Source organism: Caloenas nicobarica, chromosome 3 (assembly GCF_036013445.1).
Source record: "Caloenas nicobarica isolate bCalNic1 chromosome 3, bCalNic1.hap1, whole genome shotgun sequence".
NCBI classification, from domain to species: Eukaryota; Metazoa; Chordata; class Aves; order Columbiformes; family Columbidae; genus Caloenas; species Caloenas nicobarica.
In genome coordinates this window covers 101,611,239-101,681,198 of record NC_088247.1, presented here as the reverse complement: position 1 = coordinate 101,681,198, position 69,960 = coordinate 101,611,239, and the positions used below count along the sequence as shown (strand labels likewise).

Below are 69,960 nucleotides of genomic sequence, written 5' to 3'. Positions count from 1 at the left end.
CCAGCTCCTTCATTCGGATCTGAGCATCTTTCTCCGTAGTCTGAGTCCCAGGAGTGTTATTTTTTTCCCCTTTTGCTGCGTTATCTTTAAAAGGTGCCATAAAGGCTCTTCCCCTGCTCTCTCCCCGACACGGGGTCCAGGCGGGCATTGCTCCTCCGTTATTTGGGGAGGCCGGGCGGGGGGAGCCTGCCCCTGCGCAGCCAGCCCTGCGCTTGGGGGAGGCGCAGATTCCTCTAATCCAAGGGAAGAGAAACTCTTTCCCGACGCGTTTTTCCTTTCTCATCTGCCAAGAGCCACCTCAAACCCCTCTTTCCCCCACGGGTTAGTCTGTAGGAAACAAAACCAATACGCAAACTAATTCCTGCGCATCCGTGAGCCTCACTGGCTTGGTTTATCGGAGCAGAAACAGTCATGTTTCGCTGGACATCTGTCCCGCTGCTCCTCTTACTCTTATGGGAAGATATAACCCCCCACGGCAACCCCCGCACCGATGAGCACAGCAGCGGCCATAGGAAGAGACGCTTTCTGGGGCTGGAAGCGAACTCCAGGGCCCGCTCCGCGCCCCGAAAAGTTGTGACACGCCTCGTTGCCTCCCTGGCAGTGTCTTAAAGGCAGAACAAACCGCCCCCGTCCCTGTCCCAGAAAGGTTCGGACAGGATGGGCGTCCTGGGCGCACTGCCCTGCGCGGGCGCTGCGCGTTCGCTGCGCGGGTTTTGTACGCGGTCCCCCTGGACATCTCAATGCCTGTCGTGACTCCGGCGGAGCCTCTGCCCTCTCGGTTACACCTTATTTACCATTTCACCCGTCCCCTCTTCACCCAGGCAGCCGGCCTCTGGGCTTGCCATTAGCCCCAGCTCCTCTTCCCCCAGTGCTTGTGGAGAAGGGATGCTGCCGGCATTTCCTTCTCTTTCCTCAGGTGTTTTCTCCTGCCAGAGTATCCTTGCTAGCAGGGGTGGCCCTGGGAGCGTGTCCTACCCGGCAACCGCCCCCCCCCCGACCCCGAACAATTTCTTTCCTGAGACCCCAGAGAAGCAGCAGGCAAGGACCAGGCGCTCACCCGCTTCTACATCGCCGGAGGACACTGGGAATTTTTTAATCCTTGACCTTATTTCTCTGTGTCCTCTTTCTTTCTAAAGTGTCACACGCTTAGTGCCCATAGGTCTAGCATGGAGGGGGGTCAGCTTCGCACCTCTGCCCTCGCCTTATCCTCCCTGGGCACGATAAGGCCGTCCCCGGCCCGGGTGTGTTTGAAAACATAATTACTTCGGTTAGGGACTCGCAGAAAACACGCTTCCCAGTGGGCAAGGAAATGGGCTCCTCACCACTGCGGCTTTCGCTTTAATCCGTGCTGCTTGGGAAGGGATGATGGAGAAGGCGACTGGCTGAGGAGCAGCCCCCCATCCTCCCCCGTGCCCCGGGAGGAGCGGAGCACCGAGCACCGCGGCGAACAGCGAAGCCGAAGATGAACCCGAGTGGACCCGGCGGATCCCGGCCTGGATCCCAAGGGAGCCCCGGCAGAGCCGCACGCCCCGGGCGCTCCGAGCGCTCCCTCCCGGGGAGGACACCCAGCCCCGCAGCTCCCGCCGAGGAGGGAGGAGAGTCCGCCGTGCCCCCCCAGCGCAGCCCCGCGGCGCTCCGCGCTACCGCCCGCTGCCGCGCTTAGCGCCTTCTTGACGTCACAGAGCGCTCCCCCCCGGGCCGCGCAGCCATGCCGTGACGTCACAGAGCACTGTCTTCCCACCCCGCCTCGGGTGTCTGGCGGAAAGGTTACACGGCAAATCAGGGGGACACCAAAGCAAAGTAAAGCAAACCCACTCCCCCTCTCTGCACCCCCAGACGCCCCTGAGAGTCGAGGGGTGTCAGCCTGCCCAGTCCCGCTTTGCATCAAAAACCAAAAGCCACCTCACATGATACACATACGTACGTACACACATCGCATGCGGATCTACAAATGTAATTGGCAACTTTCTCACCGGGGGCACAATTTCGCGTAATCAAATCCGGTCCTTGTCATCTCCTCCATTAGAAAAGGAAGGGGTACAGGACAACGAAAATATAAAAAAAAGGAGAAGGCTGTCTGGGGAGGCTTTCAAGGCGAGGAGTGACAGTGGCTGCCTTTGAACGGGGAGAAGGATGCTGGGGCAGCCTCACCAGCCCGCTCCCCTCGTCAACAGACTGAAGTGGTTACAAATCATAGCAAACATTTTATTTACAGGAGATATATATATATTTTGTCAGTGCAGTATTTCTTGGCCGGATTATTCGAAGCAACACGTTGCACGTTGGCAAAATACTTCACATTGTAAATTGTTTGGGGAGTGGGGAGGGATTTCGAGGGCGTTCTCGGAGTCCTTCGCTCGGATTTTCCTGGAGAGGACAAGGGGCGGGAGACGGAGAATAAAATAAAATTTAAAAAAGAAAAAAAACGGGGAAATCCCACTCTCCGGCGAGCAGCATGGAGGGAGAGGCGGCCGCCCCACACACAGCCGCCCTGGGGCTCTCCGCTCCGCCCGCATTCTCGGCCCCTCGCCCGGGTCCGGATCAGGCGCTGGCCGCGGGTGGGAGCGGCCGGTGCCGTGTCGGTGCCATGCCGGTTCCGTGCCGTCGTTGCCGCGCTCCCGGGGCGGAGAAAGGGAGATAAATTAGCGCTCAGGTCCCGGGCGCGGGAACGGCGGGGCCACCCCGTCTATAGGCCGCTCCGCGGCTCGGGGCTGGCGGCGGCGGCCGGCGGCGGGGAGGGGAGGCCGGTGCAGCCGGAGGACTTGCCGAGCCCGGCGGCGGGCAGGCTCCGCTCGGCGCCCTCAGTCCGTTCCGTGTCGCTGGGGGCCATGTCGAGGGAGTCGGCGTCGCTGCTGTCGCTGTCGCCCTCGGAGCGGCTGGGGCTGCGCTCGGGCTCCGCGGCGGTGGCGGGCGGTGCGCCGACTCGCTGGGCCGCCGACTCCGGCTCTGGTTCTGGCGGCGGCTCCTTGTCCTTCTGGGCCTGCGCCTCCTTGGAGTGCCGCCACTTCATCCGCCGGTTCTGGAACCACACCTTCACCTGCGGCCGCGCCGCCCTCAGACGGGCGGCACGGCCCCCACCGCGCACCGCACCGCGCACCGCACCGCGCACCGCACCGCCCCAGCGCCTTCACCGAGGACGGGCAGCGCGGGGAAAACAGGAGGCGCCGTCCTCACTTCCCTCTGCCCACAGCCTTACGCGACTAAGGTGTCTTTGTATTTGGTTTTTTCCTTCTTCCCCTCGTTTGCATGTTTAAATACAAACACACCCCCCCCCCCTTTTTTTTTCCCTCTCTTTCTACTTGTTCTTCCAGGAAACAAAATCTTGCTCAAGAAACCACAGCGTTATACAATTCTGCGCGCTGCGGGTCCTCAATAGTGGAATCATTACAGAGTGGCGTTTAATGATTCCGTTTGAAGAAGACTTTTCACTTCCCCAAATCTAAGGATTTCACAACGCGGTGAGAGATTTAGAGAGAAAAAAAAAAGGACATAAAAAATAGTGTGTTCACTTCTACTTCCTCTGACCTAAACTGCCTCCTACAGCGAACTGCAGTTGAATAAAGCGCACGCTAGTGATCTGCCCCGGCCCCGCTCGCCTCTCCGCTCGGCCTACTCCGCGGTGGCCAAAACAAAGGCGAAAGCTCCGCGCCGGGCCGCGAAACGCCGCGGAACCTGCGCGCAGAAGATGCTCGGGGAGAGGTCCCACTCCTCAGGCAGCTCCGCCAAAGATTAAGGAAGGGAAAACGCTTCGCAACCGGCTTCCCCCCCTCTGTTATCCCTCTAAACTGGACGTAAGTTTCGAAATAAAAGCGAAGCCGTTCTTACTTGAGCATCTGTCAGCCCCAGCATCGCCGCCAGTTGCTTTCTGTCCGGTTTGGTGACATATTTCTGGATTTCGAAACGTTTTTCTAAACCTTTCCTCTGCAGGTTGGAGAAAACAGCCCTGGACCACGAGCGTTTCCTCTTGTACGTTTGGGGCAGCGTGTCCTTGGTTAAAACTGCATACGGACCTAGGGGGTGAGGGAAGAAAAGCGGGGGGAGAGAGAAGGAAACGGCGTTATTTATATCGATGCCTGAAAGAGAGCCTTAAATCGATCAAAATAACAGCTAAACTGAGGTGTGCGAGGAAGGCCCGGGCCAGCGTGGCCCATGCCTGCTGGCTGGCTACGTGTCCTGTCAGCGTGTGCTTTCTCGGGCAAGGATGGAGCGATCTGAAACCCGAATTTCTTTCTCTCCCCCCTCCCCGCCCCTTCTCGCTCAGCCCAGGTATTATTTTGGACTAGATGGGATGGTCCTCCGGGTCAGGCCCTAGCCAGCTCTTCCTCCCCCAACGCAGCCCGGCTTTCGCCCAAAATCTGAGCCTCACTACAAAACATACGCCCTGGCCTTTCAAAAGCGCCTGGCGGGTCCCTCCAGGAGGAGAGCGCCTGGGCCCGAGGGGGCTGCTCCAGGACGGAGGGCCCTGTGCCACGGAAGGGTCAACGAGGGACGAGATGTACCTGGAAAAGTGTCTTGAAACTGGTGCTGAACTGAGCTCCTTGGGTTTGTGTTTAAGGGACCCAGAATAGCAGAGGCCTCGTTAATGGGGTCTAGAGACGCGAAGAACTGGCCGGCGGAAGGCTGCAAGTTGGGGAGATGAACCCCAGTTTGGCGGCTGGTAGTTAATAAGGAGGTCAGATCTGTGAGCACAGGAACAAGGAGAGCTCTGTTACACCGCGGTCGAAACCGACACCCCGGTACGCTCCGGGTGACAGGGACGGGTCCGGGACGAGCGAGTCCCCGGCCGAAGGGGCTGGAGGGGGGAATCGGGCAGCCGCCTCCTCGCCCCGGGCGCCCTCCTGGGGAGAGGCGGCCATGCCCCGGCAATCAGACATCCTCTGGTATATTTACTCCATTGATCAGGATGTTCACACGCCGCGAGGGGACATGGACTGCAGCGAAAGCCTTTAAAACGGGCTGTACCCTTTGAGGCAAAATCCTAGGCCCGCTTTGAGAAGTGGAGACCGTTTCGTTCGCTATTTTTACGCTACCGCTATTTTTCCCAGCGGCGCAAGTCCTGTGCCGCGGGCTGCTGCCGTGTGCAGGGCCGGGGGTGGGGGCTATTTTAGGGAGCACTATCAGAAACTCTGATTTAGAACTCTTTTTTTAGAAAACCAACTCTTTTATCGGCTAGATTGAAAAGTTTCCGAATCGCGGATATATTCGCTAAAAATAATATCAAATAAATAAAAGAGTAGCAAGCGCGCTAGCACGGAAAGCGGACAAGCCAATTTTTCTACCTCTCAGCGTGTTGCCTTCCTTGACTTTGGGGTCAAACTCCGCCGATAAAATGCGGTCGATGCCGAATTTCAGGTCCTTGCTGGCGGGCGCCGGCGCCGAGCCGTGCGTGTGGCCGCCCGGCAGCCGGGCGGGGGCCGGGGCGCCTCCGCCGCCCGCCGCCGCTGCCGCCGCCGCCGCGGGGGACCGGTGCTGCGGGGGGCGGTGGTGGTGGGAGTGGTAGGCGGCAGAGAGCGGCGAGAGGCGCGGCGGGAAGGCGGGGGCGTCGGGGGCCACGACGGGCGTGGGCCGGAGCGGCGAGGCGGTGGCGTGGAAGGGACCGCCGTGATGGACGGCTCCCAACGCCGCCGGCATCCCGGTGCCGGGAGCTCCGGCCAGGCTGTCGGTGGGTCCTCCCGCCGCCTCGCCGCCGGCGTGGAGGATGTCGGCGATGCAGAAAGACGGTTTCTTCGCCGCCGCGGCGTCCAGAGGGAAGCAGCCGCCGGCTGCCGGCCCCGATGCTGAGCAATACGCCGCTGACCACAGGCTGAAGTTGGAGGCGTAGAAAGGAGCCAGCCCGGCCGTGTACATCCTGCTCGGGGAGGGGACGCAGCTCAGCTCCCGGGTGCGCGCCGCGGAGCTGCCCGCTGCCCCGGGTGCATGGGGAGGATGGCCGGGGCGAGAGGCGGCTGGCGGAGCACTTGCCGGAGGGGTAAGGCGGGGGAAACCAACCACCCAAAAAAAAAAAAAAAAAGAGGAAAAAAAGAAAGAAAAATTCCCCAAAACCCACGGCGAGACTGAGAGTGAGAGCGGACGAGGAGAGGAGCGGCGCAAACAAAACAAACTCAAACCAAACCCCCTTTCCTCGCACTGGGGGAAAAAAAAATATTCACCCCTCCCCAAAACTTTCTCTGGCAGTGACACTCCCGGCTCCGGAGCAGCCCTTGCTCCCTCCCCGCGCCCAATCCACGGTCCGCGGGGCCGGGCAGCACCGCCCGCCGACACGCCCACGCAGGGCCGGGGCGCGGGTACGGGATACCCTGCCCACAGCGCGCAGTTGAGTTCTGTCTGCGCGGTGGCTCGTACCCGCGACCCGGCCCGGTTTGCCCCCAAAAGTACCCGCCCCTCCCCCCCCCCCCTCACCTCCTTAAATTCGGCCTTCGACTTCCAACTCCCCTCCCCCCGCCCCCGAAAAACAGCGCAAGGGCGCTGCGCTTGTCGGCGTGATTACCAAACGTTTGAAAGAAACGCGCAGGAGAATCTTGCCAGATCGGAGGCAGGTCTGCCGCCTTGGAAATTATTTCCAGGAAAATGTGGTTCCTGGATAAATGAGCTTGGGGTAGTCTGAAGGAAAATGAGTCTATGCTTATGCACACAATATATGTATCTGTGTGAGGGAGCTTCGTGGTATTTTGGGCCCAGCACATGTTGAATCATGCGTTAGCAGCGATTAATTAATCGCATCTTGTCAACAATGTAATTCTATAGATTTTTACCGTGTTCTCCAGCCGGGTGGCTGCGTCTGCTTGCACATCAATTTCACCTTAAAGACTAGTTCGTAATTTTGCAAACCTTTGACAACCGAATTATCTTTTTTTTTTTTTTTTTTTTTTAAATACAATTATAAGCTACATTCGCTGCAATAATTTAGGGACGAATTTATTAAAGCGTCTTTTGCGCTCTTTTCCCTTCCTTCTAACATCCACAATCGCCCCGATCTGACGCTGAAAAAAAACCATGAATTTTTGTTTTCATACACGTAAACCAGTCACTACCGTTTTTCAGCAGGCTCCCGTGTCGGACGATTGCAGGTTTGCTTTGATTTTGTTTCCAAAAAAATTTTTTTTTCAAATAACTTCCCAAATTCTGAAGTTTTTTGGGGAACCGCCAGAAAATAGAACCATTTTTCTTTCGCCAGCTATAAGACGTAAAATCTATGTGAATGTTGAACCCACCTGCGAGCAAGAGCGAATGTGTTGCTTAGGCTGACCCTGTGCACAGATAAAAGTGAAGCTGTTGCCCAGGAAAAACCAGGCGCCTCTCTGCTTTGGTTTGGTTTGCTTTTTATTAACTAGACGAAACCAAAAAATAAAAGACAGGCTTGCCAAGATGTGTGCGAAAACCGAAGTCGGCGAAAGAAAGGGTTGATCAGATTTGAACTTTTCCTACTTCGACAGCGGAAAACCCCTTTTCGTCGCATATCCCATCCCTTTATCCCCCCCGCGCAGATGACCCGACCCCTAGCCTCTTTCTCTCAAATCGGATCGAACGACTCCAGTTTCAGTTGCGTTTCCACCGCCGGGCAGAGCAGCCCGACTGAAGGAAGGGCAACGAAGTCTGCTCTGCCCACTGCATCCCAGCTGTGAACCCCTTCCTAAAATTATTGCCGTAATTGCCACGGATAGCGATACCGTTGTTGTACGACCCCGAGGCTGCGCGCCAGGCGGTCAGGGGAAAAATAAACCAAACCACCGTGGTGTTTTTCTTTATTTTTAGGAGCTTTATATTAGGAGCTGCCATGAACAGCACTGGAGGGATAAGCCTGTTTGCGGGACCCCCCTGCAGCCCCGACTCGGGGTACAGCTGCGGCTCCGCCGCCCTCGGCGCTGCCGGTGCCCACGAACCCGCTGGTTCCGCGGCCCGGCGCGCAGGGAAGCGCTCCTTCCGCGCTGTCACCCTGCAGGGACTCAACCCGAAAGGAAGCACTAAAGGCGTCGCACTAAAGCACTTGATCCCCGGGCTGGGCCTCGGGAGGGCGAAGGAGCTGGGGAGCCCGAGCCGCGGGGGCAGGTACCTTGCCCCGGCCCACCCGCTCCACGTCCGGCTTGGCAGCGCTGCGCCCCCGCGCATCCTCCGCGGGCGAAACCAGGAGCACCTGCCTGTCTCCCCAGGCGGCTCCCTCTCCCGGGGGACAGAGCCGTCCCCTCTCCCCAGCGGCCTCCGCAGGCCTCCCCCTGCCCGCGCACCTTCCTCCCCGGAGGAGAAGGGTTGCGCGGCCGTGCTGGCCGGGGGAGGCGGCAGCCCCTCCTCTCCGCGCAAGGAGTGAGAAGGCTGCAGGAAACCCGGGGCTCGCTGCAGTCCAGGTCATCTCCTGTTTTTTGAGAGGTTCCAACTCGGACTAAATGAGCGGATATGCCTGCGAGATTTGTCCCAAAATAGAAGCGGCTTTAGTATTTTAGGATACAGCAGAAATCCTTATTTCTTCCGGAGAAAAACTTCATAATGAGCGCGAGCACTTCCCTTTTCAATATTTGTGCAACTTTATCTCGACCAGCAAGTTGCTTTAGTGACGCAAATCCGCCCTTGTGTATTGCAACTACAAAAATAAATGCAAGGAAATCAATTCCCTTCTAGCAATGAAAACATAAATATACAGCTGCGACTTTCCCCTTTAATCTTGCTTTCCGAGGGACTCGAGAAGGAGGCGAATGAACTGAGCAGACAGGAGCGATGCTTTTTTTTTTGAGGAATGGAGTCTCAAAGGACACTTTTTTTTTTTTCCCCGATGCCGACGAAAGAGGTGGAAAAAATTATTATTCGAGTTCTTCCGAGGGGAAAATCGAAGGGCTAACCCCGAGGCCCTGCAGCTCCCCGTCCCCACTCGTGGGCAGCGCGCCGGGAGCATCCCGGAAAGGGCCGGGCCCCACGGGGAAGACGGGCCGCTCTTTTGGCTATCCCTGCCCCTTCGAGTGCCTCGTCTACGCGTCGAGCCGCGGCCGACGGCTCGCAGCCAGAGCCCCCCGGCCGCCGCCCCCCGCAGCCCGGCCGGCAGCGAGCCCCGAGCGGTGCCCGTCCCGGAGACGGGCCGTTCCTCCGCCGCGCAGCCCCCGCTGGGGGTTCGGGGCTTCCCCCCTCACCGCAAGCAGCGCTCGGCGTCCCAGCCGCGCTGTGCTCGGAGCGGTGGAGCCTGGTCCGCACCTCCGAACCCGCCCGGGATGCTGCCGGAGCAGCCTCCCGACTCTCCTCCTCCGCCCACGGCCAGCGCGACCGGGCGCTGGGTGCCTTGCCCGTTGGCTTTTAGGCTTATATATGTCGTTCTGTTTATACCTGTATCTGTATATAGAGACATAGATATGTAATATATAAAAATAAATACAAATAGTTTTAAAATCCTACTCGGTCTCTAGGAGCACTTTTAAAAAAATAATCATTTAAACTTCGTTGACGGTTTCCACGGGCAGCGTTACCGGGATGGCTGCCGTCGCCCCCGAGGTCCTGCCGAGCCGCCCTGCCCGCGGCCGGCGCTGCGCCCCGCTCAGCACCCGCGGGCCCGGCCCGGCCCAGTCCGGCCACAAAGCCCGTTCTCTGTCGCCATCTGCCGAGCGGGCCGGGGCCGAGCGCGGAACCCCCCCACGCAAGGCACTCACTGTAGGAGGCTCTCCCCTCCAAACTCCCCCGCTCCCGGGTCTCTGCGAGCAGGGAGCAAGCAGATTTGGGGAGCCAAGCCCCCCTCCCTACAACGTAACGCAAAGCTCGTGGTTGCAGGGTGGGCAGGAGCCTTGTGTAGATTGCCGGGGGGGTGGTTCTGCAGGCTGCTGCTGGTGCTCCCCCAGCACCACCCCGCGAAAAATGAGGCAGCGGGGCCGTCAAATCTGACTACAGGCCAATCCCCCACCCCGGGGATCCGCAGCTGGAGGCAGCCCACAGGTGTGTCCCGCAAGGCTGGTTGGACTTCCCTCAGCTGGTCAACAGTTTGTTATTTGGAATGCTCAAGCCAAGGCACTGTGGGCAGGAATTGCACAGAACCACATGTGAATTAAGTGACTGAGCTGGTCAACTCCTTGACATTTCCCTTCTATCGTTTCATACATTATTTAGTTGAATACCTGTGTCAGTAAGTAGCTACTAATGTTATGTCATCTGCTGAGTGTGAGTGCAAGGTGCTGGAAAACAGGCAGATTTCCATGCGCTAGGACAGGATTTCAAGTCTCCTTGTGAGTGCATTTGCACTAGTTGGGTTTCAAGTTGGGTTAGGGTGTGAGGGAATCACCTAATCCTGGTCACTTGTAGCTTTGCATCGAGGGGTCTCAGGGTGCACAAGCAGGTATCCTCAATAGGAATTGAGTCCACAGAGCATGTCAAAATTACTCTGATGCAAAATCCCTCTGAAATACCAATTACAGTTGTTTGAAAATTCCATAGGTCCCACAGCACAGGCACACATGTTAGAGCAGATCAAACCCCGAGGCTCCCAGCTCCAGGGACAACATGCTGGCCACTGAGCTGGAGACCTGTTCTCACACTTGCACATTCGCGCTCTGTGTCTTTCTTTCAACTGCTGGTCTAATGAAATACATTAGATCATGTGAAGCTGAGGTCTTTCAAGTGAAGAGAATTTTTGCCTTCTGCTGAATGCTGTGTAGTCCCTCAAGTCCCTTCAGACAGAGGGGGGACCTGAAAACACTGATGCCTCTTCGTCCCTGAGTGCCTGGCTCAGAGATCCGGGATGTGGGAGGGCACTGCATCTTTCCACAGCCTTGTTTACAGGGAAAGGGGTGACCTTTCCTTACTTTTTTTTTCCTCCCCCCCTTCTTTTTTTTTTTTTTTTTTTTTTTTCACATGAAAAGCTGCAGATACATAAATCTTAAAGAAGGGTTAGAGTAATAAATAGCAGCTGGAAAGAAGCGCCTCTCTGCAGCTCTGGGAAAGGAGGCTGCGTTCAGAGGAGCAGCAGGGTCAGGACGGTCCCTTCCTCAGGGTTTCCTAGGGCTTAGAGCAGGCAGGTCCTGCCCACTGCGTTGGCTTTCATGAAGCCCATTTTTAGGCATCTGATGCTGCCTGGAGCTGGGCACTGTGAGCCTGCAACTCCATAAGGGTTTAACTGCTGGAAATTGAAGTGCCAGTCTCCCACATTTGCTCCATCCCTGCCTGCCTATTCCCATCCCCAGGAGTGGCAAACTCTAGAAAATTAACTCTGCCAGTAAGAAAAGATTTCTTGGTTTTGGGGGGTTTTTTGCTGCTGTAGTTCCCCAAAGTAACTTCTTTACTGTGTGGCTAGCCAGGGTAAGGAAGCTGGGGGAAACATGCATTTGGGGAGAGGGAGGTGGCAGAACCACTATGACCCTCTTCCAGTCTGTTCTAACCTCTCACCGGGTCACCCGTTAATTTATGTGCTGCTTCTCGGAGTTGCTTCCTGCAGTCAAAAATGGGTTCTTCTTGCATGGAAAGACCCTGAGTTTGCTTTCAATTCCGTCAGCATCACTGATTTCATTAGTCACTCCACCTTTACACTGCGGTTGGACCATAATCTGCTTGCAGAGGGAGTTATCATGGGCTAGTTGTGATTTTCCAGGCCACACCAACAGAGAGGTCTGCAGAGCTGGCCTGCAATTAACCCCTCGGTAGCTGATTAAAGGTGATGTGACGTGCAGAAGTGCTGACCTCCCACTCTAATGTGCAATTGCTCCCGATGAGAGAAGCATTTGCATACACACACTGGATTTAGTTTGCACAGTGACTGAAAACAAATGTCGTTGCATAAAATGAAGGTGATTCGGCTCTCGGAACAGGAGGATCATTCGTGGGTATTTCCTAAATCTGATAGGAGAGTATAATTACACTTACTTTCAGCTGAGACCCAAAGTAGCAGCTCCTTAACTGAGGCAAACTGCTGCTGTTGAGGACAGGCTCAAGATGTCTCAGTTCAAGTTCCATATGTAGGTGTAGGTAGAGATGGAAACTGAATGGGGGATTTTTTATTCCCATAGTGGATCATCACCCCTGTGATTTTGTCAGAGCAACCCCACCTATTCCCATAAATGCAAGCTGATGCTTTAGGTCCACCACCCCTCCAGCAGCAGTACGTTAAAGGCACTGTGCAGAAAACCCATTCTATATCAAAGACGGAAACACTAATAACTGCCTAATAAAAGTTTTAGTAAGAAACAGTTTCCTCCTTCTTGCCAACACTAGTCAAAAATGTGGGGAAGTTGGAAATAAAGCTATCAGAATGCAGCTGTATAAAAGGCAAAATCAACCCCTGAAGAAAGTCAAGCTTCTAGAACAAAATTACTCTGTAAAACTCATCTGGATTTGAGAACAGTTATTGTTTTTCTTCGAACCCTGCTTTCATGCTCTAAGCGGACTTAAATGTAGTAGGTACACATCAGTCCAGCTTTAAAAACAGTTCTTTCCTTGCTATTAGCATATAAAAAATCCCAGCAGAATAATGCCATCACAGCCCTTAAAAAAATTTCCCATTTTTAATCCCTTTTTTCCCGAGGGAGATGCTTTGTAGTGGATGCCAAATGGAAGTGCCAGCCAGGGAAGTTTTACAGTCCAGCAAACATGCATGCCAGACTATATAGCATGTATGGAGCACCCTCCGGAACTGCTTCCCTCATTGGAACTGAATCTGCCCTAAACACAGTCCTGCCATCGTTTGCTCAGCTCCATGGGCAGCTCAGGGCTTCCCTATGCCAGGCTTCACTGGGTCTTGGCAGACCCAGGTCCCCTCCTTGTGAAACAGCCGGGAAGGTGGGGAGATGCTCTTGGAGGGGAGCAGCGTGCCGTAAGGTATTCCCTTCCCAGCCACGGGTCTGGGATGCTGCCTACAGCAATAGCTGCTCCTCTGCACCTCCGGCAAATGGAAACAAAAACAGAGGAGGTGCAGTCAGCAGAGCAACGCAGCACACAGGGGAAGTCATTTCCTACTGATACCTCTAACACATCATTTTGTATCTCAGTGCCTGGGGTCTGGTTACCCTTATCTTAGCCAAAAGACTGGAATGGTCATAAAATGTATTTTGCTTTTATTTCTTCTAGAAAACTTTATCATGAGATTTTGATTATCTGTCCTGCAGTAGTGAATTCCAAAGGTTCTTTATCTCCCATGCCTGCACTCACTGTCCTTACTTTTTTCCTTCTAATTTCTCAGTTAGATCCTTGCAGCATCCATTCATCCCCAAATTGAAATGGAGAGAAAAAAGGCAATGCTGACCTGTTTTTCCTTTCATTTGTCACTATGTCTATCCCAAATGTTTACCCTTGCCCCCAGATGTATAAACTCTTTTCCAAGCCAAGACATTCCCTTTTTCCCAGCTAAGCAATTTGTTTCATTTTGAGGCCATGCTGAACAGTAATACGAATCTCAACACATTGCAAGTCTCGGCCTAACTTTGCAAGGAATAAAGACATCGAAGACTGTCTCATTAATGCGACCTTTTCCAAACACTAACGGAGCAGCACCCTCTAGCACAAGCTAACAATAAAATCCACAATAACAACAACCATCCTGGGTCAAGTTTAGTCTTGGTGCATCACCACTGGAACTGCTGGGGATGAGCTCAGCCACAAGGCTTTTCCCTTCTGTACTCCAAAGCTTTCCCAGATTTCCTCTGCTTGGACCCCATGGGTGCTTTGGGCACCCGTTGGATGCGGACCATTGCTGAGGTCTCAAGCAGACCCAGATGCAGCACCGGCCACAGGCAGACGGCACAGGCTCGCCATCGTGCCATGCTGCCTTCATTTCTATGGGATGCTGCTGCCTGAGAAAGCCTGGAGGTAACAAATGTTCACTGCCCAGAGTCTGCCTCACATCTGGGGTGTTTTGAGATGTGAAAGAGGAATCCTACCTGGTTTCATAGAATCATAGAATCGTTTTGGTTGGAAGAGACCCTCAAGATCATGGAGTGCAACTGTTAAACCAACAGTGGCACTAAACCGTGTCCCTAAGAACCTCATGTCTTTTAAACACCTCCCGGGATGACGACTCAACAACTGCCCTGGGCAGCCTATTCCAATGCTTCACAACCCTTTCCATGAAGAAAATTTTTCCTAACATCCAATCTGAACCTGCCTTGGCACAATTTGAGGCCATTTTCTCTTGTTCTATCACTTGCTATTTGGGAGAAGAGACCAACCCCCTCCATGCTCCAACCTCCTTTCAGGCAGTTGCAGACAGCGATCAGGTCTCCCCTCAGCCTCCTTTTCTCCAGGCTGAACAGCCCCAGTTCCCTCAGCCGCTCCTCATCACACTTGTGCTCCAGACCCCTCACCAGCTTCACTGCCTTTCTCTGAACTCTCTCCAGCACCTCAATGTCTTTTGAAAGTATCAAGGGCAAAACGGAGAGTGAAAAAGGGGTCGGCTGATGCAGGGAGGGGGCCAAGCCTGGGGCTGGGCTGCAGGAAGCAGGGCTGGAGTTGTGGAGGGGGGACCTGGACTTTCACGTGGAGAAAGGTGCTGGTTGCTGGGAGGGTTGGGGACTAACCAGGTGTGAAAGCAGAGGCTGAGGCTAACATGGTGTTGTATTACTTCTGGTGCACTTTTCTCTCATTACTAGCAATTTCCATAGGTTTCACCAGTTTTACTGTTGTTAGGAGGAAGGAGAGCAAGAAAACAACATGATTTTGGCAGACACTGAGAAGGTTGGGGTGAGCAAGGGGGAGCGGGGTTATTCCTGGATGCTATCGACCACAACGTGGAGGCAAGTTAACTGTGTTGTGTCCCATGCAAAATCCCATCACCGCAGTGCACATCTAGGGATTTTATGAAAACATGGAGCTCCCTTCTCATGCTCTAGAAATAACAGTGAGTAAACAGCTACTCCAGATTTCATAAAAATTATAAAAAAACATACCTGCTTAATGAGACGTGGAAATTTTCTCTAATGTTTCAAGGCTAGACCTTCCTTTCATTAAGAACTAGAAGGGAGCTGTGGTGCTCAGCCTGGGGAAGAAGAAGGAAACCCTCAGTGCCAAACCAACGTGCTGCTGAGGTTCAGGAGCCAGCATGCGGCTGCACAAACATGGGGAGGAGCCTTTGCCCCGGGCACATGAGGGTCCTTACGCGGTAAATACCAAAGCAGCAAAGCCAAGAGCCAGAGCCCTGGGAAGAGCAGGCGAAGCACCAGAGCTAATGAGCTATAGGGTGGTTCCGCCTCCCTCTAATGCTTCTGCTCTTTAATATACCAGGCACATTTTGAGTCCATGTGTGGCTTCAGCATTAAAGGGGAATGTAAGGAGTGATGCTTTTTCTCGAGATGTGATAAATAATGGCCAGGGCTGAGATTTGCTTTGGGGGAGTGCTATTTTTAGGTTGACAACAAGGAGTTCCAGGGTGAGGTTGGACCATGTGGGTAAGGGGGTGGAGGTGGTTCAAAGCCATCCCAGTACTCTCCAAATTTGAGGCTGCTCTGGGGAGGAAGCAGGGGCAGCTGGAGGGAGGTTGGACCTCTTCCCTCACCCAGCCAGGGAGGTCTATGGGACAAGGGGCAGCAGCGCTTTGCCTGGGGCTGTAGGGATGCTCTAATTTTCTGGAGCAGCCCTTTGCCTCCAGCCCTGCTCCCTACCACTTCTGGGAGCCTCTGCACCACAGCTGGATACAGCCCTGCTGGGCTGGGAAGGGGATATCTTGCAACAGCCACAAACCCCCATAGCATTGGAGAGAAGAAACGGCTCTGTACCTTCTCCGTCTCCACACTGTATTTTACTATTTTCTTCAAATGAAGCAAACATCATTATTTCCCGTTAGGTGTTCCTGGTGCAAGAGTATTTCATTGAAAAATGGTTCTTAAATGCTAATGGGAATTATACTCCTGGCGTGATTTATATTAATAAGGCATGTGCAGTTCCTTAGTACATTCAGACCCAGATGGGAAATGAGATTTTTTTTTCTTTTTTTTTTTGTCCTTCCATACAACATCTGATGAAGTGCTCCAAGCATACAATTTAACAAGCTATTCTCCTCTGGCCTTACAGATGAAAAATAGTCCGTTGTGTCAACTCCTCAGATGCCTATTTTTACACCTTCTGTTTGTTCTTAGTTTGACGTTGTTAATCAGGGTCCCACCAAAGCCCCATTGTTCAGCTCTTCAAGAAGAATGTTGTTATATTGACTGTTTGTGCGTCAGCCCAGCTCTCTCTGGAGCTGCACTTGGATGAAATTAGATAATTTCCATTAGGAGAACAGGCATTATTAGTCCCCAATGCCAAATTGAAAAGAGAGCCAAGATTACTATTTCTGGCCGTGTTCACCTCAGGAAGGAACCTTCTCAGCTTTAATGGGATTTTGCTATTGTTGGTTGCCTTCTGTTTGACACCAGGCCAGCAGGGTTGAAAATTGTTTAGAAAGCTGCATGAAATATAATAGAGCCCAAGCCATTTGCTGCAGCACATTCCAGAGTGATGTTTATTTTGAAAAAAAAAAAAAAAAAGGAAAAGAAATTATTGTCCTTGGCAGAAAAAAAAAAATCCCACTAGCCTGACTCTCAGAACATATGCTTCTTGCTGCTGTTGTGCTTTCAAAACGTGCTGCCAGGATTGGTGTGTTACGTACAGGAGTGATAAATCCGATACTATTTGTAATGATCTACAGGACTCACAGAAGCAGATTACAGGCATAGGCAGCAGCTTTATGACAGGAAAACAAGGTGAGGGATGACACCAGGTCAGGTCCAAAGGAAGAAGACAAGACTCAAGCTTGTCAATAAAATGTGCATCTTCATGTTCTGTGGCTCGTTTTTTCCATCTGTAAAATGGGGCCAAGCACACATCGCTACCACTCGAAGAAATTAGGAGGACATGTGCTTCCCGGACTTTGCCTTGGAACATGCTGGGGGTCTTCTGAGCCAGGTTCAGCCCCTTCATGGCCCCAGGGAGCACAGCCTTGCCTGTCCCACCACTGGCCGTCCCCGGCAGTGGCTGGGCTATGCTCTGGCTCTCTTCATTTGGGGAGTGGCTCTGCTTTCTCCCCTTCATCATGTCCCTCACCGTCACCTCACCCAAACACCTCACCTACACCTCAGGATGCTAATCCTCAACAGCCAGCGTGAGGGTGGGGGTGGTGGGCTGAACTCTTGCTCAGCACTGAACTCCCCATGGGTCTCTTTCTGCTCCATATAGTACTCTTTTGTTCTGTGAATACCATCTTAAAATAATTACTAATGAAAGCAGAATTGACTTTGGATCAAAAGTTTCCAGTTCCTCGGCATTTCCAATGTGTAAGCTATCTAAGGGTACTAAAATGCAGGACACTTTTTGGATGAGATCAGAATCCAAAACCACGTTTTCCCTCCAGGCTCCTTTGGAGCCAGACCCACATTTACTGCACTTTACCCCTTTTCTATACAAGCTGGTAAGAAGATGAGCAAATAGGACAAAGTTACCCATCTTTAGAAAAATAAATAAAGCAAGTGATCTTCAAAGCCCTCAGACAAGGATCCGTGCAACAATGCCGGCATTATCCCTGGGCAATAAACCAGAGCGCTCCTTTGTTTATATTAACCTAGTGTTTACTTCTATTTTAGTCAACAAACATTGATGGATTGCATAGCCTTGGCTTGAAACCATCTGACAAATAATTAAAAATACAATTAAGATAAAAGAAAAAAACCTGTGGCAGACGCCAGCCAACATGTTTCCTCCACACAAAGCTGCCACCCGCCTGCCCAGAGCTGCTCTGACTCAGCCAGAGCAAAGCAGTGATTGCCCCCAGCAAAACCAGCACCCCAGCCCCTACCCAGACCCAGTGCATTGGCCACTTCCCAGTGCTTGCCCACATGGAGGCTCTCGTGGAGCTGAGCTGGGGGGTTCAGTTCAAATTTGGCAGGTGCTGGGTTGAGATGACCCCTTACCATGCTTTCTCATTTCCCAGATCATCTACCCAATGGCACTGGCATCTTTAGGAGAGGTCTGGTCTGATGTTGACCCCGGGCTGTCCCTGCTCAGAGCATCCTTTAGCACTCACCTGACACAGGAGAGGTTTTGGGTGGGCTGTAAGAGAAGAAGGAGCCCTTTCACTACAAGGTTTGGCAGCGGGGCTCCCCTGTGAGGTTTCCTTGGTCCCTTTTTCTCCCCACTGCCCTGAGCCATGGCAAAGTGCTGTGCCACCATGCAGGTCACCGACTGGTTTTGCAGCCCAAGAAATAAACTGGTCCCAGTGCAACCTGTTGTGAAAAGTCACTCGTGACAGCTTGCAGAGGCACACGTCTCCCCCCAAATCCCATCCTGATTGTCATCCCTGCCACCTGCAGGCAGTGGGGCCCTTGGTATTTGGACACGTCAGGGTGAGGTTTATGGGTCTCAGATGGAAGTGTCCAGATGATGCTCAGGTCCCCACTTTCACCTCTCAATAAACCTTGGAGCTGACTCAATGAGTGAAACATTCAGAAACTGTAGATTAGACAGAAAATAATCTGTGTTTACAAGGCTGGGGGAGCTCATCTGCACCCTGGCTATCTCCTCACATAGACCATTTGTCTCCTCACCGACCTTTTATTTCCTCTTCATGCTGTGAAATGTTCATTGTGTCCTGCTAAGGAAAGTTTGATAAGGATCTTGCTGAGAGTGGCTTTTAGGAAAACCCCATTGCTCCAAAAAGGAACCAATCATTGTAGAGCCAGCACTTCAAAGTTAGAGCAGTATCTTGTGGGGTTTTTTTGTACCAAATAAATAAATAAAATGAAGATGAACAATGTGTTTCCATTTAAGGGGGAGTGTGGGAAAATTCAGGTCTCCTCAGACTGGGAAGCGGAATGGTATATGCTGACTAAGAGACTGGAAATAGCGCGGCTGTCAATTGAAGGAATTCAGGATTGAATAATCACATCAAGCAGTCAACGTCAGATGGGAACCGCGGCCCCAAACCTGGTCATTCGAACTCATCGACATTCACATGATAAAACACACAATGACTCCCCGGATCGCGTGTGGTTTCAGGGGCAGCTCAGGGCTGGGCTATCCCCACTGCCGAGCAGGCACAAGTGAGCAGCCAGACAGACACCCACCAGAGAGCTGAGTTTCCAGCACAGGAGGTCATGCAGGTTGCACATGTCACCTTATGGTGCAACCCAAGCTGGCTGAAGTCCTTGCAAAATCCCTCTCCTTGGCTTCAGACACCTCCATGTGGGAGTTCACTGCCTTGATGTTCAACCTCATTGTCTGCTTGGCACTTTTGTTTGTGTTTTGAGACCAAGGTCCTGGCTCACAGAGGGACAGCAGGTGGCTACCGTTGCCTTCACTACGGCATTTGTCACTCCATCTGGCATTGGCCGACGTATGCAGCCTTAGTCGGATACTTCATGTCTAAGAACAGTGCAGGTTGTGTCCAGCATGACCCATCCTCAGGATGGCAGTGATGATGGGACACTAGTCCTTGGCTGCTCCCCCTCCTCGCATTTGCACCCTAAGGTGGGGGTGATTCAGCTGCAGGCGATGGGGACCTGTGCCATGGCCCCTTCTTGCCCCACCAGCGTGCCTAGTTCATTGCAGACATCAGGGATGGTCCAAGTGTCGTTTAATGTTTTCTTTTATGGATAATTACTCTTTTTTTTTAAATTTAGCTGTTGAGGAAGGGAAAACAGAGCAGGAGAGATCCATCCTTTGGTGCTGTGGGACTTCGTGCTGTTTTAATAATAATAACAACAAAATATTGAAAAGAAAAAAAAAAATTGCAGCATATCAGCATGTTTTTAAGGTTGGTGGGAAAAAAAAGACCTTCTAGTCCCAGTGGAATCAGCGAGGAAAGCGTCCATTGGATTCTAGTTCTTAAAAAAAATATCTGAGTCATGCAGAAAGTGCTCGGCTTTGGTAGCTTGTGGTTACTGGAGCGCTGGGAGGGGGAAGGGAAACAAGCTCCCAGCCTAGAGCCTCATCATGATAATTAACACGTCTGTGAAGATCTGTTCTCTAATGAGGAGGGTGCTGCTTGCCTAGGGGGAGAGGGAAAAGGAAGGTGAGGAGGAGGGAAGGTTCATTTCTATTTCACTTCAAAGTTGCTAAATTCAGCTCTTCATTTGCTGAAGAGAAGAACTAGAAATCACACTCCACCTGGCAAGATAATTTTTTCCCCTAGTCATCAAAGGCTGGAAAACGGGTGTCTGCACTGCAGGAATTTTTCTGAATAGGTGATGACAGTTACAGCTTTATTCCTTTTTCCACTATGTTACGGAGATTTAAGTGAGTCCTCCAATCTGTACTCACGAGAAAGCCCACTTCCCAAAGGTGGGATCAGGCAGAGATCCTCCATACCTGCAGGGAGAGGGTGATAAGTACACACGTGGTCACACATACACACGCTGGCATGGGGCAAAGGGCAGCACTGCACGAGAGAACCCAGAGCACCGCACAGGCACTTTGCTCGGAGGCTGGAGCTGGGGTGATGAAAGGGGAGGAATGGATTCAGGTATTTCACTTTTTTCAAGCAAGAAGCTGCTTTGAAGGTAGGGAAAGACACAGGGAGACGCAGCAGGGGAGGAGGGATCTGGCCACGTTACCAGTTTGACTGGATTGCGGTAGATCCCCGCAGTGGATCCCACGCTGCTCTCTTGCCATGTCTCTGCAGCGGCAGGTGCTGCCTCTCCCACCTCTGGCTGGAATGACAGTAGCATCAGGAGCAATCTCTCCTCTTGGAGATGCTCTGGAGAATCATAGAATAGAATCAGAGAATCACTTCGGCTGGAAGAGGCCCCCAAGATCATTAACTGTTACCCTAACTCTGGCACTAGACCATGTCCCTAAGAACTTCATCTCTGCATCTTTTAAACAACCGCAAGGGATGGTGACTCAACCACTTCCCTGGGCAGCCTGTTCCAGTGCCCGACAGCCCTTTCAGTGAATAAATTTTTCCCTAATATCCAATCTAAACTTCCCCTGGAGCAACCTGAGGCCTTTTCCTCTCATCCTACCACTTGCTACTTGGGAGAAGAGCCCAACGCCCTCCACGCTACACCCTCCTTTCAGGCAGTTGCAGACAGCGATCAGGTCTCCCCTCAGGCTCCTTTTCTCCAGGCCGAACAGCCCCAGTTCCCTCACCGCTCCTCATCACACTTGTGCTCCAGGCCCCTCACCAGCTTCGTTGCCCTTCTCTGAACTCTCTCCAGCACCTCAGTGTCCTTCTTGTAGTGAGAAGCACGAAACTGAACACAGGATTCAAGGTGCAGCCTCAGCAGTGCTGGAGTTGGGAAACCTGAGTGGGGAGAAAAGCAGGTGCCACCGGCCAGGCTCCCGGCCCCGAGCCCAGGGCAGCCCACAGGGCCCTTCCAGAGGGCACCATTTCTTACCAGGGCATGCTCCTATGATTTAGTCCCAAACATAACGTCGCTTTTGGTTTGATGGTTAAATGAAGGTCATAAGATTTAGGAGCTCAGTCCTCAGGTTCAGGCCTGCTGCTGGTGTCTTAATCCACCCCGAGCTACAAGTGAGAAGAGATTTCTCTTCCTTCTTCACCAAAAATGCCTTTAGTGAGAACAGTCAATCTTTCAAGTTTTCAGCAAAACTGGAAAACGTCCACACTAAATGCTGTCAAAAGAGAAACCTTTCATTTTTATCAACAGTTCCCGAGGACATGAATTTTCTCAACAGCTCTATGGACAGGATATGTGAGTGAGAAAGATAGGAGTTTTAATCACTGTTCCTCATCCAGGCCAGGTGGAAGGAAGATGTTTTTTCTGTGGCTTAAATAGAGGCCTCATTTCTAAAATAAATTGGTGATAGCAATGGGATCCATCACTGAGAGACTGGCTCCTCAAACTTTCTGAAACATCAGACTAAAATGAACAACCTCAAAAAAACCAGGACAGAATCACAGTCCCTAAATAAATAAATACATAGCTGAGTTTTTGATTCACATGCAGGCATAGGAAGGAGCCCCACAAGGTCCAGCTCCAGCTCCACAACCTCCAAAATGAAGAAAACTAGTATTTCTCTTTGGACCCATCTCTCCAAACATGCTGCAAATCTCTCCACAATGAGAAGCACTTCATAATCTTTCCATTTGTGACCATATCTCCAAATTTAAACGCGCATTTAAAAAACAAATAGGGCATGGGTGATGTGCACGAACAGGATTGCTCCTTCCCCCTTTTTAAAAATCAATAAAACAGCCTTAAAGTGGCCCCTCAAATGAGTTCTGTTCATTTATTTTTCTTGGAAACATCCAGGCTCCTTAACTCCTTTTAGACACATAAGAGGTGAATGATTCAGTTGAAACTATTATCTTTGCAAAGAACATCTCTGCTGGCCACCGGCCAAGCAGAGAGGAAAAGTGAAATGAAATAAACAGGCTGGAGCTATTGTGTCCCCGACTGGTCCCTGCAGCGAGGTGCTGGGAAGCTTGGACAAGTTGAAAGGAGGTCTCTGGATGGGGACTGTAAATGAGGCGGGGCATATTTTGGAAGAATGTTTTTCTGGCCAGAAATAAGAGCATATGAATAACGCAACATGAGACAAAGTCAGGGCTCGTGTAAACAGGTGCCGCTCGGAGCTGCAGCGCGCTGGTGGCCATTCCTGCCAGCTGCGGCTGCCACCATCCTCCTACCCCAGACAGGCCATTCGCCTCCTGTGCTCTGCCACCCCTCCAGGACACAAAAGCAAACCCTTTGCCAGCAAAGGGCACGAAATGGACATGACCTAGCAATGTGTGCTCACAGCCCAGAAAGCCAACCGTGTTTTGGGCTGCATCAAAAGGAGCGTGGCCAGCGGGTCAAGGGAGGTGACTCTGCCCCTCTGCTCCGCTCTGGTGAGACCCCACCTGGACCTCTGAGTTCAGCTCTGGGGCCCTCAGTACAGGAAAGACATGGATCTGTGACAGAGGGACACGAAAATGATCAGAGAGGTGCAACACCGCTCCTGTGAGGACAGGCTGAGAAAGTTGGGGTTGTTCAACCTGGAGAAGGCTCCTGGGAGATCTTATTGCACCCTTTCAGTACCTAAAGGGGGCTTACAAGTAAGATGGGACAAACTTTTTTGTAGGACCTGTAGCAATAGGACAAAGGTAATAGTTTTAAACTAGAAGAGAGTAGATTCAGACTAGATATAAGGAAGAAGATTTTTATGATGAGGGTGATGAAACTCTGGAGCAGGTTGCCCAGAGAGGTGGTAGATGCCCCATCCCTGGAGACATCCCAGGCCAGGCTGGACGGGGCTCTGAGCAACCTGATCTGGTTGAAGATGTCCCTGCTCATTGCAGGGGGGTTGGACCAGAGGACCTCTGAAGGTCCCTTCCAACTCAAACCATTCTATGAAATAAATCAAGCTTCAGAGCACCCTACTTTGTAGGGAAAATCTTTGTGCTGCTGCAGCACTCGGGGGCTGGGGGTAGGGAGATGGACCCCGTGGTGCCCGGCCAGCAGCAGGTGTGCTCCCTCCCTCATGGGACATTCACTGATATGAGCCCCCACACGAGATGCACAGCCATTGCTCCTGGCCCTGCCACCAGCTGATGGTGTGCCAGTCGGTTGTAGCCTCTGCTTCCATCTTCCAGCTGACACACAAGCTTCGGGCAGATGCTGCCAGATGAGTTTGGGAAGAATTAAAGTCTTGTGCATAAAGAGACGAGCATCCTCAGGGCCCAGTTCCTGGGGCTCCCGCAGTGGTGGCTACTGCTCTCTGAGGCTGGTGTGCAGCTCAAGGGCAGCTCCAAGGCACTGAGGAAGCCCAGGGCCACATCCAGCTGTTGGTGCAAGACACAAGCTCTGGGGCTGCAGCTGCCTGGGGAGGGGGCTGTTCAAAGCCCTGGAGAGACACACTGACATAGAATGCCCAGGGAAGGGGCTGTGCCAAGGGGACAGCAGTCAGCTGGACTGCTGGCCTCAACACGGACACAAAGGGACATTAAATGTGACAACTCGCTGGGCTTATCCTTACAAAACACCCGGACAAGTGAGCATCTAGAAAGGTTACAAACATGCTCTGTTATAGCCAGATCTGATTCAGCAGAAATTACATGACATCCTGAAAACGAGGTGATTTAAAAGTCCTAAACAGTTTAATCCAGCTCTATTTCCAGACTTTAGACCATGGAATTAACTTGTCTTCAAGGGAAACGTGAGATGCAAAATACTGACTGATTTATTACTCCAGAGGATTTACAAGCAGCACCTCAATATCTTGCTCAGGACAGAGACTTCAGTCAGCAGATAGAGTGATGGGATTCACATAGGCAGTTAAGCAGGATGCACATTGAAGCTGCTCCAAAATTTCATCTAACTCGTTAATTTATTTTAAAAAGTGACTTGTAAGGTATTGCAAATTGTCCCTGGACATATCTGAATCAAGGAAAAGCTTGAAATTACCAGCACAGGCCCATATGTCTGTTGACTGTTGCTTTGGAATCAGCCCATTGGATTACGTCAAAAAGAAGGAAAGAAAGAAAGAAGGAAAGAAAGAAGGAAAGAAAGAAGGAAGGAAAGAAGGAAAGAAGGAAAGAAGGAAAGAAGGAAAGAAAGAAGGAAAGAAAGAAGGAAAGAAGGAAAGAAAGAAAGAAAGAAAGAAAGAAAGAAAGAAAAAGAAAACAAGCAACCCAGAAGTAACATTTACGTCACAAGCCACAGCTGCTCTTGTAATTACTTTCCTGTCTGTTTTTGGCGGAGAAGGAAACCTGACAGAACTGGTATCCAACAATGGATTACAATTCACCGCCTTGAAATCTCCAGTTTTTCTGAAGGGGGAAAAAACCACGGCTCACAGCTGATCCTCAGTGTGTTGCCATGAGGACAACAGAAGAATCAAATGCTTGGCTTTGACGACATGTTTACAGATCACTCGCCAGGAAAGAAAAGCTTAGAAGAATCTCCCCTGTGAAGTTCCTACGTGCATACGTAGCCCCACACAGCACAACAATGTCCAAGTCACCTGCCAGGCTGAGCTGCTGCAGGGGAGGAAAACTCATGTGAACCTAAGGGTGCCGGTTCATTGAGGCTTAATCTTCAAGTCACACGTAAGCAAAAGACAAACAGTCCGGCAGCAATAGTGGCGATAGCACATGTGTGCAGAACAATAGCACAGCAGCCAGGACAAGCTGTTTAAGTGCGGGTCACTTAGAAAAGCACAGAAAACCTGGCAGACTACAGAATAAGAATCAAAATTTAGTGCAGTGCAAGTCATTTCCAAATAAAACATGTAACATGCACAAATTATCTGCTAGACAAGAAAGGGTGGGTTTTCTGCAAGGGTAAAAATGAGGGATGACGCAAAGATCCTTCAGACTATACGCCTTAGCTTGGATCGACTAACAGATAACTTCCTTTGCCTTCTCCAGAGCAGAAAGAACAAGCAGCAGCATCTGTTCACTGCCCCACCAGAGCCAGGATTTTCTTTGTTTGGATTTGAGACCGTGATAGGTAAACCCTGAAGCATTTCAGCATCTCAGCGCTAAGGCACAGAAAATCCTTATTCCATTACTGCTGCTGAGTCTCTTGGCGGTGGCATCGTGTTTCCAGCCTGGATGCCCTCCTGGTGCTGCAGCAGCGTGTCCAAACACCAGATGCTCTGTGGAGATGTCCTGAGCAGGGCTGAGCTCGCCCTGGGCTTGCTTAGACCCTTGCCTTGCTGCTGCTGTGGCAGTGATCTTGCCTCTGCACGCAGGAAAAGGTTTCTTTCCCTGCACACCACTCAAGTTTTGTATTTTTAATTTATTTTTCGGCATTTGATCCCGATGGCGGCGGGCAGCCATAGTCCTTGCTGGCTCAGCCTGCCAGAAGGAAGCTTTGGCTGCATCCCCGCGTCAGCTGTTGGGAGAGAGCGGCGGTGACTTTCCCAAGCAGATGGAAAAATGATCTGCCAAGGAGAGCTGGATCCAGACGTTCAGTGTGACTTTTAGCATCAGGTCTTTGGGGACTGATTTCTGTGCTTCGCCTGTCAAGCCCAGAGCACCAATCCCATTTCATTCATCTTCATTTTCTTGCTTTCCTTAAGGCAACTCTAAAAATCATATCAAAACTATTGTTTTAACAGACATACAATAAATCAGACATCCTAAGGGGAGAATGCTGCTGTTCCCTGAGCCAAATACATTCCTTTATTTCCTGGCCAAGGATGGTGACCATCAAGACAAGCATTACATTTCAACTTTGCTTGGGCCTGAAGTCAGCGGCCGGCAAGAGGGTCTCCATCTGGAGTAATTTTATAGCACTAGAACGGTTCTCCTCCAGTGGCAGCCCCCGCTTGCTAATATAAAAATACTTGGGAGAAAAAGCAATACATTTTATTAGGTTGGAAAGAGGTAAAAAAAAGCAGCTCTGTTCAAGCTTTGCATTAATTTTTATTAATATCTCCAAAGAGATTTATTTTTATGACAACATCGAAGCAAAGGAATAAAACCCGAGTTTCTTGACACTTGCAATTACTACTTCTCACCAGAGGTAAGTCCAGAGTGTCTGTGGCCAAGCCCTGCTCACCTCGTTCACATGAAGAACACTTTTTACAGCCAGAGCCTGGCTGTAAGAGGAAGGATGGCCCGATAGTTGGCATTCAGGGGACCCATGCTCATATTTTGGTGCTGCCACAGGCTCCCTGTGTGACCCTCTCTGCATCACTGCTTTGTCCCAAGGATGTTCAGACCTGTTCCTGGAGTCCCACCAAGTGCTGAAGTACCCCATCCCACTTTGGATCCTAGCCTGTGATAATCTGAGGTCATCTTTTGCCTAGCAAAAGCTAGGCAAAAACTTAGTATTTTTACCCAGTTAATGCAACATACCCTCTCTGGACTTTGTAAGTCATTCACACTGCCTGCCCAAACGCCAGTCCTTTTCAAAACCTCCTGTGTTTCTGGTCTTTGCTATCTCCTGTGGTGGGGAGCTTCTCAGCCTGAACACACATCATATAAAAATACTTCCTCTATCTGTTTTGAATTTGCCACCTTTTAATTTCATTGAATGCTCCTTTGTTCCAGTGTTATACGACGTGGTCCCGCCAATCTATTTTCTCTAGACTATTTATTATTTTCCTTTCCCTCTTAAAACCTAAAGCAATGTTACAGAAGGAAAAAGAGGGGGAAAAAAAAATTTAAAAAAGCTCTCCAGGAAATTGTTCTAATAAAAAAATGATTATACTTCATGGTGTGGCCTTGCTGCTCTCTACAGCTGTTGCAAACATAACCAGCGTGGCGTTGAGCTGTCAGGACCGAGGCACCACACATGAGATGCACACATGTGGTCCATGCGGTCCAGATCCACCGGGGAGCAGAGACACAGAGTCACTGGCTGAGGCTGCGCCCGTGGGCACTGGCAGCATCCCCAGCGCTGCCAGCATCAGAGCCAGGAGTTTATTTGTTTGGATTTGAGGCTGCAATAGGCAAACCCAGAGACATTTCAGTATTGCAGCTCCTGCCTGGCTGCCCTCGCCACTGCCCCAGAGGCACAGGTCCCTTAGCTGCCCAAGCACATGCAGATGCTCACAAGCCATCCCCTCACCAACCCAACAGGAAACATGACAAAAATATCGCTCTGATGAGTAAAAGCCCTTCAGCTGGGAGCACTTTCCTAATGATATTTCTAACACCAGCTGGGAAACAGCCGGCCAGCTGGGATGCTTGCAAGGCTGCTGGGGCAGGCAGCTCCCGCCTTGTGCAGCTCTGGGGATTTCTTCACGCTGCAGCCACTGCAAGATGTGAAGCAGAAGAGCCCCTGGCCAGCCCCCCAGATGCAGCTCCACCCCACATAGTTTATGTTTTCAGTTGCCTTTTCAAAGCGCAGCTGATTTCTCTGTTGATATGCTGCCTGGTGACTGTATGGCTCCTACTGGGAAAATCTGAGGAGCCTGCAGAAGCTGGGTGAGATGGCCCGGCACACGGAGGAGCACAAGGACCAGACTGGGGATTGGCGCGAGCACGGCGATCCCACTGGCCCTTGCTGGGCTTCTACAGTCCAAGGGGATGGATGAACAGCACCTGCTCAGCTCTGGCAGCAGACACGTGTCCCTTGTTGCCCAGCCCACCATCCACTTCGTGGCCAACAACGTGGCCATGAAATACTGAAACATTTGAAGTAACAGCTACACCTTTCAGCAGTAAGCCAAGGGACAGCACTGACGTTTTTTAAGTAGCCCTGAAGTAAACAGGGCTGCCAGCATCTTGTTTCAGGCTGGCTGCAGACTTGTACTTATGTCAACACACTGATTTATACTGGGATCACCATGTTCTTCCCTACCACAAAAGCCTGGTTGCCTTTCCTCTTCTGCCTTCCTTTAAACAAATGGAATGATAAAAGCTCAAATTCGGCAATGCAGCTGCTGCAGCCATTTCACAAGTGACTCTTTCTAGCAATTCAAGCGGCTGCATCCCCCCATCATCCAGAGGCTCTCAAATATCCAAATAAGAAGACGACTTCGTACCACAGGGTGTGGTTCCTTGGGGTATACTGTTCCTCCTTATTCCCCGAGGAACAGACCAGGCCTCCACAGTTCTGATGCTGACCTTGGAGCACCAACCACCACTGGCTCTTGGCACCAGATCTAGGGCCACAGACTACCATGGCAAGACAATAATCACAGCCCTCCTGCCTGCTTCACCCAGCAAGCCAGCAAGCGACTGTCGTGGAGGGAAGGATGCTGGAGTGCAGAAACAGCAGCTCCTCACCCACCCCTGGCTGGAGCAGAAGGAAGAGGGATGGGGGTTCAGCCGGACGCTTCAGCTCACCATTCCCTCCCTGGTACAAGAGGGGTCCAGCCTTGGCCCCCTATACAGGCTGACAACATTTATATTTTTCAAGGGTCCTAAGCAGCCTCGAAGGGCTCAGAGCAAAGCCTGCAGTGAGCAGGAATGGTGCAACCAGCCTGTTCGTGTACTTGTAAATGAGGAGAAAAAAACCCCACAATTCTAACAGGGCATTGCTTGCTGAAGGGGAGACAAAGCTCCCTTTGCTGGAACGGCAGGCAAGTGCTTTGTTTGTTGTTGTTTGGTTTTTGTTTTGGTTTGGTTTTTGTTGTTGTGGTGGTGTTGTTTTGGTTTTGTTGTTTGTTTGTTTGTTTGTTTGGGGTTTTTTTTTTGTTTTCTGGGGAGAGAGGATCTGCCTCCTTGCTCTGCTTCCAGCAACCAAGGTCCCAGAGGGCAGGACATGCCGCACATGAGAACAGCACATGTTCTGCTCGGTGCAGAGCTCTGCGACTGTCCCCACTGCCACAAGTAAAACAGCTGAAGGCAGCTCCATTTTAAACTCAGGAAGACACGACTTTTAGGGAGGACAATTTTGCACCTCGTTGTAGCACACCGCTGTGGGCGCTGCTCCCAGCGGAAAGGAGAAGCTCCATGTACCAGCAGCAATTTGTCCAACTCCAGAGGAATATCAGACTCCGGGTACAATGAATCCATCTCTCTGTCCCTCCAACGAAGTGCAAGTTTATTTGGGCCAGGGCAGGCAGGCCAGGGAAGCCAGCAGCAGGCTCAGCCCAAGCCGGGCTCCCCGCAGCGTCCGCGGTGTCCGACTGCCCTCTATTCGGCAGCGCTCGGCACAGCTGGCCGAGCAGCCCGCCCCATCCCTCCCCTCGCCAAGCAACGCCGTCATTTATTAAAAAAAAAAAAAAAAAGAAAAAAAGAAATGCATCCATCCCTTAGGACATACCCTCTTTAGTTTCTCAAGACTCATGCCACAGTGCCCCGAGTAAGGAAAATGTGCCACTGCAAATGTTTATAACATCTGATTTAATGTTACGCAGCTTCTCCCAGCCATAAGCCAGAACAAATACTCCCAAGATTTATTACATCCTTTCCTCCAGGGCCTTAAGCAATTGTGCTTGATTAATTCAGCAGTTAAACAGCACCAAGCAGAAGCATGATAACTTCACATCCAGGATTCCTAAGATGCATACCGTTTTCCACAAGGATTTAGGTCTAAAACCAGAAAGATGAGTCTCTTATCCATTTGCACGGCATAACAACATGCACTGGATGTTTTCTGCTTGCAGAGATGCTGAGCTGAGTTTCTTCTTGCTCCCTGACATTAATAATTCCTCATCACTTTTTGTTGGAGTAAATACCTGGTCCTCAGCTTACATTCTGGGTAGGAAAAGTATTCTCACTGCCTTACTGCTGTGTTAACTGATAGAAACATTTATTTGGTACCACTGTTAGCAGGAGTGAGACCTTCTGGTGCATTTTCCCTGTAATCATCTATTTGGTCAGCTCAACATCTGCAAACAGAGTGAAGAAACTTCGATTTGCTCCAACTCCACACACAAACACCCAGATTTCCCTCGATGCTGCTTTCTTGCAAGTCTATGAAAGAGTTTTGAAAGCTTGTTATTTCCTTTTTCTGCATGAATTCCTTACAGCAAAGTCTCCACAAGGAGAGACTCAGTTGTGTAGGTAGCACACTGGTGGTCAGATCCAGGTACGGTGACAAGCAGTTTCCCTCCAGAAAGGCATTAGAAAAAACAGAGACCAAGAGTTTCTTACACATCTCCTCAGGACCTCTCATAGCAGGTCTTCCACGTGATGAAAGCTCTTTGAATGCTAGCTAGAAAACATGAATGAGAGTTGGAAGAAAGCACGTAGCTTTTCTGCTTCATAGCTTCTTCCATGGTCCCATTCTGCCCCTGTGTGCCCAAGGAAGGGTATAAGACGAGGAAGAAAGCAGACCCGCCTTTTGCATATGGTTAATGAATTTATGAAAGCAGAAAGGAGCACTTGTGGACAGTGTATTGGCTTTGAAGTGCTACAGCAATTGAAAATAGCAAGCCTACTTTATATCATCACTGCAGTGAGCAGAGGGTACTGAACAGGGTGTACTTCAGTTAACTATAATGCACAGAATTTATTGCAAATTAAACTGTTTACTGTACAAGGCAATTTGCAAGTCTTGTCATGCTTACAGTGTTTTCACTGTTGATTTCTTAAGTATTAAAACACCATCAAAACAATATTAATGGAATGCTCCCATGCCCTTCCATATCCTCAAAGACATTTACACATCTTCAAGTAATTGAGAAAAACTACCTAGATTGTTTGCATCTGATGGGTCATTACTGTTCTATAATATCCCCTGGAAACGCATGTTAACAGTGGTTTGACGATAATGTATTTGAAGCTGCACAAAAAAATCGCGGAGTGTATAGACTAGTGCTTCAATTGATTTGATATATGCTCTAGCATTTGTCTTGGCTGCATTAACAAGGTCTGTTTTACCAATACATTTGTATTTATGATGACTAAGGGCAGATTATAGTTGTTAAAATTTGTCCTCCTGACATGAAAACACTACTTTGTCATTAATACATTTTGTAGTATAAACTATGATGTCAGGTCAATGTAAAGGGTAAAAACTTTCCTAAAGTATGCACACATCATTTTTTTTAAAGCTATTGAGCCTAATGGAATAACAAAGGTCATAATAACAAACCATTACAGCTTTGGTCTTGGCAACTATGTCCGCAGAAGAATCCTCCAAGAAACAATCATCATTTCTCCAATGTTATGGCATTAAGACGACAGGAATGGTTCACAAATGAGTCATGTGAGCCCAGAAACGCAGTAGCTATGTGAAAGCTGAGCAATCAATTATTCATTTGTTTACTGAGAGCTTTCTCAGCTGACATTAACCAGAACTTCTTAAAAAGAAGAACTTTACAGCTGTCCTTGTCTGTCCCGTGAGGCTGTGCTCAGCGGCTGAAAAGATTGCTTCATTTCTCTGTACGTAATCTGGTATTTTTATTGAAATAAACAACAACACATGGACTAATTAACTGGGTTCAACCTGAGACCCAGCAGGTGTCAAAATATCAAAGACCCAGGGCTGGGGTGATGATAAAATGGGAGATCGGGGCAGGGAAAAGCACGTTTTAGCAACCAAAATCTAGCTCTTGCTCAAGATTCAGTACATGAAATCCCAAGTAAGCTTTTCTGTACATGGCTTATTGAGGACACATATACACATTTTTGTCACATTAATACACACAATTAATCTGCTCTGTGATTAAATTACTTTTTTCTCATTTTGTAGTGATTGTTTACCCTAGACCCTAACAAAGTTCATACACTGAATTCTTTTTCAACCACGAATGAGTATGATTTAAAGAGGTTTAAATATCACACCTTCAACTCTCTTTAATTGATGTTCTTTTTGCCTTTTTTGGTTTGAAAGACCCATCCAAACCAAGGAAAACTGCCATAACAAAAGGAACTGAGAAAATCTAGACATAAATACAGTGTAATCAAGTGCAAAGCAAGCACATAAAAAGAGCTGATCTGAATAGAGCTATTTTTTTTTAACAGTGCCCTTTGATAAAGAAGATGAGGAACACTAAAGCTTAGGATAAATGCAGACAGTAGAAAAATGTTTATACATGGGTCTCCACTGAATTACGTCTGAACTCCATTAATATTTCTAGATGAAACAAACTGAGAAAAACCTGAAAGAGTAAAATCTTTCATGCTGACATTCCTGTTGTGGTCAGGCTAGATTCTCAAGATGCCATCTGTGATACCAAAAAAAAGTGAATACGGGGTTGGAGATTTTGATTCTTCAAAATTGCTAGCAAATCAAAAATCCTACCTTAACCTTTTGATACTTACCCTGATCAATCAGCCTCAGTTTCATTTTGCTTTTCTTTTCAGACAATGTAAAAAATATGTGCGGACTTTAGGAAACACTTCACCCTTTATATTGACTTGCATCTACTTCTAGAAATAAGGACAGTAGAAACTACACCGTTTTAGGAGCACACCTTTAAAAAGCCTGTTGTATTTTTAGGGTTTGTAGTAAGAATTCAGAACAGCCAACAGGACTGTTGTGAAATCCCCTCACTGAAAAATAATCATCTCACTTTTTGGATGCTTTTTTAGCACTTCCAAAGAGGCCTCACCTACCCACTTTGAGCATGTTTCTTGAACCCACTGTGCCTTCTCCATCATTTATAAAAACGACCTAATAAAACCAGTAAACCGCAGCATGTACTGGAAGAGCAGCTGGTATTGCTGGAGTGCCTTGCTAGCCAGGGGAAGGCTTGGAGAGGACCCAGAAGTCCGACTCTTACTTCTTCCCCTCATTATGCCTAACGACACTGACACTTCAGATAGTTTATAACTAAGCACAGCTCCACCTTCCTACTTTATGAAGAAAGCGAGTACCAATCCACCCATGTCAGAGATAAAATACAGGAGGCTCAGGCTGTGCCGGGTCACTTCAGGCAGAGCCAGGAACAGAATCCCCGTCTAAACAAAAGTCTCATCCATTTTGCTCTACTGCTCTTCTCTAAATGATTATGTCAGTCCTATGAGCTTTAGGCTGCCTATAGGTAAAATCCCACCTGTCTACTTTCACTAACAGACAAATGAAGATATAACCATTAACAAAAGAAAAAGCAAATGAGAGTATCAGTTCTTCTGTATTAGCCACTGCAAAGAGGAAATTCGGGAGAATAGGGAAATCCTGATTCCCGTCGTGCAGTTACAGCCAGAAAACCAAGGGATAAATGTGCATTGCCATCCTTCCAATATATTCTTCTCTATTACCATGAGCTGCTTCTCAAGATACTTAACCATCTAATACAAAAGTCTGTGAAGAAGAAACCCAGTCAATATTGCTTTTGATAGATATACCTCTAAAAGCAATCATTTCTTCTTTCAAGCATGTGAATGTTTTGTTGTTTGAGGGGGGGGGGTTGTTTGTTTTTGTTTTGGGGTTGGGGTTTTTTTTTGGTTGGTTGGTTGTTTTTGTTTTGTGGCTTCATGCATAAGTTTAGGGATAGAGATGTACAAAACACACACAAAGTCCAAGAGCTGATCAGAATGACAACCCCTAACATGAAACCATGTACATCTAGAATCCTTTGAAAAAAAAAATCTGATTTAAACAAACTTTTTAGCATTTCAGTTGATTTGAACTCTTATACATGAAATGCACTGTAAATATACACACTTATTGGAAATACTGTTCATTTGCACAAGATCTGAGCTGCTTATTCAAATCGCAGAATGAAGCAGCCATGAGTAAAAAGTGAGACCTATCACTCTCAAAAGGTTGAACCTTCCTAAGGTCACATATCCTCAAAAGAGTCTCCACCTTTTGAAAATCTGAGTTATAGTCCCATCTGCAACAGACAGTATACCATTTTATGCAGTTGGTTGGAAAACTGATCCCAGAAAGTAATGCCTTTTCAATGGTAATAATGACTGGACAATATTATTGTATCTCTAATGTAACCCTAACAAGGTAATGGAACCCAATAATGCTACACTAATGCGTAGCGTGAAGGTAAAATTGCTGCCTGAACTTTCTTTTCCTAAAAAGGCTGACTGGGGGTAATGTACATAAAATAATCTTTTGATTTATTTCACCTTCCCATACCCACTTTTGTCACAGGTGATTAAGCCTCACTGGTACTCCAACCACTCTCTTTTCGAGCAGCCCAGTTGAAGAAAGGGTGACTATACATGGCATATCAGTGATACAGAGGTAGATCATTGCTGCCCCAACATATTCTGAATTTCTGGAAGCTGGCACTGACACCCACACCTGCTACCATGCTACGTGCTGGCTGTGGCTGCAGGAAGGAGCATCTCCTCTCGGCACTTGCACAAAGGTGCAGCCAGCTCCAGCTCAGCAGGACCTGCTCAAGAGTCTGCTCAGCACCACTCAGATGGCAGCAGAGCCCAGAAATGAGGCACTTGCTCTCCAGAACCTTGGCACTTGCGCGAGTATCCGCCCCTTCAGGAAAAACACATGGAAATGAGGTCTTGTTGAAGTCAAGTGGAGCCCGAGCAAGAATTATTCGTTACCAGCTACAACAGCTCCTGGGTGTTGTTAGGAAAGAGAGCAAGGGCAAGGAGCAACCACGTGAGCACCTGTGAGCACAGACAAAGCAAAACCACAAGGACATACTAGCGTAGGGAGAGCAGACAGGTGGTGAGGAAAGCAAATGAGTAAATACTGTTGCAATACAGATAGTGATGCTCATGATGAAATGACTCACCACAGCCATTTGACAGCTCGACAATATTTTTTTGGGACATTGTCCAAGCTATAATAGCATAGAAAAGAAAGCAAAGCCACCCCATCCCTCTCGTCTAACCTGCATTCTAGTTACACTGGTCTCCTAGAAAAAGTACAGTAAACCAGGACTGCCTTCCTCTGCTGATCAAATAAAATATACGGTCTAAAATATACTTCATATTCATTTCAGGACTGTTGTTCTACTAGAATGGATAAGCTCATGCTATAAAGAAAACTCGAAGATCAAACATCAATATATTACCTCATGACATGATGGAAAAGAATAAATAAAGTTTGGTGAGTCGTAAGATCTGTACAGGGATTATATTTTTCCAGAGGTCTATGTGATGCAAAACCCAAATCCAACAGGAATACGGTAGTTATTTCAGAAACGTGGTTCAGAAAAAAATATTGTCAGATAGCTGAAAGTGTATCCCTTGCTCAGTTTGTAAATGGGAGCCTGGATTTCTCCCACGCAACTCCATGCACCCGATTGTCTTTGCTTTCTTCGTAGTTAGGAGAAAGAGAGAGGCATCTCTTGAGGGTGCCTTGGCACCACTAACTCCAGACTCCTCTGATGTACTCTGCAGCTAGGTGGAAAGTGTTCAAGAAGGGGCATCTCCACACTGAAATGCTTCTCGAAGCAGCTAATGCTTTAAGAAATACCCTCACGGCAAGTGAAACCAGTTTGTTAAGATGATTCAGAGAAGGATCATTTAAGTTGTGCCTCAAGTACCAGTAAAAGTTAAACTCGGCATCAGAAAAGCACAAACACTGTCTCTAAAGCACAGTTTTTTAGCTGGCACTTTTCTTTCCCCAGCAACAAAAGAGGGCAAAATATATTGCAGTATAATATGTTTGCAATGCCTGTTTGTGGATACACAAAGCTCTGCTTTCCCAGCTCATCATTAAAACCCCTCACCTGGTACCAAAGCAGCTGGGTGCTTTCTAGATTTGCAAGGAGCAGTGAAGTATATCCATGAGAATTTGTAAGGCTACAGGTTGCCTAGTGTGGCTGGCCTGTTTCACCAGTTTTATTACACATTTTTCCTAGGGTTCAACAAGTGAATTGAAATACTGTAAAATAAGGAAAGCACATAAAATCTTAAATTGTCAATGGCCCGATCCTCTTTCTATGGAAAACAATGGCAAAACTTCCACTGATGCTCAGGGCAGACAATTAAACAGCAAAACAAGCAGTGGTGTGTTTGTGGACACATCACAAGCAGCACATGGGAGACAGAGATCCCTCCCAAGACCCCAGTGGAAAGAGTTGCATTTCCAGTGATACCAAAACACCTAAATACAATAGTAAGGGAAGCAAAGCGAACTCCTTGAAACATTCAGCCAAGGGTGAGCTGAGCTCCCCTAACAGCAACAGAGCCCTGACAGGTGAACAATAGCGACTCTATTCAAATGTGGTTTTAAAGTGTATTTATACTTTATCAGTGATTTAAGATCTTAACTTTTGTATTTATTTAAAAAGCAGCAGCGCTGTCAAACAGCTGACAATAAGAGTAAAATGCAGCTTTACTTCTTGAACATCTGGAAAAGGATAGGGGTAGGAGAATAGTCTGCTGACAACTGTAGAGCTAGCACAGATTTAGGACTCAGTGTTGCCAAATGCAGAGCTTCTCCAGGCAAGAGTGAAGGATCCTCAGCTGGATCTGTCCTCCAGGATGTAGCAAAGGCCATCATTCCCTCAAATTAATTATTCCCTTTCCTGGAAACCTATGCTTTGTTATATTTATGGGAGCTTTGAGTTCATGCACAGTCCTAAAACAGGCTAGAGAGCGCAAGCTAAATTCTTTTATCTGGGAGAAGTTCATGAGTTTTGTAAGATGGTCGAAAACTGGAAGAGCTCAGTTTATTTGCATTGAAGTCCCTTATAGACACAGTTCTCATTTATCCACAAATAGCTGTCCTAGCGAGCAGGTACACGGCAGACAACCGCACTGGAACTTCTTGGATGTGGACTTCGGCTGGAACAGGTCTCGCAGCAAAAGTGCCACATTTCCAGTGCTGCATTTTTGTATGTAAACAACATGGTAACAAAACCAGAGATGCTCCTGTGTGGAAAGTTTATCAGGCTAAACAGCTCACACAAACACACACACACAAAACCCCAGAGCTCTGAAGAAGCAACAGAAATCCCTGCAGTGTTGTTCAACAAAAACATCCTGAAGGAGAAAGGTGAAGATCATCTGCAGCACACAGAGATCTCAAGTCAAATCTTACTCACTGTATTCAGGTGAAATGATTCTTCAGTTTCAGGTCTCACTCTCGGAGATGCTGGATGTAGAAGCCATACATCCCTTAACTTTACCAGTTCAAAGAAGAGAAAAAAAGGTGCCAGCGATTAAGGCTGTGTGTATTCAAACGATGAGCTACTGAAATGTGGAACATGTCAGGAACCATAAAAAGAAAACAAATAAGGAGTGAATCACTCTAAAAGCAATTTCCAGTGGAAATTGAGGGTGAAAAAGTACCATATTGTGCTGTGAGTTTTGACAAGTATAAATAAAACCTGAAGTGAAACCACGCAGGTCTGTTGTACTCTCTGGATATATGAGGCTAATTCAGCTTTTCACTGTGTCCACACATTACATGTGCCATAGGTTTGGTTTGTTGTGGTTTTTTGTGGGGTTTTTTTGTTTGTTTTTGTTTTCCCAGAAGGTGAGAGTTAAGTAACAATCTAAATCACTTTTAGACTGTGAATTCTTTGCACAGTTTTCTCTCTGAAGCTATCCATTCCAGCATAGGCAGGAATCAGCATTTTTTTAACGACTTAAAGTGCCAGATCTATAAAGTAAACAGCTGAACCTATCAGGTACAATCTTTTGCACACCTTTCCAGGCCCTGCCAGTTGTGCTATACCTATGCATTAATTTTACTTACATCCTCCAAAGACCAATTTGATTTGGGAGAGTGCAGCAGCACAGGTTAACATGTTTCTATAAGCAGGGAAGAGGGAGGTCATAATGCATCTATGCTGGCAGCACCCTTGGGAGAGGACATCACTACAGTAGTTGATGCACTGGCACACGTAGAAAGAATTTACAGACTAAAGTAGCAAAGAAAAAAAACTAAAGGGCTGAAAAAGACTGTGGCAAATCCTCTGATTTAATCCCTGCCCCAAGGCATGATCATATATGTTATTTCTGGGCAAAGTTTGCCCAACTTGCCCTTAAAGATCTCCAATAACAGAGCCTCTCCCGATGCCTGCACAATCCAGTCCAGCTTCTCCCAGTCTTTACCACTCACTAATGTTTTTCTGTTGCCCAATCTGGATGAGCTCTTCTGCTCAGCTACCCACAAACTGAGGGCTGCTGTACATACAGGTCTGCTTAAATCCTATCTGTTTATGAGAGCAAACTGCTTGGGCTGCAGTAAAGTTAGGAAGACTTGCAGAGAAGCCATTCCTATTCCTGTTCCAACAGGCACCATTAAATCCTAGATTAGCCTTTTGCCCTCCTGCCTGGAAGGAACAAAATGCGGTTTTGCCCCCATTGCAGAAAAGCTGTGGATCAGCCCCAGCTACTAGTGATAAGACACCATTATCAACAGCCTTTGCTTCAGAAAAGGGAAGAAGAACTAAAGGTGTCTCTATCTAACAATGCCAAATGCAAGACAAAAATACCCCCCAGAGCACCAACCCAAGCTCCTTACAGCACAGCCAAGCCACCACTTTCTAACAGCAAAATGCTGGCAGGAGCTGACACTGTCATTATCAGAGAATTTCAGCTCTCTTGTTTCACTCTGATCCTCTCTGAGAGGAAGATCATCCATTCTCCTGGGGTTTGAAGGAAGCCCAAAGCCTGCCAGGTGCTGAATTAGCACGCTCAAGGTGCTGCAAGCCCTTCACGGGGTAGTCACAGAATCACAGACTGGTTGGGGTTGGAAGGGACCTCTGGAGATCATCCAGTCCAACCCACCTGCTAAAGCAGGTTCACCCAGAGCAGATCTCACAGGAATGTGTCCAGGCAGGTTTTGAATGTCTCTAGAGAAGGAGACTCCACAACCTCTCTGGGCAGCCTGTTCCAGTGCTCTGGCACCCTCACAGGAAAGAAGTTTCTCCTCATATTCAGATGGAACCTCCTGTGCTTCGGTCTATGCCTGTTGCCCCTCATCCTATTGTTGGGCACCACTGAAAGGAGTCTGGTCCCATCTTCTCTACATCCACCCTTGAGATATTTATAAACATTGATGAGATCCCCTCTCAGCTTCTCTTCTCCAGGCTGAACAGACCCAGCTCTCTCAGTCTCTCTTCATAACGAAGGTGCTATAGGCCCCTCATCATCTTCATAGCCCACTGCTGGACTCTGGTCACCAGAGTATTTTACAAGTGACTCCTGGCTGTCATTCACAAGTGGTTCCAGCTCCGCCAGTTGGCTGCAGAAACACTACTCAACAACATTTTCCACAAGTTTGTTACTATACAAAGACAAAACCCAAGAGACACTGGAGACTGTCAGTGCCCTCCACCACTCGCTGGTGCCACCTCCATTGCCCGCAGCTGTTGCAGCACAGCCAGGAGGCAGCTGGCTGGTACCTGGGGCTGAGCCATAGCATCCCGGTGCTTGGAGGAGGGATTTCCCCAGTGCTCTTCCAAAATGTTGTGAAAGTGCACCTGAGAGGTGTGTTTTGTTGTTGTTGTTCTTTTGTGGTTTTTGGTTTGGTTTTTTTTTAAAAAAACCATGAAGAGTGCTTTTTCCCATTTGTTCTGATCCATCAAAAGGATGTTAAAAGACTGGGGCTAAAAATACTGAACTTTTGGCCAAACTGAAGGCATATGAGAAGGAAAACCATTTTCAAGAAGCCGTGCTCTCAAAAACAAGAGCCTCTTCTCCTCCCGTCGCCACTACTGCAACCCCAGGAATGCCATTATCACAGCACCTTCATTCAGGGTGTGCTCCCCAGTCATTCAATGTGTTAACCTTCACAGACAGCTTCTTGGTTATTTCAACTACTCATATGTCACTTCAGCAATCAGAGGTTATCACAGATAAATCCTGCCAACTTTAGAAAAAAGTCCCTGAAAGAACTGCTTTGTTGAATGAAGCATCACTTCTGCAACGTCACACCTGCCTTGAAAGCAGCTTCCAGAGATTTCCTTCCTGGCTGATTGTTTTCCCCACTCGTTTTGTCCCTGCTGCGAAATTTGCAAGGGCATCTCAAAGCAGAGAAGCACCTTGCAAGATTTTGCCTAACGCAGTTATTCCTTCTCAGAGATTGATAGCGTGCATGGTATTCTCAAGAAGCTGATCTGTGTGAAGCCTTCATGTGCTTGCTGTCAGCCTTGTGTCCCTGCCTGGCTCGGGCTTGTCCCACACAATTGATGGAAGGCTCCCTAAAAGCACAGGCTGCTGTTCAGCCACCGCACTGGCAGGACCTGGTTCCAGTTCGAGACGCAACCAAAACAAAAATAACCAGGCACAAAACTCGACTTGGGACAGGTTTGAAGAGAGAATCTCCATCAGTTATTTACTTCTTGGCACTGCTGATTTCCAAGACTAACTTCAATGTGGGGTGAAGATTCAAAGCAGAGAAGCGGAACTCCTGACACCAGTGGGATTAACCATAAATACATTCACCCTAACCCAATAAACCTGGGACATCCTATATCCCAAATTGATTTTGCATCTTTCTTTCCCAGTATATCATCTTCGAAAGGTTGACATTTGGCATGCACCTACAGAACAGTCAGGTGATACATTAATCAAAAGCTTCTGCCACAGTACAGGCACAATCAACACATAAGACAGAGTATTGCACTGGAAAATCCCACATCCCAGCACAGCGCACCTAAGAGGACACTTGGAAAAGACAGTGAAAGATTTACTGAAGTTGCAAAACCAAGATAAGCAACATCATTCTTCAGAGGAGGCAAGAAGACAGCCTTCAGCAGCGAGGACCTCCCATTAGCATCCCAAGGCCGCCCCACCACTCACTTTCTATCTGGCTGCACTACATCCCAAAAGGCTACGTGAACAAATGAAGAAAGAGCCACTGTAGTTCTAGGAAAGATGTTCAACCTGCAGAAAACGTGACCAAGTACTCAAATACACTAAGGTGCTGGAACAGACCAGAAATGAACACCCTGTGGTAGGCCTTTTTGAAACCTCTGCCATTTGGAGTGGCAAGGGCTAGGAATCTCTTATTTTTTAATGGCAAAGTGGAGCAATGCCTTTGGAAGGCTGCTTTTCCCATTAAGATGCAGAAGCACAAATCTTCCTCTTTTTTGGGGGGGGAGGAGTCTTGGCTGAAGATGTACCTAACTCAAATCTTAAGCAACCAAGACATTTCTTCCCACAAGGACTGTCCTTCTCTCACACAATCTTCTGCAAGAATTACGTTGGTGCATTAAGTACTCTAAAACAAGTTTTGACTTTATACTTCAAGACTTGAAATAGGACACATGACCTTGTGTGTCACTTGAGTGTACTAAACTTCTCTACTTTCAAACGCATTTTTCTCTATTTGCATAAGTCTGTGGAAAAAATAACATAGTCTATACACATCTTTTTAACCATCTAGATCAAAAAAGTTGTAAAATTGAGCCTGAAGACCACTTACATCTGGTGGTTCTGCTCTCTTATGCATATGGCTTCCTCTAGTTAACTGCGTATTTTCCTGAACTTAGAGATAAGATTAAAACAAATAATCATCACTGTTAATGATATAAGAGGTCCTGGAAAAAGCAGCAGAAGTTTAATGCCAAAACAGAAAACAAAGAAAAAAGAAGATTCACAAATTTTACATATTACAAGAGTTTGGATACAATAGAAGTTTATACTTCTGTTTTCTTCCTCTGGAGTTAAAAAAGTAATTAACATTTTTAAGTGCACATTTAAAAAAATAGTGGTTTACGATTGACATGTTTTCAGTCAATTTCCTAAATGGTTTTAGCAAAATCAAATACAATTCCTACAGTTACAGCAGTTCAACACTTACATTAAGATATTTATATTGTAATGTTCCTAAGTTACACTCTCCACTTCCCAGAATGGCCCTCTTTCATCACATCATTGCTTTAAGTATAATTTATGAAATGTGTTGTACTCAAGACACGCACCTGTTTTAGGATTATAGCCAAATTCTTCTAAGGGGCTTTTACAGGGATATATCAGGATTTTAGGCATATGGCATTTTCTTAACAGGAATGCAGATGCAGTTTCTCATTGGAAAGGCAGCCGCACTTCCAAATTAGCCCAATCGATGATAGCCTAACAAGAAGCAACATGATCTATAACCAAACAATTTGCGTTACATAAATCTTAATGTGGTGCTAAAACAGTAGTGAAAAAATGTTTGGCTAGAGGCAAAAATTCAGCTCTCTTTCCTTCCACTTCTTTGACTTAAGAGGTGCACACTTTAATTACTTGGGCAGGCCAGCAGGCTGTCTTCCTTTAATAATACCATTAGGAATTCCACAGGTTTGAGCTTCTAATGTTAAGGATCTTCAACCTATGCTTTTTAAAAGATGCCTTTTCTCTCATTTCTTCCTGCTAGTTGCTGCATCAGGCATAACAATGCACAAATATGCAACATGCAGTCCAAATTGGGTACTTGTCTGTCACACGAAAACTTAACACTTACAAAGCACTCTGCTAAGGAAAGGATATTTGGTGTAAATCTGAGTTCACAAATAACAGAAAACTACCTTCTCCCCATGCCTGCTTCAGGCTTTCCACGTACATCTGTCCAAATCTGCTCAAAGGCATGACAGCTCTTCATTTTACAGGTCTGAGTTGTGAACATGCAGCAAAATTCCAGTTTCATATTCACAACAGAAAACAAAGAATCTAAACACCAAATTGGGTCATGATTTGTCCTTCTTCACACTTAATTAGATTCTTCTTTTTGGCTAGTTCAACACTCTTTCTAGATCCAGTAATCCATAACAAAGCAACAGGCATCCAAGCATTTGAAGGACATCTGGCTTTTGCCTTGGAGTCCACTTAAAAAAAAAAAGTAATATTTAAAGAAAAGACACCATTGCCATAATCCAACTAGTTTCCTCCCAGGTTTTATGCAGTATAAAATATAGCAGAAAATATAATTATCAGCTTCACACAAATGGCTAATATTTTGGTTAAAAATAGGGGCAGGGGTGGGGGGCAACCAGAGGTCTAGGTGCATAACCAGTAAGGATGTTAACATGTTCAGCTTAAAACCACAGCTTCCCAAAGATCTGCTTAGCAGCCTACCTTTCCATAGTAAGAGAGTCACTAAGCCAGAGAGGAACTATGCATGAACACAGAGTCCTACAGTATTGACCCGCACATCAGCTGCAACAGGGCAGGCTCAGAATTAGATCACTCCCAACAGTTTTTCTTCCCCACCAATGTGCATAAAGTCTCTGATCCAGTGAACACTTAATTCTTTCAGTCAAACTGGAAGTTCTACTGCCACATTAGCCAATGCATCACTACTCCACAGGCTAGCTGTCATGGTGTGCTTCACAGGAGAAACCGATGGTTCAAACTCCATCAAGCAGAGGTCAGAAACTAAGTGAACTCCCAGTCTCACTCACCGTCAGCCAGTGTTCCCACCTCTAGATTAAGAGTAGCATTTCATCAGCTCACAAACCCTTCGCCTTCTGATCCTGCTCCAATCTCAAAAGACAGCAGCAATATTCAGGAAATGACTGCAGGGTAAGAAACATTGCAAGTACCTCCAGACATAGGCAGGCTAAGATGCTTAGGACCAAAGAAGGTTGGATTCTAGGACGGAGCCTTGTCATCTGCACTCCCTGTTCACCTGTAAAGGCAGTTCTGTGACCAACATACTTAATTTACACTCAGCATGAACGGCTTTCGTGGCTCTTTATAGGCACTGCGTGTATCTAATACACCACGCAAAATCCTTGTACATGATTTTGGACTCCGATATCAAGCTTGACATAAAATTTTAGAAGGTGTGATACTCTTAGTAGTGCTGTGAAGTCTATCTTGGATTAGAGTTTCTTCTATCACAGCCTCCAGAAAAAACTAAAGATGTGCTTGCTACAGGCATGCTAGTAGATGACATGATCTGAAATCATTGGCGCCTCATAGCCTCAAAGAACCCCCTGCACCTTACAAAGGAACATAGCACAAAAAATATTGCAAGGAATAAGAAAAAGTTATGCTGGTGAACATGTTCATGGGAAAACAATTTGCATATTAAAGTGAAAAGGCGTCTTCTGATCAAAGTCTCTCTCACTCCTGGACCATCTTGTACACAGGGTCTCCAATTCGAATCGTTCCAGTTTTGTCAATGGCAAAGTATCTTCCAAAGAGAGGGCTGGATTTGTATATGTGTCGCTCAGATGGATCACATAAGCGGTAACTGCAGAGGGAGAGCGCTGCTTTAGCATCAGTGGTAGAAAATTCTAAACATCAAAATATCACTGATGAGAGAAAGGACATACGAACAGTGATGCCCTGGTTTGATCACCATACTAGACTAAAAACTAAATAAATACTACGGTTAAGAGAACCGAGCTGTTGAAATGGAGAAAAAAAGCCAGTGTATTCACACTTCCATGTATAATACACATACAAAAGACTCTATTAAAAAAAAAAAAAACACCACACGCCAAAGTTACAAAGTTAGACCTTTAAATACTTGAAATACCTGTTATCCCAGGCATTCACCCTCGCAGAGATGAAAGAGACAGGGAATGTAAAGTTTGCAAGAAAGAAGAGAGAACTTCCTGAATTTTCTTACCATATAGAATTGCAGAAAGTAGAATGGAAGCCAATATACACAGACCTTTACACTGCATTATTATGTCCCACACATACTTCAAACCACTTTTAAAACACTAGTCTAACATCTGTTGGGATCTAGCCTAAACCCACTCCCACAGCCTAAGCAGCAATGGTATTTTTACAACCTTTTCAATGTTTCCAGGGGCTCCTTCCTGTCGAGGACTCCAGTGTCTGGGTTAACAGTTGTTAAAATACACCTGCAATGACAGACAGTGCCAAATCAATAACTGCTTCTTATTATGAATCTCTATACATCTATATAAAATAACCATCTCAAATGTTTACCTGGCACAACACACTGCCCCTTTCATCTCTACATCGCCAATAAGAATATCCTCCCAGGTGTCCTGAGGGAAGGTAAATATTATGCATAGATTAGACATATTCACATGCAACCCTTTTTCCTGGAGTGGCGCAGCCATTCCTAGAACAAGTAGTACCATTCCAGATGATCACCTTTACTTACACTTTCAAAGTAAGTACAACTGTATTAGGGTACTATTTTAATGAAAATTCTGTGGTCACTGCATTCACACAGTTAAGGACCCACTAGTAATTATATCTGAAAAGAAAGATCCACAAGTAATAAAACCTGTTCTGCGGTGTGCACCTGTCTGAACCTAAAGGAAGCTTATTCTTACTGTATGTGTGACAATCTCATCTGTGACCTCTGGTAAATCACCATTTTTGCAGAAAAGGAATTTTCAGTGGAAGTAAGTTTTCGCTTCCTGTCTACACAACCTTCCTGTTACAATCCTTCTTGGCAGACAAAAACCCATTCCCATTTTAGGCATTTCTTAGAGTTGGGAAATGATCAGATCTATCCAGAGTAAATTCTTTAGAAAAAATGGCAACATGATATAAAAACACTTAAAAGCCACCATCATAAGTTGACTTCATCACCAGATATCTTCCTAGATAGTATTTTTTGAACTTCCAGAATATTGTCAGAGATGCAGTGATAGATTGCAGTATTTCAAGGGTCAGTTTTACTTTTCTGCCAAAGACTATAAAACATCACACTGTCAATTTACAAATTGTTCATTTGTATCATTAATCGATCAATTACAGTATGCATAGCTTTCTCAACTTCACACTTAAAGATGAGCTCTCAGTAGCAGCCTGTCATTTAGATACACTTATTTTATCCTTTGCTAAGCTAAATAAGCATCCACAGACCTGCCTCCTCCCTCAATGTTTCACATGCGCTGATGTGAGCAGAAACTGTACCTCACTGGAATCCAGTTGTATAAAAAAATTTAAAAAATAAAATAAATAAAATAAATAAAATCACAGAATAGCAGCTTTCCTCATCCTTGTAGGCACCATCACACAAGGAAATCATGTTACAATAAAACATAACCAAGCCTTCAAAAAGACATTTAAAACAGTTATTTTACCTCCTCAAAAGCACTGCAATCTGCCACAAGAATATTTGGTCGGAAGTTCTCTATCTTAACTTTCTTCTCCAGCCTGGCATTTAGATCTTCCAGTGAAGCTTCCGAGATGATCATGACTGGGCTACAGTCAGGATAGGCAATCTACACAAACACACACAAACAAATCCTGAGGCTGCTGCGAAAGCACAAGAGCCAAGTTACTGAATGGCACAAGGACAGATATGTTGGAACCAGTGGCCACATATTAGCCTGACAGTGTCAGGCTGCTGTACTCAGGTTTTAATTTTCCTGCAAGTAGGTTAACAAGTAAAATAATACGCCCTTTCCTAGTTCAGTAACCACAGCAGGTTTCATGTGCTCAAATTGTAAAACTAAACTTCTACTCATAGAATGAAACCAAAATTATATAAGGTACCACAACTTCTTACAAAATAATAATGTATGCATGTCCCAGACGTTTATTCTAGGTGTTACAGACAGAACTAAATATATCAGTAAAACATGTTAAGTTATGAAAGGCACTTAAGATGTTTATGGACCTGCTGAACTTATCTTGTTGACTATAATCAAGTAAGTAAATGTCTCTGCATAATGAACCTACCTTATAAAACCACCAGGGGGAGTGTCACATACAGAACAGCAACACTAAGCTGGAACTGTGCATTCATCAGTCTAAGTTTGCTGGGAACTGGGAGAGCTGCCATTTTAGCAAACAAGGCTAAAGAATAGTATTAAAAGAAAACCCCTTATGTATGTCAGTTCCACAGGAAGAAGAAAAAAAAAAAAAAAAGATAAATTTTGGCAAGAATTTTAGTGTATAGCACTCCTGTCTTTCTCTTATATTATCTTTTCCCTCCCCTTGTACACACCTTTACAACCACAAGAGATGAGTGTTAAACTAACTATATAAACAATTCTGGCCTCTTTTCATGCCAGGATTCCTGAATGTCACCCCTTCTAATCTGCAACCCTTTTTGCTGAAACCTAGTCTTCTGTATTGGTTTTAGCACCCTTACACAATAAATGCATTTGTATAAAGTCCATAATTGAATATACCTCCTTCTTGTTCTGCAACAAGGAAAACACTGATGCCCTATAGATAACAATATCACATCGGTAAGGCAAGGTACTCACAATTTATATTTGCTTAAAAAGCTTACACTCACCAGCTACAGTTGAAACCACCTTCACGTGAGTTTTTCAGATAAAAAGATGGGCATCGGTGGCGTCAACTACATGAGGATGTCTGAGCACAGCGTCTCCTTTCCCTACCTGCATTAACTTTCTCTAATATCACACCTTCAAGCCACTTCCCAAAGCAAGAGAGAGAGATGAAACCTCTGTAACCTTCTTTGGATTTTAACTCCTAGGCCCACAACTACACAGCCCTAGGTTAAGCATCGATCCTTTAAACAAAATATGAGGTAACACAACACACATCGGTACATGCCTAGATGTTAACAAGGGATAGGGAATGGAAGCTTGCTGTGCAACACCGATTACACTATCAAAATATCTCTCAAAATGTGACACTTTCTATTCACTGAGACACAAAAGGAATGCTATCAAATTCTGCAGTGTAATAGCACCTCTTCAAATATCAGTATCAGACTCTTTAGCTGAGAACGGTCAATAGCTTAGAACAGATTTAAAGTAAAATTTGAGCACGTTATATCATCACAGAAAAGGAGAATATTTATGTGGTTTAAGTAGATGACCACAGAGCTTGCTAAACTAGGCTTAATCACCAATGATGGAATGGGTGGGAAATGGTTAAAAGAAAGTACTTCTGAGTAAAAGAACATTAATTTACCTCATCTGTGGTTCGGAAAAGGTTTATGATGTCCTTGGACTTTCTTGGCACCATGGAGGACTCGAAGTGCACCAGTCGATACGGCCCTGAATTCAGGAAAGTGCTGATCCACTGAGCCACTTCATCTCCACAGTCCCTGCCTTGGATATCCAGTCCAAAGACCCTGAAGGGTCACAAGACACATCAGCGAGTTAGCTGGAAAGCTGAAGGCTACAGCATGCTTATTATTCAAAGGCAAACAACTTGTTCTAACAGTAGTAGCAAGGTACAGTAAACAAACCGCCTGGATTCTAACAAGGTGGAAGCTGGCTTCTGAATTTGGCACAAGGATCATTCCCAGTGTGCAACCTCCTAGTGGCCACCTTGTTTTGAAAGTTAAGGAACATGGACATGGCCAGACGATACCAGTTGGTGAAAGAGTAAGCCATGAAATAGCATTTAGGTGCCCAGACCCAACTGTCATATCAGTGACCAGCAACAAACCTACCTGTTTGCCACAGTCTCAAGTGAAAAAAGGGTCTGCTCTTGTATTTGCATGTGACTGCAACACCAAAAGATTTCTACCCAGAAATCAACTAAAAGGCAATTAATTTCAGAAAATGAATGATAGTTTGAAAGGATGTGGTTAGTTACAGTAATTAACATTTTACAAATGTTATTAATTGCAAGTGTCCCTGATTGTTAAGGAAGCTTTCCTTCAGATTTTAGTGCTATAAAAATTTAGCCAGAGCTGAGTGAAACTCTTAAGCTCAAACTTAAGATTTGAAGCTATTCTATATGCTACGCGAGGTTAAACATTTATAACGGAGGCAAAGCCCAGGGGGCATAAAAAGCCACTGGCCACAGAATACAAACAAGTTTACGCAAGAAGCGCTTCGCTGGCAAGAAAAAGTAAACCTCAACTCAACATTCCAATGAACTTCAACACCAGTCATGAACAATTTTACTACACTCTTCAAAGTAGCGATTTCGACCCAAATGCACTGCGGTTTCTTCTACCTCTGCAATCATACCTGGGACAGCTTAAAGCATAGAGATGCCCAGGCAGCTCATCTAGCCTGAGCCCAGCTCCTAGGAACCTTCCTTTACTCATCTGGGGGAGAGATGAATCGTTAGGGTGCTGGCAGCAATACCCCAGAGGGCTATAAAAACCCTCTAACATTTGCAGAAATAGAAATTGTGCCTACACAACGGCTTCAGTCCTACATTTGGCTCCCGAAAACACAGGCTTTTAAAATATCCAAGTAAAATCTGCAACTGGATTTACAAGTTTTAAAGATTAACATCTGCGCAGCTTTTTTCAGCCAGACACGTTATTGCGTGGCCTCAGCTCTCAACTGCCGGGCAGGAGCCAGTCCCAACCTGAAGGCACCATGCTCGCCCAGCAGCAGAATAAATACACAAGTCTGTGCAGAGGGCCCTGACAGCAGCACGGACCACAGAGCAAAACAGCTATTCCCACCCAAAAGCTGAGAGGGAAAAATCTCAGAGCAAAAGCCAAATCTTCATTTTCCTGAATACACTCCTGTTCCCAAACCTCACACCTAGGAACGGATGAGAAGGCATCAGCCTCGAGCTGAAAAACAGCAAATTGTTTAAGGACAGCACAGTCATCCAAAACACCAGGATTCCTCCTGAGAAGTGTAAGGCAATGTCTAACTATGGGTATTGCTCATTTCACATCCTGTGACACCACCTACAATACCAGACAGCTTGGTAATTTTCAAAGTCCATTTATATGTACCTAACTCTTGCTTATTTGCATTCCCGAAATCTGGCAATTTTTAAACCAGTGAAGGCAATAGTTCATTATGGAAAAAAAAAAAAAGAAAAAAGAAAAATTAAAAGAAAACCTCATCATTGAGATTCAAAATTCAAAAGTCCAATGTATTTTTTCATTACCGAAATGGTATGTAGTCTATTTAAATCTTTTTCTAATGGCACAACAAATTTTAGAAAAATAACATCTTGAAAAATGCATGTTTTTGCAGTGTGTGTGTCTTTGGTTAACATATACACATTACAGACATTTTTAAAAGACTGTTCTATTCCTCCATTATCATTCCTAACTTGCATCTGCTTTGTATACACAGAGATATGGAGCTATGCTAATCAAGGGTTTCCACAGCAACAGATTTATGCTAAAAGCTAGCCAATGCAGCTCCTTTCCAGCACTCTCTTATTTTTAATTATAGCAGCTGGTACATTAACCCTCTCTGCTATCTAAAGGAAAAACACTTATCAGTATCTTTGTATGAGCTAACGCCATTTACGTTTCCTAAACAGCCTTACATATTAATTAACATTTTAACAGGGAAAAGGTTTTCTGCTCTCCCTTGGCAATTTTCCAGCATGGATTTCAATAAAATAACTAGTCCTGAATTTGACCAGCATAACTCTAGGCACACAGCTGAACAACTACATCTGTAAGCCGTTCACCTGAAACCACTTTGAGATACGGTGCACAGGGACTGATTTGCTTGGGGGACACCCATCTTTCCCCTGTGACCATAGAGTGTAACTCCGGCAACCGAGTTATTAATTTAGGCACCTCAGTGAAATGCCTACAGACAGGGGTGAGGGAATCTAAACATCAACATCTCACCAATTCCAAATGGCCAGCGTGTATCCAAAAATGTTGACGCGTATACTAGCGGTGACCAAGAAATACCAATATGTGTGACTGGGGCTCTGAGATGCAACTGCTCACCCAAGCAAAATGAAAACACTAAACACGAATGAGTAACCATGACAGTCTATGAAGACTGAAGAGCACAGTTCATTTGGGAGATGTATAACGTACGGTCTTTGAATATTGTGTCACCTTTTCCCAAGGTTTGTTTTCGGCAGTGTTCAGCGGACTAAGACTAGACCTTTCGTTACGACAATTAATCCTGGCCTCCTGAATAACACATGGCAGGAAGTTTCACCCTCCAACTCCTGCACAAGAAAATGCAAAGCACCACAGAGTCTTGAAATAACGTAGGGTGTAGGTAAAAGGCAGTATTTATAGAAAGGTGAGGGGGGGAAGCCCCTAAAGCCACACAAGTCCCCCCACGACTCCTCCACGCCGCCGTCGTTCGGTACCTGCAGTTCCGCACGGGATTTTTCCTGGGGAGCTTCACGGGCACGCACACCTTCTTCATCTCGGGGGCCTCCAAGGTCAAGTGCCCGTCTTCGCAGCCCACAGAAACGAGGACCAGCCGCGGCTCCTGGCGAGCTGTCACCATGTGCCCATCTTCCTTGGTCACAAGCCAAAACCTGTCGCGTGACGGGGGACAGAAACGCACCGAACAGGGCTGAAGGCCGAGGCCGGGTTCCCCCCGCAACCCTGGCACAGCAGGTGCCTCTTGGAAGAAAACGCCCCACAACCGCGGAGCCAGAAGGGAGCTGGGGCCGGGCGGGAGCACCGCGCCAACCCCCGCCGTACCTGTCCCGCAGCTCCCCGCTCTGCAGCCCCATCAGCGTCACCTGCAGCTGCCGCACCGCCAGCCCCCGGCACGACTTCACCGGGTACACGAAGAGCTTCAACACCGTCCCCACCCGCTCCAGGCGGCGGCGGCGGCGGCGCCCAGCCGCCCTCCTCCAGCGCCAGGCGCCCAGCACGGCGCCCAGCGCCAGCAGCGCCGCCGCCCCCCACAGCCAGCGCGGCCGCGCCGCCCGCAGCGACAGGCCCAGCGGCCCCCGCGCCCCGCTCATGGCGACTGGGCCCCGGCGGCGGCGGCGGCTGAAGGGGCCCGGGCCGGGGGCGGGCCGAGGGCCGGCGGCCGCCCCCTCCGGCCCCGCCGCTTAACGGGCCTCGCCGCGGGTCTTCCCTCAGGCCGAGGCCTCCGCGCGGCCGAGAGCGTCGGTGGAAGAAAGAGTTGCGAGCGCAGCGCGGAAAAGTTCGAGTGCTCGCTGGCAGTGTCCAGCTTGAGAAAATACAGGAGGCACACGCGTTTCTTTTAGTATCTGGGCTTTTATAGCAAGCGACGTTGCAGGAAAAAGTATGAACTGCGCAGGGACACACGAGTACGTGAAATTCAGCCTTTTGGGTCGGCTCAGAGAAAAAGGGGGAAACGGGCGGTGAAGAGCTGGTGTGGGGGTGGCAAATGGCAGCACTTGAGGAAAAAATGTTTTACAATGAGGATGGTAAATACTGAAGCAGGTTGCCCAGAGAGGTGGTAGATGCCCCGTCCCTGGAGACATTCCAGGCCAGGCCGGACGGGGCTCTGAGCAACCTGATCTGGTTGAAGATGTCCCTGCTCATTGCAGGGGTTGGACTAGATGGGCTTTGAAGGTCCCTTCCAACCCAAACCGTTCTACGGTTCTGTGAGGCTGGGGTAGGGGTGTCCCGTGCCATTTGACTGCCCATGCCAGCTGCCTGGTGCCGATGAGGCCCCTCCAAGAGTTTCCCTCTTGTTGGCAGGGTCATGGGGGAGTCACTTGGTGGGACAGACAGCTGCAAGGCAAATATGACATCATAGAACAGGCTGGAGTGGCAAACACCACTATCGTCACGGGCTTTTCGTCACAGGCGAAGGAAGAGCGTTGGCTGTTGATTTCACCCAGCTCCCCCATTCAAGCTTGCAGGGATCTGAAGGTTTAGGCTCAGCGTGCCGAGACCGAAGTCCCAGCAAGCAGACGATAGGGAAGCTTGGCATTGGGCATTTCAGAGATTTGGACAGCTGGGCCACGATGGATTACTGGAATTACTATATCAACAGCATCCTGGCAGACAGGAACGTAGAAGATGTGGCTATTGTGGGCCTCTTTGACAACAAGTGCGTGTGGGCGGCCAAGCCAGGAGGGATTCTTGCAGCCATCTCGCCTCAAGAAGTGGGCTTGATCACAGGCCAGGATCGGAAAACACTCCTGCTAACGGGAATCACTGTAGCTGGCAAAAAGTGCAGTGTGATTCGTGACAACCTGCTCGTGGATGAAGACAACGTGATGGATGTCAGAAGCAAGGGCAGTGACAGCAGATCCATCTGTATTGGCAAGACCATCCAAGCCCTGATCTTCCTCATGGGCAAGAAGGGAGTCCACGGAGGAGCCCTCAACCAAAAGGTCCACAATATCATTGTGGGCATGAATGTATGAAGCAAATAGTGCCAGAGAGACAGACATCTTTTGCCTGAGCACAGGGGCATGGTTGTTGCTATATCAGAGGAGGGAAATATACCTGATTTTGTTGCATATGTCTTTGCCTGCTTCTTTCGGGTGGTGGCGTGTTGGGCAGGCAGCAGTGCTGGGACACTGACAGGCTACCTGACCAGCTGTGGTGCAGAAGGGGATAACATCTACATTCCTCATTAGATGCTCAGTATTACTTGAGTGGTCTCCCTGCCCTCTTGTGTGGTCACTCCCTGTTACTCTCATTTTACTGACTGATTTTGGGGTGAAGGTCTCTGATAACATTAGCTTTGGGAAAGGGCAGGAGGGAAGGCAATCCCTTTGCCCTCTTGTTCACCACTTCACTGTTTAAATCTTGCCCTAATGCCAGTTTTGAGACCTTTCTCCTTCTACAAGTAGGCCACATCATAAAGATAAGCAGGACTTACTGTTTAGGTTGAATTTACCCCTGGAACAGGCCCAGTTTGTTCTGGAGATTAACTGCTGATCATCGGAGCCTTGTGTGGCTGCTGGACTGTGTGCAAGGCATGTGCAGAGGCAGATCTGCTTACCTTCCACATCATTTGCAACCCCTTCTTATGCTACTGTACTAAGTAAATTGGGTTTTTTACGAGGTAAGTTATTTGTCTTGAGTCTGTGGCACACTGTCTGGCCTTGAGATCATGAGTCCCTGTAAACCCCCGGAAGACACCCGGGAGGACATGGACTTGTGCCTAGTGCTGCAGGTTTCCTCCTCCATTCACCAGATTTCTTCCTCCATTCACCAGTACAGCCCTCCCTGCCTGCTCCTGCTTGTGACCCTAAACACCCAGTCTGAAATGGGGCAGAACTGGTGCACTTGAGGTGGGACTGATGCCAGGAAGACTCGAGGGTTATCTCCAGCAGGGCCGATCTCCTCATGTGCAGGCTTTCCTTGCTCCATCGCTCCTGGCAGCTGTGGCAGCTGCCTGGCAGCAAGCCCAAGTCCACCACACGCCATCCTGCTGCAGCACGGGCGGGCTGTGACCACTCACCCACGGTGACACACCCGATCCTCCATACCCTTGGGACCCCCGTGTTGCGCCAGGCAAATTGTAGGTGCTAAACTGCGTGGTCTGGTTTGACCAGACCTCCCGCACCACCTTCATATCGTTGACCCACCGAGCCAAAACTAATTACTCATGCTGGCTTTTATGACTCTGCCACAGACACAAGAGGAGAGCCAGCCTTGCTGAGCAGACTGAGAGCACTTGCATGCTCTTCGATAACTGTTAATCTTCTCATTTAACATGGAGTCAATATTTTGTAATTTAATTGAATGCACACAGACTTCTTTAATCTGCAACTGCACCCACAGGAGCAGAAAACACTATACGGGGAACCAGGCATCTAATGTATTAGCAAATGTTTGACAAAGCTGCAGTGACTGTCTAATCAGTAAACACTGTCTGATAAGCGGTGCTTACAAGCATGAATTGAAACAAATTAACTTAAGTACTAAAGGGATAAAAACACGAGTACACAAACTAGTTTTAGAATCTAACAATAAAAGCAATGCATCAAATGCAATAAATGAAAAAAAAATGCTGACCACAGGTTTTTTAAAAAGCATGGGCTTTCCTCATGAACATTGATGCTTATTTTCACAAGCTTGAGGCAAAAATGAGTAACTATCTCCTGTGATTTCTCAAGCACTGGTAGTATTCTCTGCTCTGCAAACCACAAGATGCAGAAAGCTTTTGCCCTCCAAACTTCAGTGTATGAGACATCAAAATGACAGGATTTGGAATGAAAATAAAAAATTTTGGGTGATTTACTGGTTGCTCCCTTCTTCTGGGTGCCAGAGAAAATAGGCCTGGAGCGTATATATACTTTACAAGCACGAGAATTTGGAGAAGTGTGGAACTATATAGTGCGATGGCATTGTGAGTAGCTACAGCTCCTCCCTAGCTATACATTATGGGCAGCACAGTGGTGTACAAAAGCAAATTATTTCAGTTTGAAGGATTTGTTAACTAAATTCAGAAATAACTCACCTTTGCTTATGATTACAGATTACTTTAGAGAAAAAAAAATTCTAAATCCAAGAAGGACCTTAAACTTTAACTCCCTAAATCTACCAGCCTGGAGCCTAAGGAGATTTTGTTCAGACCAGCCCTGAAAAGCAGCTGTTACATTCAGTCCTGACTCTTCTTGGAGACTGTGGCATGAAGGAGCTTAAAGAGGAACAACACAAAGCGGCAGCATCTGCATAATCTCTCCTCTCCTGCTGTGATACAAGGAATGCAAAATTAGAAATAGCTACAGAGCACACAGCTGTGGCTTAACATCTCAGTCCTACTATTGCAGCCTTTGAGAAAAACCTTCACCCAAACACCTCTCAAAAAGCTTCCAATAAATAGCTTGACCATCAGGTTTTTGTAATCCTCCATCCCAGGTGCATCTGTGCTTACTTAGGAGCCGACAACTCCTTCTGCTATAAAGCAATGTGGATAGAGCAATTCAGACAAAATACAGGTGCTGGTTTTGTTGCAATCCATAGTCTCTCATGTAACAGGACTGTGTTTGCTTGTAGCCAGAGTGGGCACAGTAAACCTGCACTCAGCAGGAAATTACTGTGTTTTCCATTGCTTTTGACTTCATCAAACCTCAAGACAGTTGTGCTGAAATTGTCCACAGCAGGTCTTTGCCTCAGGCTGCTTAAAATGTGTCTGATCAGATGGAGGATTTGCAGCATCAACCCCACAGCAAGCTCGGACTAGGCTCTCTCAATCCTGGAAGCAGGTGATGCTGGTTTATGTTGAAAAAGTATGGTGTCAGCTCAGAAGCACCCATGCGACAGATTTTCAAGTGGAACAAATTTTATGGAAAAAGTAATGACATATCCAGTTTCAGATGCGGTGGGCAACTGGAGATAATTCTAGAGGTGAAACTAGACTCTCTTGTAGCAGTGGCTCAATCAGAGATCTGAGAAAGGTGAACAACAAGGAAAGAGTTCAAGAATTTTACTTGTTTCAACTAAAAAAAGACAAGTGACTGGGGAACTTGTAAGTCTTCAGATATGTGCACGATGCTGGAGTTTGGAAAGTCATAAAATACTGTGCTGAGGGGGAGATTTGGATAGACGTTACAAAAATAATCCTGGTGACAAAGATAGCAAAATGCTGGCCTAGATTAGGTGACAGGGTGTTAGGATAGAGCTAAATGTGGATCTGGCTTGTCTCAGTGAAGGAATAGGGGTTAAATGCCCATACCAGGGATATGCCAGGTGTTTTTCCAGTGACTCTCTGGTAATTCAGCAAAAGGCAGGGATGAGGGGATGACACGGCCATGTATACAGTCATCCTATTCTGATTTCAGCAAGATATGATAAAAATTATATTACACCCCCACACATGCACAAAATTTAACCTTCTTCCAAATTTAGAACAAACAGTAAATTCAAAAGATTCCTTTGTAGAAAGGAGGGGAGGATAAAAGCTTTGCTGTTTCCTCTTATAATCTTCAAGGAAATCAGAGTTCAGTGAGTCATGCACTAGAAATGAGCTCAGTGAAATTCATGTATGGAAAAATCTCAGGCAAATAATTGGTGATGATAGAATTAAAAATAGAGTCATTAATGATAGATGCCTTTTAATGGAGGCAGAGTAATGAGACAAAGGGATCTTTTTTTTTTTTTTTTTTGGTGAGGCTTTTCCTACACAGAGAATCATAAATACATAAAAGCCAGGCAGGTTGGTGGGCTACTTCAGTCACTGTCCAGTCATGTAAGAAGATGAATTGAAAATTGTCTTTTTCCTCCGGTCAAATGCTTAACTTCAGGCTCTCTAAATTCACCAGGACATTATAGAAAGGGCTGTTCCAGGCAAATGTTCGCCCAGTATTAACTAATGCAGGCTCATGACATTACTAGTTCTCCCCATGTTCCGAAAATGTGATTCTCCAGGTGAATATAACATCAGTCAGGCAGCTTTAGGAGTTTGAATAGTCGGGGCAGAGCTGCATGTCATCTGGGAGAGCAGGTAAGGACCAAAGGAGGGGCTTTACTGGGGAGCAGTGCATTAATTCTGCAGCTATGGTTCAGCAGCCATCATGGGGGTGGTCAGCATCCATCAAGGACAGGAAAGTCCCCACCCTAATTCAGACAGAGCTGAAAAAGCAATCTGATGCTAGCTTAGTGTCCCAGGAAAGGAAGGAGCAAGGATTGCTTTACGGGCAGCAGAAAGAGGGGAAAACAGAAAGCATCAGGAGCCAAGTATGGATGGCATGCTGGAGCTGGGGTCCAAGGCAGCTCCTGGGGAGGGTCACTCCAGTCTGACAACCTCTGGCCCTCCGTGTTTGAATTTACACATCCTGTTTAAGCAGCTGTGATCTCTCCAGCGGAGGATGAGATTCAGAAAAAATGAAGTGGCCGTGGCTTATCCCCTTTCCTGCAGTGAAGCATCCTTAATGAACAATTTTAAGGCACAGCAAGAATCTCAGGGCAAAGTGTAATGTGTTTTTAGGGGTTTAAGAAAAAAAAAAACACCACCACACACATACAAAAACCACAAACCAACAACATAAGAACAATGTTCCTATGGCTTTATGTTTGAAACGCTTGCAAACAGGAGGCTCAGGATTCAACTGGGTAGAAAACACTGGTATATGGAGACACACATCACACTGCTGGGACCCAACATCCTGAAGGTGGGTCTGGCCAAACCAGGAGACCAGCCTAGGGGACGGCGGAAATCCCTGCAGGAGATGAGGCAGAACAACAATGCAGGCTGACAAGGCTGGAAATCTGATTTTTTCCCAGGAGATGGCACTAAAGGACAGTTGCCTTTCAGCCGGCACCGTGCAATGCAGTGGAAACTTTGCCGGAGGCCAAACTGTTCCTCAGGCAATTTGTGCTGCCATATTCTCAAGTCGCTCCTTGTTAAAAGAAGCCAAGCTTTATTCTTAACGTCTGTGCTTTTAGCAAGGGTGAGGGTATCGGTCTTTTACATCTCCATACAGTAGGTAAATATAAGCTTTCTGCTTATCATGGCAGGGTCCCACTCATGGCCTCAGAGAGTCACCCAGGCTGGAAGGACCTCAGGAGGTCTCTCCTCCAGCCTCCTGCTCACAGCAGGGTCAACATTGAGTTCGCACCAGGTTGTTCTCCACTTTGCCTCAGTCTTTAATAGTAAGACCAGTTGTTCTCTGGGTACCCAGCCCCCTGAGCTGGAAGACAATGACAGGGAGCAGGATGAAGCCCCCATAATCCAAGGGGAAAGTGCTACAGCACTTAGACACATACAAATCTATGGGGCTGGGTAGGATCCACCCAGGGTACTGAAGGAGCTGGTGGAGGCGCTCATCAAGCCTCTTTCCATCATTTGTCAGCAGTCCAGGCTAACTGGGGAGGTCCCAGTTGACTGGAGGTTGGCAAATGTGACCCCCATCTACAAGAAGGGGCGAAAGGAAGATCCAGGGAACTATAGGCCTGTCAGTCTAACCTCGGTGCCAGGGAAGGTCATGGAACAGATCATCCTGAGTGCTATCACGTGGTATGTACAGGACAACCAAGCAATCAGGCTCAGTCAGCATGGGTTTATGAAAGGCAGGTCCTGTCGACTAACCTCATCTCCTTTTATGACAAGGTGACCCATGAATGAGGGAAAGGCTGTGGATGTTGTGTACTTGGGGTTTAGTAAAGCCTTTGACACTGTTTCTCACAGCATTCTCCTGGAGAAACTGGCTGCTCATGGCTTGGACGGGCACACTGTTTGCTGGGTAAAGAACTGGCTGGATGGCCGGGCCCAAAGAGTTGTGGGGAACGGAGTCAAATCCACTTGGCGGCCGATCATGAGCAGTATTCCCCAGGGCTCAGTAGTGGAGACAGTTCTGTTTAATCTCTTTATCAGTGACCTGGATGAAGAGACGTTGAGTGCACCCTCAGTCAGTTTGTGGATGACACCAAGTTGGGTGGGAGTGTTGCTTTGCTGGAGGATGGGAAGGCCATGCAGAGGGATCTGGACCGGCTGGATTGCTGGGCTGAGGCCAATTGTATGAGGTTCAACAAGCCCAAGTGCCGGGTCCTGCATTTGGGTCACAACGACCCCAGGCAGTGCCACAGGCTCAGGGAAGAGTGGCTGGAAAGCTGCCTGGCAGAGAGGGATCTGGGGGTGTTGATTGACAGCAGCTGAACATGAGCCAGCAGTGTGCCCAGGTGGCCAAAAAGGCCAACAGCATCCTGGCTCGTATCAGGAATGGTGTGGCCAGCAGGACCAGGGCAGTGATCGTCCCCCTGTACTCAGCACTGGGGAGGTCCCACCTCGAATCCTGTGTTCAGTTTTGGGCCTCTCACTACAGGAAAGACACTGAGGTGCTGGAGAGAGTTCAGAGAAGGGCAACGAAGCTGGTGAGGGGTCTGGAGCACAAGTCTGATGAGGAGCGGTGAGGGAACTGGGGCTGTTCAGCCTGGAGAAAAGGAGGCTGAGGGGAGACCTGATCGCTGTCTGCAACTGCCTGAAAGGAGGTTGTAGCGTGGAGGGGGTTGGGCTCTTCTCCCATGTAGCAAGTGATAGGACAAGAGAAAATGGCCTCAAGTTGCACAGGGGGAGGTTTAGATCGGATATTAGGAAAAATTTATTCACTGAAAGGGCTGCAAGACATTGGGACAGGCTGCCCAGGGAAGTGGTTGAGTCACCATCCCTGAGGGTATTTAAAAGATGTGTAGATGAGGTGCTTAGGGACATGGTTTAGTGGTGGACTTGGCAGAGTGAGGTTAATGGTTTGATTTAATGATCTTAAAGCTTCTTTCCAACCTTAACAATTCTATGATTCTATGATTGTACAGTCATGCCTTGAGAGCCTCCAGGGTCAGACACTCCCCAGCCTCCTGAAGTAACTTTTCTCATGCTTAATTTTCATATTAGTGGGTTTTTCCCCCTTGTATCTGGCTGGAAATTCCCCACTTTCAATTTATGACCATGGCCTCTTGCCATCTGGCTGCAGAGCTCAGTAAAGAGCCTGGCTCCATCTCATTGGCAACTCCTTCTTAGGTATTGAAAAGCTGCTGTCAGGCCCCTCCTAAGTGTTCCCTCCTAGAGCTGAACAAGCCCAGAGCCCTGAGCAGATCCTCGTAGGCGACACAGGATTCAGGAAGGAGCATCACCCCCTCTGAGCTCAGGCTAGACTTCACCCCAAAACAGGCCTGGTAGCCTGATACTACTTCCTACAAGGAGAAGGGGAGAATTTTATTCCTTTACTTCTTTTAATTTAATGATCTCCATTAATCTACAAGCTCTTTAGGCTCTCTACTGCTCCTTGAAGAAAAAGGATTTCCAAAGTGCACTCTGCACAGGTAGCTGCAGCAACTTGGTACGCATTTTAGGACCAGTTTTGTCTCAGAAGAGGCCAGTGCTTAGCTAACAAGGGATTTGGGATACAGAAAAAGAGCAAACTGGTTTTACAGCAAGCCAAGACAAAGCCTGCCTCCTTCCCAGTCTTACAGACAGGCAGAGGACAGAAAGGTCGTTCATCCCTGAAGTGAACCTTGGCCTGGGACTGGCAAAGCCCTGAAGTGACGTGGTGTGGTGCAGCTCTCCTCAGTTCCAGCACTTCAAAAGCAAGCTGTGCCAGAGTGCTTCCTTGCTGCTAATGTTGCAGGACAAAGGACAATAGCTGCGAGTCCTCTGCCATTTCCTCAGAGCTTACAGTAAGCCAGAGCGGTAATTAAATGCTCTGGCAAAAACAGCAGAAATAAGCTTTATTCTGCTCCGTGACTCATTGAGCAGGCAATAGGAATAGCCAGGGATTTAATTCAGAAGTGACTTGCCAGGCTGCCAGGTTAGTGGGGTTCATTCCTGAGACAAGCTTGGACGAGTTGACTATTTCTTGCCACTCTTGCATGTGTTCAGCTTCCCACACTTATGTATCGTGCTGTTTGCTATAAAACACGGTGAAAGGTGGGTAGAAATCTGAAGGGAACCTGATAGCACAGTAGCACACCACTGAAAACAGAAACCTGCGAGGCGAGGCGGTGGGTAGGGGTGCCAGGCAGGTGCCTGAAGGGAGGAATGCACTTCATCCAGCAGTAATATCCACCACATCCCACCTCTGTCAACAAGAGGGTCAAATCTCCATTGTATTCCTAAAAGGAACTTGGAAACAAGCTGCAGACAAGACTGTTTTAATAAAAGAGCCTGCCTGCATCCATGGCTTGAGCCTGCTGGGGTGGCTCCTCCAAGGCCGGTCTCTCCACAAGCACATAAAGCCCGTGCAGAAGCCGAGAGTTCAGCCTGGAGTGATCTCCTGGCTTGTCACACCATCAGGGCTGCCCCGGAGAGCCCAGGCTCCTTACCGTCACTGACATCTCCCTCTCCTCGGAGTCACCTGCAGAATTCCAGCACAACAGCTCTTCTTCAGATGGAGGTTGCCATTTCCTGTGGTCTGAGCAGGATGACCCCCCACCCCATACTGAGTGAGTCAGGGAATATTTCCTCTTGTCTCTCATGCCACCAAGACGTTGCACCATCTGCCCTGTCCTACTTGTTTGCATCGTAGACCTGGCGCAGCAGGGATGCTGCCATGATATTGGATATTAGGAAAAATTCCTTCACAGAAGCAGTTGTCAAGCACTGGAACAGGCTGCCCAGGGCAGTGGTGGAGTCACCATCCCTGGAGGTGTTTAAAAAATGTGTTGATGAGACTCTTAGGACATGGTTTAGTGCCAGAGTTAGGTTATGGTTGGACTCGATCTTGATCTTAAGGGTCTCTTCCAACCAAAATGATTCCATGATTGACAGAAACAACAGCCCTCTGCCATCCAGCCTACTGAAAAATGAACCTCACCCCCTCCAGATTCAGATTTTCTAGATGCTGCTGGGCTAGTGAAGAGAGTAGCAAACCCTCGGGCCAAGGTTTGGCCTCACAAATTCACTCCACCAGCTGAAGAGTGAATTACTGCTCAAGAAGCACTGATCAGCAGCACAAATTGGTAGCCTCAGTGAGAACCGTCAGTTCATTTTGAGGAAAGAAAATAGGCTGGCATGAATCACCAGGTGTTTTATAGAAACACCAGAGGTTACTTGATTACTTTTCCTTCTCTTTCCTCCTTCTTTCTTTGTTTTTGGTCTGTTTTAGAAACACTGTTCTGCAGAAGCTGACTCACCAATATACATCAAGCTTTTCTTTTCTCAGGCTCACACAGACACACTATTTACGTATCATTCTTGTTCTCTATGGATGGCAACTAGGTTATTCCCTTAAAGTTGCACCAGGCGAGCAGAGACCATAGGTCAGCAGGCGAAAGTCAGTGGTAACCACTGTGCTGAGCGGTTCATGAGTTAAAAGTTCATGTTTGCTTTTGTGGAAAGTCTCTGCACTGAATGGGTTGGACCCTGGATGTTGCAATGAGGGAGCAACCTTGCTATTCAGAAGACACATGAACAAATAGATGGACACTCATTTCACACAGAAAAATGGAGACACAAATTCCCCCTGCATTGCTTTAGTCATAAAAAACCCCAACAAACCAACCTAATGATTCGTGCACTGTAAAACAGAGAGGTGTAACAAAATTTGAAGTTAATCCCAAAATGCACAGGCTGGTGTGGCATATGGGTGTCAGGGCAGCCCTGTTTTTCCTGCAAAAGACACAGCAGTGATTGATATCCTCTGGCATGCTGGCAGGACAGATCAGGGGGACAAATCCAACCCCACAAGGAAGCTGAAGGAAACAACTAAAGGCATGAAATCAATGAGTGAAATCCCTTTGTGGCCATTCCTGCCCCAACTCATGCAACCTCGGATCCTCTGCAGCCTCATCTCCAGATCTTGCCTTTCCCGAGCATTCCCACGGGGTCTGGGCTACAACCGTGTCCTTCTGGGCGAGGGCTGAGGCCACGGGCAGAACAACGCGGGGAAGTTTACACGGCAGCTTCCCCTCACTGCCCGGGCCACCGCTGAGCGACGCCTCCTTTCTGCGCTTACGCTTGTAGGGAAACACACCACATGGATCACATTACTTTTATTTACAGTCCCGTTAGAAAAGAGCATTAAAAAAAACCCATCCATCTTTGTTTCCTTGCTACATTTAAAAGAAAGTAAGTGTGGTTTGCTAAGACATGCAAACCCCTTGGTTCCAAAAAGGAAAAAAAAAAAAAAAAGCACAAATGAACAGCATTTTTTTTTCCAGATAAGTAAATTCCTTGATTACAAAAACACTTTCAAAACTAGAAAGATCTATAATACAGATAAAATGCTAGCAGGGAAATAACTGACTGATACCACGAAAGACTGATAGAAAAAAAAAAAACACAACAACAAACCACAAAACCAGCAGAATGTTGAAGGCCCATAAAACTCCTTGTTCCTGTGTCATCAATCCAAGATTTCTATCCCTGGAGGTGTGACACGGAAGCTGCTCCATCCGCACCATTGAGCTGGGCCATCTGATCTTGATATTCTCTAACTACGACTTCCACCTACAGAAATGAAGATGGAGCTGGCAGGGTATTTGGCCCCATTCTTATACAAAAACAGTCATATGTTCTTATACCAAATGCTGTATGTAGAGGTTTTTTTCAGATGCAGCTTTACTTTTCCAGTGAATGCCACAGAACTGGGTTTTCTTACAGCCCCACCTTCCAAAATCAGGTATGTCTGATATAAAGACCGTTCTCAGTAAAAAAAATATATGCAGGTTTCACAGCAGCAGAGAAAAAGTTTAAAATCCTAATCACAGTGAACCTTTGGTTGGGCTCGACGATCCTGAGGGTCTCTTCCAACTGAAATGATTCTATGATTTAATGCTTCAAAATCAGAAGACAAACACACCTCATTTTTTTTTCTGGATTTTTACATCAGTTTTAAGATTTAAAGGCCCTTGATTTCTAGTGTTTGAGATGAACAACCACGATGCAGCCAAGTTCACTATATCTCAGACCACAGTCCACTTATATCTGAGTATATTTTTAAGTATAATCGTAATCTTAACCCTCTTTTCCTGATCCCTCGTTATCTATTTCCTCCACTGCTTTGACAATTCCTCTCCGTAGCCAGACTCCGATCTCCACCTCCCCAGCTGCACCCAAATCCTCTGCTTCCCTTCATTCTTCTCTCCCTCATCTACTTGCTTTTCCATCCATCCTTGGCTCCCTTCCACACATAGCCCAAAGCTGTAGAAAACCAGCTCATGTCCGAGAATCAACTTCAGCTCAATTAGTGGAAGATTATTTCCTCATCCTTGCATTTCTCCAACCCGATCTGATTTTTATAAAGTGCTGGAAGGTTTTTTTTTCTTTCGCAGAGAAGAGCACTCGGTCGGGGGGAAGGGGCTGGTTGTCCAAGAGGTTTCTCAGGTGCGGGTCTCGGGTTTAAGGCGAAGAAAGCAGCGATGGGCTCGTGTCCACCCCGGCGGGGCGCGTGGGGCTGCGCTAGCGGATGGCGGATGCCACCTGAGCTGCCACCCCAAAGGGAGCGGAATAGGCCGTCGCCAACCCCTGCAGGCCGACCACCAAGTAGTGGCATCCCTTCTGCAGAGCTTTGCCAACATTCTGCGGAGAGAGACGGGGAGAAGGGGATACATTAAAAAAAATTAAAAGGACAGGTGAAAGAAAACACCTTCACATAAAGTTGCTCCAACAGCCTCTTTAACTCACAATGTCACCCACCCAGAAAACGAACTTCTTCCACAGCTAATGAGGGCTTGGGCATGGAACGACATTTTACCATCTATTTTTATATCGAAATACACACCCACAGGGTATAGTTAAACCGAACGGATGCAGCCTCTGCAGGAAGCCAGGCTTTTACGTGGGCTTCTATTCAAGAGTAAAATTAGTTTAAATTCACACCTAGTTTGTAGAGGTACATGTTTCTTCTGAGTATGTTGGTAACTTTTAAAAGCACATAAGCTATTTAAACTAGTGCTGAACAAAAAGATAGTAAATCACTAAGAATATTTCTATGGAAATTTCATGGCCTCTTGTCAAAACAAGATTTTTTTGGTCAAAATAAGAATGTTTTGAGCCACTTTCATGTCCGTACACGTTTAAAAACTCATCTGTCTACTGCATTAGAGATAACTTGCAACAGGTTATTTAAACAAAAAATCCTTAACCTAATTTTAATTTCACTCTTGATAGTTTTTGCTCATATGGCTGGTCATGACTGGAGAATTAATACAATGTGGTCAGTTTGGGACAAACACCAGAATTAATAGTTAGCAACACACTGTGGTTGTGTGGCACTAGATCAAAACCATATTTTGTACTACAGAAAACACTGAAACAGAGGACACACTTTTAAATCAGTGAAATCCAGTCAATATCTATTATATTCCTAGGATCTCTTAAACTTGGCTTACAGTGATACTGGCACATGAAAATCTTCAGCTGTCATGATGCCACTACATAGCCGAATTTTGCTGTATTTACTCCTATGGAAACTTACTTGAAGGGAGTTCAGATGGCAAAATAAAAAGGCAGCTTGAACCCAGCGTTAGAGCCTGAGGACAAAGGAGGAGATGCAGGGCCTTCCCTTTCTTTTCCTTCCCTTCCCTTATCTGCACCCTACACAACTTACCTACCCCGACCCCACCAACGCTTCCACGAGTTGGTCTTTACTGCCAAAGCTAAACTGGCAAACGTTCCCCACAGGGATGTTGTCTGACCGGTACAAAAGGGAATATCCCCGTGCTCTAAACGGCATCATAAGCGCCCTTATACCACCAGCACGTATAGCGATAGCACATCAGCAAATCTATGAACTGCTGTGACACAACCGCGCTCACCAAACTGCTCTGTATGAATCATGCCTACGCTGGAAGCTCTTTGGACTCGAGACTGCTTCATACTATGTGTTTTTTGTGACTTGGAAATCACAGTGTTGGAAACTCGAAGTATCAAATCCATCACGAAATAACGAAACATTCCGTTCACCCCTTCATGAAACAGTAGCATTTGTGAGGCAGCTCATGACTGTGCTGTCATCTGTAAACTCTGTGAATTTCAAAGTAACTTTGCCAACGCAACTGGCGTTTTCTGCAAGTCAGACATAGCAGGCATATCTGTAGCAAAATCATCATTTTTTAAAAGAATGCAGTAGAAAGCCAGGTCTTGTACTGATATCTGTAATCTCCCCGGCAGGAAAAGATTCCAGGCACCAAACAGGTTTTTCCTGCTAACACAGAAACTATTCTCTGCTACAAGACATACCTGAGCTGCATTTAAGTGACATGAACAAGAGAAAAATAACCGAATTATTCCAAATAGCACTTTTGTAATCAACAGCACCTACCCTTGAGGGAGAAAAAAAAAATAAACCACCAGACTGCAGGACTCGTGACTTTCCACACAGGAAAGGAAAAGAACAATTTTGATCCAAAATGGTAGTTACACAATAAAGAACACGTTGCATTTTTTTTTTCTTTAACTCACAGCACTGATTTTTCGGGGAACATCTAGAAGGCAAAGTGGCAAATTACTGCACGGGAGGGATGGTATTAGGTTTTCTTTCAGTCACTTAAGCAGAAGGAAAAAAAAAAAAAAAAAAAAAGGCAGGCCAATTAACTAGAAGTTTTTAAGGAATGGTGTCAAAACAATGACGCCGAGGGACATTCAGAACAAAGACAGACAAAGCCCCCGTCACATGGATCAGCTTAGCGTCATTTTCACTCCGAAACGGCAGATTTTCGACCCTCTGATGTAGGCGAGGGTCGGTGACGATCGTGCCTTCCCCAGCGGGACCCGGCAATGGCAAGAGCGAGCGGGCGGGCTGAGCGCTGCCGCCTGAAGCGCCCGAAGGACACGGGGGGCTCCCGAGAGCCCCTCGGAGAGGCCGGTGCCGAGACCCCGCCGCCCGCCCTCCCCGCCCCGCGGGTCCCCGGTCCGGGAGCGCCCTGCCCTCACCTTGCCGTACTTCTTGAGCCGCTTCCCGTAGGGCCGCTTGCTGGGGGCCCGCGGCGGGCGCAGGGGCTCGTAGGAGCCGGGCAGGAGGGCGAAGCGAACCTTCCTGGAGGCAGCGCCCTCCTCCCCCAGCGCCGCCGGCCGCGGGGCCCCCGCGCTGCCCCCCGCTGCCGCCGCTGCCGCCGCCTCCTCCTCCTGCTCGCCGGGCAGGATGGAGACCTGGTCGTCGGCGGGCCCGCGGCGGGAGTACCTGCCCCTCACCTTGGCTCCCAGCCGCGCACCCACCGTCATGCTGCCGCGGGGCGCCGGCCCGTCTGCGCGGACCTCCGGCCGCCTCCGCCGAGACACAGGTGTGGCCGGAGGCGGCCACTGCCCCCTCCCCGGGGCGGGACGGCGGCGGGAAGAGGCGCCCCGGTCCCCGCCGTCCTGCGGGTTGTGCCCGCGGAAACCGGCCCCAGGCGGCCGGGCGACGGCTGGCGGGACCGCGGCGCTGGGCACCGGCAGCCCCGGCCCCGCCGCGGCTCTGGTGCGGAAAACCGCGTCCCGCTTTGCTGGGGAGTTGCGGGGGGGAGCCCGGGACGTGCCCCGCCTTAGCTCGGGGGAGGGGAAACCCGCCCTGTCGCCGGCGGTGGGACAGGGGGACGCAGCCCCCGCGCTGCGCCCGGGCCGCTTCGGCCTCCGCGGCGTGACCGCAGCGAAACCCTGCGACGGCTCCTTCCCTGGCATCCACGCACCGCTCCGTGCCAGCAGCGCGTTTGCGAGATCACGCTGTTTTCCCGTCCGAAAAAAAAAGGCCAAACGCCCTGGTGATCGCTGTATGAAAGGTGTTCCTACCTACAGCCTCGGGTGAACAGCATCTCCGACGGTCGGGGGGGCTCCGTTTTGCTGTCCCGGGCCAAGGGGAAAGTAGCGGAGCCCTCATTTAAAGACGAAGTTTTTGCCCAGAGGCAGGGGTGGCTGACAGCTCTCTGCCTCTGCAGCTGCGCGGGCTGCAGTTCAACAGCTGCACGTCCTAAGCAGTGTTCGTGTAGCTGGGGTAAATCACAAAACACACAATTCTACAGGGAGGATTCACAGAATCACAGAATGTTAGGGATTGGAAGGGACCTCGAAAGATCATCTAGTCCAATCCCCCTGCCAGAGCAGGAACACCTAGGTGAGGTTACACAGGAAGGTGTCCAGGCGGGTTTTGAATGTCTCCAGAGAAGGAGACTCCACAACCCCCCTGGGCAGCCTATTCCAGTGCTCTGGCACCCTCACTGAGAAGAAGTTTCTTCTCAAATTTAAGTGGAACCTCTTGTGTTCCAGCTTGAACCCATTACCCCTTGTCTTACTGTTGGTTGTCACTGAGAAGAGCCTGGCTCCATCCTCGTGACACCCACCCTTTATATATTTATAAACATTGATGAGGTCACCCCTCAGTCTCTTCTTCTCCAAGCTAAAGAGACCCAGCTCCCTCAGCCTTTCCTCATAAGGGAGATGCTCCACTCCCTTCATCATCTTTGTGGCCCTGCGCTGGACTCTCTCCAGCAGTTCCCTGTCCTTCTTGAACTGAGGGGCCCAGAACTGGACACAATATTCCAGATGAGGTCTCACCAGGGCAGAGTAGAGGGGAAGGAGAACCTTTCTCGACCTACTAACCACCCCCCTTCTTATACACCCCAGGATGCCATTGGCCTTCCTGGCCACAAGGGCCCAGTGCTGGCTCATGGTCATCCTGCTGTCCACCAGGACCCCCAGGTCCCTTTCCCCTACACTGCTCTCTAATAGGTCATTCCCCAACCTGTACTGGAACCTGGGGTTGTTCCTGCCCAGATGCAAGACTCTACATTTTCCCTTGTTATATTTCATTAAATTTTTCCCCGCCCAACTCTCTAGCCTGTCCAGATTGGTGTCATCAGCAAACTTGCTGATAGTACACTCAATTCCCTCATCCAAGTCATTGATGAATATATTGAACAGTATTGGTCCCAGGATTGATGTAGTTTATTAATCCAGTTGGTGTATTTATCAGCATTTGATGCATGTACAAATATTTCACGTGAGCAGATGCAATAAAGGGACAGATTGAGCCTTTACTGTGGTATTTTCTCACCAGGGAACAAAGCCTTGAAGCTGAGTCTCCCCGAGATGTGCCCATAATGTTCAGCAGGTAAATCCTGCACCCAGCATAGTTCTGTGTCACGGGGATGTTGTTTCACCATCGTCACAGCTCTAGCAAGAAAGCTCTGTCACAGAGAGCTTGGCCAGTCCTCTGAAGGGTGGAAGGTGTGAGCCAAGTCTCAGGTCTGTTGCTACCAGAAAAGGGCTCTGTCTCTTCCCCTATTTTATACTAAAGGCGTCACCACTCCTGCTAGCATCATCAGGGTTTTAATTTAAATCTCCAGAAGGCTGAGGTGAAGACCTGACACCAGGACAGGGTTTCATGCTCCTACATCCTGGAGGTGCAGCGATGTCCTAAACACTGCAGAGATGGTAGAACAGTGTAGCACCATAGGTCCTCTCCTAAATACGTATTTTTATGACAATCACAAGGTAGGTCGCCAGAAAGAGCAAGGTGTGCGAGTTAAATTTTGCATGATCTTGCGTATAGCTGTAGATTTTCATGTGCTACTTCCTTCGATAGTTTGACGGATGAAGTAATCACCTGATGCTAAGGAGCAGCATAAAAAAATAAAATACCAATAATGTGCAAGTAGCTGTTGAATGGTATCTTTCATCTTGTTAACCTCAAGCCACCTTGAAGAAAAAAAAAATGGCATTAAATATTTTTCTGGGGTTTTGAAAAGTGTTTGTGTCTAGGTTTTCTACTTACAGATCCATTACTAAAGGTATACTTTGCCCCTAAATGAGAAGTGCAAGGACAGTGAAAGATAATGTCTTCTCAGGAGGAGCAGGCCTTTCCCCACACATAGGGTTTGTACCTGAGTTTATTTTCCAGAGTTCAGCTATCAAAACCCCAGAGAATACCTCTCTTCATGGAGATTTACATGTTTGAGTGGCCAGCAGGCGAACCACTGATATCGAGAGGCCTGAGGTACGTCTTAGGTGTATGACCCTGGGTATCAAAAGTCTCATGTCTAACAGCTCATGGAATTCCAGCATTGTCATAACTACATG

The 69,960-nt window shown here is 47.7% G+C and overlaps 4 protein-coding genes across 5 annotated transcripts; 1 reads left to right on the top strand and 3 right to left on the bottom strand.

Moving 5' to 3' along the window:
* Window positions 1–1,974: 1,974 nt before the first annotated feature.
* Window positions 1,975–6,156, bottom strand: HLX (H2.0 like homeobox). The gene is made up of 4 exons (XM_065631657.1): window positions 5,280–6,156; window positions 4,500–4,679; window positions 3,826–4,010; window positions 1,975–3,037 (listed from the first exon to the last, which is right to left on the bottom strand). Exons 1-4 carry the CDS (start codon window positions 5,845–5,847, stop codon window positions 2,687–2,689), a joined length of 1,284 nt encoding a protein of 427 aa, XP_065487729.1. The 5' UTR covers window positions 5,848–6,156; the 3' UTR covers window positions 1,975–2,686.
* Window positions 6,157–38,912: 32,756 nt separating this feature from the next.
* On the bottom strand, window positions 38,913–51,568 carry LOC135986480 (mitochondrial amidoxime reducing component 2-like). The gene is made up of 7 exons (XM_065630444.1): window positions 51,297–51,568; window positions 50,954–51,127; window positions 47,867–48,029; window positions 46,054–46,194; window positions 44,939–45,000; window positions 44,779–44,850; window positions 38,913–44,228 (listed from the first exon to the last, which is right to left on the bottom strand). Exons 1-7 carry the CDS (start codon window positions 51,563–51,565, stop codon window positions 44,099–44,101), a joined length of 1,011 nt encoding a protein of 336 aa, XP_065486516.1. The 5' UTR covers window positions 51,566–51,568; the 3' UTR covers window positions 38,913–44,098.
* Window positions 51,569–51,570: 2 nt separating this feature from the next.
* On the top strand, window positions 51,571–53,025 carry PFN3 (profilin 3). 2 transcript variants are annotated; one of them, XM_065630446.1, is made up of 2 exons: window positions 51,571–51,877; window positions 52,383–53,025. In XM_065630446.1, exon 2 carries the CDS (start codon window positions 52,544–52,546, stop codon window positions 52,946–52,948), a length of 405 nt encoding a protein of 134 aa, XP_065486518.1. In that variant the 5' UTR covers window positions 51,571–51,877; window positions 52,383–52,543; the 3' UTR covers window positions 52,949–53,025. The 2 variants fall into 2 exon arrangements, with proteins under 2 accessions (XP_065486518.1, XP_065486517.1); XM_065630445.1 differs by having other exon boundaries at window positions 52,275–53,025.
* A 9,927-nt stretch (window positions 53,026–62,952) lies between these two features.
* C3H1orf115 (chromosome 3 C1orf115 homolog) lies at window positions 62,953–67,438 on the bottom strand. Its single transcript, XM_065632114.1, has 2 exons — window positions 66,844–67,438; window positions 62,953–64,488 (listed from the first exon to the last, which is right to left on the bottom strand). The coding sequence occupies exons 1-2, from the start codon at window positions 67,129–67,131 to the stop codon at window positions 64,369–64,371; spliced, it is 408 nt and encodes a 135-aa protein (XP_065488186.1). The 5' UTR covers window positions 67,132–67,438; the 3' UTR covers window positions 62,953–64,368.
* Window positions 67,439–69,960: the final 2,522 nt, after the last annotated feature.

Excerpts from the sequence above, each read along its gene's own strand:
- HLX (XM_065631657.1), bottom strand. The coding sequence starts at position 5,847 with ATGTACACGGCCGGGCTGGCTCCTTTCTACGCCTCCAACTTCAGCCTG. Across the intron at positions 4,011-4,499 it reads GTTTCAAGACACTTTTCCAG|GTCCGTATGCAGTTTTAACC; the intron begins GTACATCTCGTC and ends CTCACCCCCTAG. Across the intron at positions 3,038-3,825 it reads TGGGGCTGACAGATGCTCAA|GTGAAGGTGTGGTTCCAGAA; the intron begins GTAAGAACGGCT and ends GCGCGGCCGCAG.
- LOC135986480 (XM_065630444.1), bottom strand. The coding sequence starts at position 51,565 with ATGAGCGGGGCGCGGGGGCCGCTGGGCCTGTCGCTGCGGGCGGCGCGG. Across the intron at positions 45,001-46,053 it reads ATTGCAGTGCTTTTGAGGAG|GACACCTGGGAGGATATTCT; the intron begins GTAAAATAACTG and ends ACCTTCCCTCAG. Across the intron at positions 44,229-44,778 it reads CCCCTGGAAACATTGAAAAG|TTACCGCTTATGTGATCCAT; the intron begins GTTGTAAAAATA and ends CTCCCTCTGCAG.
- PFN3 (XM_065630446.1), top strand. The coding sequence starts at position 52,544 with ATGGATTACTGGAATTACTATATCAACAGCATCCTGGCAGACAGGAAC.
- C3H1orf115 (XM_065632114.1), bottom strand. The coding sequence starts at position 67,131 with ATGACGGTGGGTGCGCGGCTGGGAGCCAAGGTGAGGGGCAGGTACTCC. Across the intron at positions 64,489-66,843 it reads GGCTCAAGAAGTACGGCAAG|AATGTTGGCAAAGCTCTGCA; the intron begins GTGAGGGCAGGG and ends CTCTCTCCGCAG.